Source organism: Nicotiana tabacum, chromosome 15, assembly GCF_000715075.1.
Source record: "Nicotiana tabacum cultivar K326 chromosome 15, ASM71507v2, whole genome shotgun sequence".
NCBI classification, from domain to species: domain Eukaryota; kingdom Viridiplantae; phylum Streptophyta; class Magnoliopsida; order Solanales; family Solanaceae; genus Nicotiana; species Nicotiana tabacum.
The window spans coordinates 64234816-64306904 of record NC_134094.1 but is presented as its reverse complement, the minus strand read 5'-3'; the positions used below and the strand labels follow the sequence as shown (position 1 = coordinate 64306904).

The window sequence follows — 72089 nt, the reverse complement described above, 5'->3', positions numbered from 1 at the left end:
CTTTCGCCAATTAGCGCCGAAACCTTGTAAAAAAATCTAAATACAAATTTGGGTATACTCCCGAGTCTAAAATTACCATCCGGACCTAATGAAACTATCAAAACTCTGATCCAGGGTCAAATATTCAAAATTCAAATTTGGTCAACTCTTCCAACTTAAAGCTTCAAATATGAAATTCATTCTTCCAAACTAATTTCGAACTATCTGAAAACCAAAACTGACAATTCACACAAGTCATAATATATTATATGAAGCTACTCAAGTCTTTAAACTATTGAGCGAAGTGCAAATACTTAAAACGATCGATCGGGTCGTTATATAATCAGAGACGAGGATCTAAATAGAGAAAGGCCAAGAATCATAGTCAAAACTTCTCTCAATGGTTTGAAACTCGTGCTTTGCAAGAGGATGTGACCGATTTTCTAAAAAATTATCCATCGGACCAAATTCAATTGCTAAAAGATATTCTAGGTATCTCATTAATAGATATAGATTCCATACGAGGCAGCGTGATGCAAGGCGTAAAACATAAAATAGCGGTGTTACATTAGTCGCCCTAACAACAAGCTTTGCAAGCTCAAAAGATAAAAATCCGGTTGATGTAAATTTAACTTATTATGGTAGAATAGTTAATATAGTTGAGTTAGACTATTATGGTCATTTTAAGGTTGTCTTATTTAAGTGCGACTGGTATGAGGTTGAAGAAGATATTTATGGCCTTACTTATGTCTACTTCAACAAGAAATGTTATCAGGACGAGCCTTTTATCCTAGCATCTCAAGCACACCAATTCTTCTATGTGTAAGATCCATATAATCAAGATAAATATTATGTCATGAAGACTTTCCCGAGAGACTTATTTAGCATAAGTGACGAACTTGAATCTGATGCCCCATATTGTTATGAAAATGAGCCATCTGAATATTTGGTGGGACCATCTATACCGGAGGATAATGGTGAAGTTGTCTTAGTAAGGAGTGATGTTCCAGCAACCATTCTTGATGTGCCTCCAAAAGGATTTCTAGCACAACAACTTGAATTTGAATCAGATGAAGAATTTAATTTTGAAGACACATAATAAGTTTTATTCTAATTCTAGAAAATAGCTTAGCTATTTTTTGATTAATAGCTAGAGACACATTAAAAACTGTTGCTTTAGATTCAAATTGATATTGTCTATTTAGTCAAGAATATTGAATATTTTCTTGCTGGTGGTTTCTTCTATGTGCACATATATTTTCTGCTTATATATTTTCAGTGTGTCCCTTTTGGTACTAGTAGAAAGTACTTAATTGGTTATTCTTTGACTTTGTCTTGTTAATATATGTTATTTTTTATATTAAGTTTGCTCTTCATTTTTGAAGCATTTGGATTATTATTAAGTTTGCCTCAATTTATTTGATGAATCATATTGCATCATATATGGAATGAGGCTTCGTCCTCTAGTTTTGAACTAAATAGATAGAGAAGTGAATGTGAATAAGTAGAAATTATGGTTCTGAATTTGTATCATCCTATTACCTTGTGTATTGAAGCAAATTTTAAAATATATACATATTTATTTTTTATTATTACCAGGTGGTGCATATGCAACTAAAGAAGATTGTGGACTAACAAATTTTGAGGAACCAAGAGATACTGAACAGGTATCTCTATAACTTTGCTTATTTGTATAGGCTCTGGCATCTTCTTTCTCTTTTATCTTTGCTTTCCTAGTGCTCGGAGATGAAGTCATTCTTCTTCCTTGTGATGTTCTATGGTCACATGGGTAATTTTCTCTGATTGACTACATATAAATTAGAAGTGATTCTGTAATTCAAATATTATCATTTTTTACTTTCTATAGCATATCCATAATAATTTATGCAAAGTGTTATTTATTCTTACTAGTTGTTGGGCTAAAATATTTCTCTTTTTGTATGTAGGATGAATCAAGCAGCGGCTCTAAAGAAAAAGATATCAAATCCAAACAAAGCTCAAAGTCCAATGAAGAATATAGGTTTTGATTTCCAATACCAATCAAGTTCCAAACTAGCCAAATATTTTCATATTAAGAGAGAAAAGTTTGAAAGTGATCGCAACGATAAAGCTGCTATAAAGCAGGCATTACATGGAGTTAAAAGAAAGAATTATATGCCTGCAACATCAGAAGGACAAAGTAGACAGAGATTAACTCAATCCAATGAGTCAATTCAAAAGTTAGGAAGGAGTAGATTACCGGTGTACAAATCAATCCAATCGTCTTCAAGGGAGGAACTGAACACTTCACGTAATATTGCAAGTAAAGGACAAATTAAACAAATGTTAATTCAATTGGAGGAGCCCATTCAAAAGCAAGGAATGTGTAAATTACCTGTGCATACATCCGTGCTCCAATCATCTTCAAAGGCAGATCGTAACATTTCACATTTGATTAGAAGAATACAAGGTGAAGGAAAGAAACAACTTGATATTCAGGAGATACAAAATTGCAAAAAGGTAAAGACAAACTCAGTCCTACCACCGACGAGTGTTAATCAATTTCTAAAAAATATATGGGATACGTAGGTGGTGAAAAACGTCTTGATAATCACCCAGTAAATGAAGCCAGATTTATGTCCTCCCTTATTATTGATGAGCGTAAAATAAAATTGGATAATTTTGCTGCACAAGATGAAGTTGGTGGCGATGAATTTATTAGAGATGAGGATATGAATATCGATTGTGCTGCAGGTGGTATGTCTTAAACCTTATAACTATTTTACATATTTTAATTTTTTTTTCTTATGTCTTACTTGTTATATCAATCTAGGGACATAGAGAAGAAAAGAGTTCGAGGGCAAACAATATGTAAGAATATTCATGCAAGAAGTTTTGAAGAAAGATAGGAGGTGAAATTTGATAAAGGACAAGTAGTGGGACCAACTGACAAGAGAGTGTATGATTTGACCAACTTCTTAGGAACAATTGTAAGGAATCCTAGATTTATCCCCTTGGTGCATACTAGTTGGCATGCTGTGTCAAAGGATATTAAGCAACGAATGTGGAAATATGTCAATGTAAGAATAATTAATTTTTCAATTATATATTTTTTGTATTTTTCCTACTAAGAATATATATATATGTATATGTGTATGTGTATGTGTGTGTGTGTGTGTGTGTGTGCAAAGTCCAAGTTCTTAATTCCAGCTGAAGGAGAGAAGTGGGTAATGACTGGTCTTTGTGATGCTTGGAAGCGACACACGAGAAATATTAAGAAGAAATATTTTAATAAAAATGCTAATATTGAAGAAATGCTACAAAATCGTTCCAATGAGATACCTGAAGTTCATTCCGTCAATTGATTGAGTATTGGGATGATGAAGATGTCCAAGTAACTACATTTTCTACCTATTGTTGCAGTATATCTTTTTCTCTTTTTGATTTATTAATTAATATATTTCTTTTTTTGTTAGGCTATCTGCCAATTAAATTCTGAAAACAGGAAAAAATAAAAGTGGAGGCATCGAATGGGACCTATTAATTTTGCAAGAGTGTGTGTGGCACTGGTAATATTTAGTCGACACTTTGTAATCTGACTTTCATTTCTTTCTGTACTTTGTCGGAAGACAGTGATGTTTTTCTTTATTTTCTTTGATGTAATTTGTAGCGTGCAAGAAAAGAGAATTATAACGACCCGACCGATCATTTTGGAAAGTAGCACCCCGTTCGGTGGATTAAGGTCTCAAAAAATTTCGTAATGTGTATTATAACTTGCGTGTGTGGTCGAGATTGGTTTTCAGATGATTCGGAATTTAATTGAAAGAACAATTCTTATTTTTTGAAGCTTAAATGAAAAGAGTTGACTGGAGTTTGACTTTTGAGAAAACGACCCCTGAATAAAATTTTGATGATTTCAACAGTTTCGTATGGTGATTTTGGACTTAGGCGTGCGTCCAGATTTGGATTTGGAGGCCCGTATGGTAATTTAAAGCATTTTGGCGAAAATTGAAAATTTGAATTTTTAGAAGGTTAAGAGTTGGATTAGCTCCGTTATGTCATTTGAAACTTGTGTGCAAAATTTTATGTCATTCCGAGTTGATTTGATATGTTTCGGCACGAGTTTTGGAAGTTTATAAGTTTGATTTGTGACATGATTTGTAGTTTCGACGTTGTTTGATGTGAATTGAGGCCTCGAATAAGTTCGTATCGTGTTTTAAGACGTATTGGTATATTTGGTTGAGGCCCCGGGGGCCTCGGGTGGATTTTATATGGTTAACAAATCGGATTTTTGGAGTTTAGAAATGCTGAGGAGTTCTGGACTAGTGCCATCGCACCTGCGATGGATTTGGTCGCAGGTGCGTAGTCACATAAGCGAGGAAGTAGCCGCAGAAGCAGCTGGGAAGGATAAGGGAAGAGAGCGCAGGTGCGTTGTTATTTTCCGCACCTGCGTGATCGAGGAAGTTGCGTCTGGGGATGCAGAAGCGAGGTAAGCGAAGCATATTTGCAGCTCGCACCTGCGTTTGCGCAGAAGCGGACTTTCTGCCACAGGTGTGATGGGTTCAACTGTCAGTTGACTCCATATAAGCGATGCTTGTGTCGCAGGAGCGACATTGCAGGGGCGCAAATTGTTTCGTAGGTGTGATTCTGGGCAGAAACATAAAGGATCCAAGTCATTTATTTTTCATTATTTTGGTTGAGTTGGAAGACTCGATTTTGGACGATTCTGGAGGGATTCTTCACGAGTTTGGTTTGGATAAGTGTTCTATATCCGAAATTGGTTGTATTTTATGATTATATGGTTGTTTGCATCCTTTATTAGTGAATCAAATGGAAGAAATTGAGAAATTTGCATAATCTTTCAAAAATGTAAAATGGAGATTTGAAGGGCGATTAGTCATCGGAATTTGGTAATTCTTGTGTGGTTGGACTCGTTATCGAATGGGTGTTCGGATTTTATAATTTTGGTCGGGTTCCGAGGTGCGAACCCGGGGTTTGACTTTTGGGTTGACTTTTAGTTCTTGTTAAAGATTGAAGCTTTATTATCCGGAATGGTTTTCTATGAGTTTTATTTATGAATTGAAGTTATTTTGGTTAGATTTGAGCCGTCCAGAGGGTGCTTCACTCGAGAAGGTTATTTTAGAGTAGCGGTCTAGTTTCTTTGAAGTAAGTATCTTGTCTAACTTTGTATGGGGGAACTACCCCTTAGGATTTGAGTCTTTGTGCTAATTGTGTCATGTGAAGGCTGAGTATACGAGGTGACGAGTACGTGCTCGAACTTATTTGTGGAAATTTAACCGTCTAGTGCTCTTAGGTTCTTATTTCCATTAAATATGAAGTTATTTTGTCATGTTAAATTCCTCATTTTACTAAATTCGCCCTTATGTATCTTAATTGTAATTAATTGCTTCATGTTCTACCTTTATTGCCGATTAAACTCTTATGTGCCTTAATTGAAGTTGTTGTCCCCTTTTTATCTTCATGCTATTCTTTCCGTATTTTCTTAACCTTAATTGAAATTATTATTATCTTTTTCATAATTGCTCAGCCTTAATTGAAGTTTGTTATCCTTTTCATTGTTGACGTATTCTTATTTGGGGTCATTGATTCATGCTATCTCTCTTGTCGTCAAATTGCACTTTCGTAGAATCATTGTTAAACATTACCTCTCCCTTGTTGAACTATTCTTGTTGAGACTATTATTTCCCTGTTGTGTCTTTCTCTATGAGTTCGTTCTTCCGTTTCTTTGTATTCTGAAGTTCTTGAATTGATTTACTTGTCGTATTCTCATGTTATTGTTATTGTTGCTGTTATATTCAGTGTTGTTGAGCCGAGGGCTATACATGGTTGTGATATTGCAATAGGAAATGTTGTGGCATGTGGGCACATATTGTGAAAGTTATTTATTTGAGTTGTTATGTTTTTGGCATACGTGTTTTGTTGAGAAAATTGCTTATGTATTTGCATGAGGTTTCTACCGTGTGGTTGTAATTGTATTGCACGAGGTTTCTGCCGTACTGTTGTTATTGATACGCATATAGTGGTATAAGATCTGGATGTTGAAATGCATGCGGTGAGATAAGGTGGGCTTGAAATGCGTGGCTAGTAGGAGAACTACTAGAAGCCATGCGGTGTGATAAGGTGGACTAAAACGCGGGATGCTATTTCGGGAAAATGATTTTCAAAAACTAAATATAAAGGCTCCCGCAGTTATTTTAACCTACCCTTCCTCGGTGATGTGGTCGCATAATGGACCGTATTAATGCCCTACTCTGCCAAAACTTTTCTTCAACTCCCCAATACACTGTTCAACCCAACAAGTCTATACCGCGGTGAGCAAGCTCACCGCGAAGAATCTCTACAATCATCAACATATAAGTCTATCTTGGCACCACGAAACTCGGGGTTTTAGGTGAAATTTTACGGTGGCTTACAAGACAGGTACCGAAGGCACCTGTGGTTACCCCAGGACTTCAGGAGACTTTAGCACAGTTCCTGAGCATGTTTGGTACATTGGCTCAGGCGAAAAATTGATTTCGGTTGTACCAGCTACTTCACAGATCGGGGGAGGAGCTCAGACTCCCGCCGCCCGTGCTCCAGAGCAGCGAATCCACATTGGTCAGGTTCTAGGTTTCATGCCGACACAGCTTGTTGTCCCAATTCAGCTCGCGGTTGGGGCAGCAACATATGAGAAAGAACGGCTTAGACTTGCAAAGTTCAAAAAGTATTACCCTCCTACTTTCGGTGGTTTGGCTTCAGAGGATGCGCATGGGTTCCTAGGGGAGTGCTACTGTATTCTCCACACTATGGGTATTGTGGAGACGAGTGGAGTTGCTTTTACTATGTTCCATCTTAAGGGAGCGGCACATCAGTAGTGGCAAGTGTATAAGTTGAGTAGTCCGGCCGACGCAGCTTCAATTTTATGGGTTCAGTTTTCAGAGGTGTTCTTGAGAGAGTTTGTTCCCCAGACCCTTTGAGATACATGGCGCGTGGAGTTTGAGCAGCTGTGCCAAGGAACTATGTCAGTGTCAGAGTATGCTGCTATATTCAATGAATTGTCCAGACATGCACCTACTTTGGTTTCTACAGTTGGAGAGTGAGTCCGCAAGTTCATTGAGAGGCTCAGTCATGATATCCGGTTCAACATGGCTCGTGAGTTGGAGTTGGATGTTCCATCTCAGCAGGTAGTAGAGATCGCTCGCCGATTAGAGGACATGCGGGACCAGGAGGGAGAAGTCATGCGGGGTCAGGAGATAGAGGACAGGGAGGCTAAGAGCCCTGGTAGACCGGAGAGACCTATTGGTTCCTATTTTGGAAGGAGAGTATGGCATGGTAGAGGTTTTATGGGTCAGCTAGTTCAGTTTGCACTTCAGGATTTGCAAGGTGTTTCAGGTACCCATGGGTCTCAGGGTATCCATACCAGACAACTTTCACAGCCACGTCAGCGGAGAGGTTGCTTTGATGGTGAAAATACCAGCCACATGGTGAGAGACTATCCCAGACTCCAGACAGATATGTCACAATGGGGTATTCAGGTTATGAGTTCTGCTTTAGTTGCTGATATCCCTACACCGCTAGCTTGGGGTGCAGGTCAGGCGAGTAGAGGGTGCTTAAGAGGGGGAGGCCCGACCCGTTGATGTGTTTTCTACGGTAGGGCTGAGGCCGCTGCACCTGATGATGTCGTACAATTATAGTTTCGATTTGTTATAGAGGAGCATCATTCGTATCTTGTTCCGGCTCTGCTTATCGGGGTGAGTCCTTCAATTTTACTTCACATATGGGTGAGTTTTGTGATTTTGTACTCTGCTTATATGTTTACCCCTATTGGGAGATTTGTAGTGGTAGCCCGTGTCTATTGTGTTGTTTTAATTCATTATTGAGAGCTATGAGACTAGAAGTGAATTTCTGTTACTCATTACGGTAGTTTTGATATGATTTCTGGATGGTTGGCTAGGATTTGTGGTTTAGATGTTCTACTAGTGTGGGAGTTCAGTATGTATTGTGATTTTGTTGGAGGAATTGAATTAGTGGAAGGTTTCGGTTGGTATGATGTGTATTCTACTTGTGATTCAGAGTTGAGGGTGGGATCCTCGCATTTTCATGTGATTTGATATGTTTGAGCCGGGCTACGGGCCGCAGTGGAGTTATATTAGGATGAGATGTGATTTATTCATATGCTTCGATTCTCCCTTTGTGATATTGATTTGTAGTCTGATACTGATAGGGAGTGGTATCTGTTGGGCTTGTTTGATAGTTCTCTTATGTGTTTCTCCTTACATATTCAGTCATGTTCGTGCCGTGGTTATTGAGTTTTAGCTTGCGAGATGTATGCCCTGATGGCATTAGATGTGACTTGTTGATTCGAGTGAATAGTTACGAGGTCTTCATGTCTCTTGCATCGCTGTCAATGTTGTGAAGGTTTGAAAACAGGGTTCTAACGGATATGAGGTAAATTTTCGGTACTAGATTTGATCATGGGCAGCTACTGTAGCTAGAGTTGTTGTTTAAGGCATATGTGTGATGTGTTACGTCATGTGGTTGCCCCTGGTGGGTGTAGGCATAAGTTGTTGCAACTGGTTGTGGTTGGTACCGTGTGTTGATGTAGGAATCAGGTCTTTTGAAAATGAGTGAATGGTGAGAAATTTGGTTCTAAGGTTTGCCAGTGTGGGTGGAAGGAATAATATTCAGTTGAGATGGCATTGTCGGGCCTATGTAGATTGGGGTGACGTTGAGTCACCCGCGAGTATATGTATGATGAGTATATTCAGTGTTTTGATGACCTCGGAGTGGTACTGGGCATGTTTTAGGACAAACGTTTGTTTAAGAGCGGAGAATGTAACGGTCCGACCGGTCGTTTTGGGAAGTAGCGTCCCGTTCGGTGGCTTAAGGTCTCGAGAAATTTCGTAATGTATATTATGACTTGCGTGTGTGGTCGTTAAACTTTTTTGAGGTCTGTTAAACTTTTTTTTAATCTAACTTGACTTGTTGAAACTTATTTTAATGTTCGATCTATCTTGACTTGTAAGTGATGTGCAATAATATTTTTTTGACAGTCTGAACTTCAGAATCGTCAAAGTTCTGGAGAAACAACAGATGATGCATTTAGGGCTGTATTTAGAAAGGAGCAACCTGGTCGGGTTAGATGCTATGGTAGATCGGTGACGACAAATCTCTAAAAAAAGATTAAGAAATCACCAAGCTTAAACAAAAGCATGCCAATGAAATAACTTCTCTGAAGGAAGAAATGAAGGAAATGATGAGAGAAGAAATGCAATATTTTTTAGTTAATTGGTGAAAAATAATCCTGGACTGGATTTTCATAATATACAAGGATGTGTTGGATCTAATATTCCTTCACCGATTGATGCGAGTAGTGCACGGGCTATGAGAGGCCAAAATCTACAACATTCTTTTGGCTCAACACATGCTCCGAGTCTTGAAAAGACATTTATATTTCACAATTCTGAAAACTACATCAATCTTAACTTACAAAATCATGCTTTCTAAAAGGGTGTGATAGGAAACTGAATCTATTGCCATGACTAAGATTCTAGGGGTCATAATATTGAACTAGCTGATGTGATAAGATTCTACGGGTCATAATGTTGAACTGGAAGATGTAAGCCTTCTAACTGCCTCGCGATGGTACGCAGTCAAGCTGTGAATCAACTGAAGCGTGTTTGACTCAGTTTTAGTTTATAGTAATTTATACTAAAATAAAGTATTTGTCGAGTAAGTTGTTCTTGGTGAAATTTTCTAAAAAGTAAAGACATCTTTCTAGCCACTTAAAGCTACTAACTGCCTTCCTCATCAATAATAGGTGGAGATGGTATCAAGTTCTAAGCTTATTTAATTTAAATCCCGATTATTGCAGTTTTATTGAGCTATCCTTAAAATTTAAAAGCTATTTATTGAGATGTCCTTAAGTGAATTGTTCTTGAGCAATTAGTTGATTGGACATGAATAAGATGGAAAATGGCATGTACAGGAATTGGTATAAACGCATTGTAATCATATGAAAGAGGGAATAGTTACTTCTCCAGGAATATACTGAAATACATAATGATCTAACCATTCAGAAAAATAATATTAGTGGTTGTATTCTGTCTCCCTCCTATTACAAACTAGACTTAGAGAAGCATGTTGAGATGTCACATTTAGTATAAAATTTTATCTGTCTTCTTTACTGGTAGTGGATGAAGGAGAAGAATAAATGCCTTATATAAAATAAATTTGGGAGATTATGGGTTTTTGTTAGGACTTGTGCTAATTTTTAAAAGTTTGCTAGTAGTAAGGGCAAATTTCACCGAATAGTATAACGGTAGGGGTAAATTTGACCGGATAGTATAACGAAGGTTAAATATAAACAATATTTGAAAGTAGAGTGGTATATTTGGCCCTTTTCCCTTATTATTAAATTAAGTGATTGTTGCGATTATAGAAGGAGATAGGTAAAATGTATGTTAATTCACATTTTTGCTTTTCTTTCACTTATACATCTTTTTTGTGTTTGACTTAGTTATGCTATAGTAGTGAAAATAAATCTCATTAGTTCTTAGTAAGATATAACCAGTGCATACTATATATATGTTTCTTTCTAATTTTTAATTTTATTTTGAATGCGTAGGAAAATGCAGATGATGCAATTGGAAATGGTGGCCACAAATCAATTTGATCTATTAAAGTGAATAATGAAGACCTTTTGAACAATTGTGATGTTTATTTTAATTGATACTATAAATATGAATATATTTGATTTTGTAGAACTCTTTGCTAGTGAACTTCTTGAACCAATAGTGCTTTATTACTATGGATAGTAAACAAAGTATGTTTCTTTGTTGAAGTTTATTTCAAGTATATGCATTTGAATTATTTTTATTCTGTTACTTATTATCTAATTTAATATTTGAGATAATAATGTATATACTTGAAACAAATGTGAACAGAATTTAATGTAAACAAATATAACTTTTTAACCACAAAATTCATTCTGGCTATTAAACCTCTTCCAGACATAGACACTGCGTATGCTATGCTGGTTAATGATCAAAGTCAATGTAAGGTACAAGCTTTAGTTCCATCTTTCTCTTCTGAGTCAGCTTCTTTCTCCACTAGTGTTCAGAAGCCATATACTGGTTCTTCCCTTGCTGGCATCCAGAAACCTTATTCACAAAAGGTTAATTTCGATCCTAAAAGGGCAAATGTCATATGCAAGTACTACAAAAAGCTTGTCCACACCATAAAAAAATGTTACAAACTTCATGGGTATCCCAACACCTTTCAGAACACTGTCCAGTCCAACAGATTTAAGAAGCCTGCTGGTTATGCTCATGTTTCAGCGACTCAGAGTCTGGGACCAACAGATGGTTGTGCTTCTGATAATAGGATTGAACAATTTAATTCTACAAACTATGGTTTCACAAAAGAGCAGTATGAGCACTTGTTGAACATGTTTCAACAGTCTAAGGTCTCTCACGATGCTACTGCCTCTAGATATGCCAACTTTGCAGGTTTGGTACATTGTGTTTATACTAGAAATTGTTATGTATTTGCTTGCAATCTTTCTCGCTTAGTTGAAAATCCTTGGATAATAGATTCAGGTGCTACAAATCATATGACTCCTCAGAAACCACTCTTAAAAAATCTTAAACCACTAGCAATCCCTTACCTTGTCATACTTCCTAATGGTTATAGGGTGAAGGTAACTTGTTCTGGCATACTTTCTCTATCTAACGACTTGATTTTGGAAAATATTTTACTTGTACCTTCTTTCCAGTACAATTTAGTTTCCAATATCAACTCTTATTGCAACTTTGTTGTAATGCTTTATTTTCTGCCTATGATTGTGTCTTACAGGGCCTTTCTCTGAAGAGGCCATTGGTTGTGGCGCTTTATTTTTTACTATTGCTTAGGGTTTCTTATTTTTCTTTTTCTTAATTGCAAAATGAGTTCGTTAGATTTATTGTTATTTTCATAAATTGATAATTGAGGATTGTTCTTGATGATATTTGAAAGTTATGTTTCAAAATTGAGCTCATTTGGAGTAGATTTAGGTATTAAATCGTATATTGAATTGTTAAAATTCGAAGAATAAATTTTTGTTTCTGGCAAATTGCACTTCAGGCATATTTGACCTTAAGTACATGAAAACATTGGTTACACTTCAGACCTTTTGGTCTTAAGTGCATCTGAAGTGTAATTTTTCACTTCAGACTTATTGGCCTTAAGTGTAGGAAAATGTTTGTTGTACTTCAGACCTTTTGGCCTTAAGTGCATCTGAAATGCAATTTTTCACTTCAGACTTATTGTCCTTAAGTGTATGAAATCATTGGTTGCACTATAGACCTATTTGGCCTTAAGTGCATCTGAAGTGTAATTTTTCACTTCATGCTTATTAGCCTTAAGTGTAGGAAAACATTTGTTGCACTTCAGACCTTTTGGCCTTAAGTGCATCTATTTCACTTCAAACTTATTGGCCTTAAGTGCATGAAACTATTGGTTGCACTTCAGACCTATTTGGCCTTAAGTGCATATGAAGTATAATTTTTTCACTTCAGACTAACTTTTTTTAATTTCAGACCCGATAAGTCTGAAGTTGATCATAAACTGGATAGGCTTGCAAATATTTTTGCAAAGTGGTATAAATTCAATTGTGACCCCAAAATCGTGTATTGATGCAAAAGCCCCAGATTTTTTACAGTAACATTTTTCAGTAATTAATAAGTAGTTCCTAAATTATGCGGTTAGTCGAACTTTTCTAGGTTTTTGGATTGAATATCTTTTGCATTTGGTTAACTAGTTGTGAAAATTGGCCAATGTAGATAGTTGTGCAATTATCCGTCAGAGGGGCATATCCAGCAGGTTAAATCTGGGTTCATTTGAATCCATAACTTTTAGTCTGGATCTAAATGTATTTGAACCCATAGAATTGAAATTTGAATCTGCCTCAAAGGCACAGCATGGCACTACAACATTTTATGTCATGATCCAAAATCCAGTATAGGTCGTGATGGTGCCTAACGTCGCCGTCATGCAAGCCAACGATGATTTATCAATTTAATTACTCATTTTATTACATCCAAAATTATAAATTTTAATAAGGAAGGAGATTTACACTCCTAAGTCCACGGGAACACACAACATTTGTAGTTTATAAAAGAATTAAGAGGCGTTAATAATGTACGAAACCATAAGCATCAACTAGTATACCCCCAAAACCCGGTATCACAAGTGCATGAGCATTTTCTAAGGAGTACAATAATAAAACAATATCTGTCTAGAATGTAAATAAGACAGGATAAAATAAATAGTATGATGGAGACTCGGTGGACTGCGATGCGTAGCCTGGAATGCAGCTCATATAAAGTCTCCTCAACAAGTGCACCTACGCGCCAAGATAATCACCAAATGAACCTGTCAGATCCTGCACATTTAGTGCAGAAGTGCAGCATGAATACGTAAATCAACGCGTACACAGTAAGTATCTGGCCTAACCCCAGAGAAGTAGTGATGAGGGGTCAACATTGACACTTACTAGAGGTCCAATGAAGTAATATGATAAATTATAAGCAGATATGAAGCACACAGCAATAATGGGGTAAATCTGTAAGTTACATAATCTTCCAAATATTTCTTTTAAGGTATGAATTTCTTAATCTTGTAGTCTACCTTAACAGCTCCGAAAATATCAAGTGTCAATATCAAATAAATAAGGAATACCATTTAATATGTTGGGCATCAGTGGAAAGATTATCTCGTGAATGTTCGAACTACTAGCTATATAACGCACGATTTTACCGAGGTCGTTTGGCCCGATCCAGAATAATATGTACACTGCCGAGGGTCGAGCGGAACAAACCATAGATGCATCTATTATACAGCCGAGGTGTTCGGCCCGCTCCACAAGAAAGGAAGGAAGGTATCGAATCACGAGACACGTGCTTATAATACAATACATGAGTACAAGGTGAATATAATCCTTTACCATTTCTCAAATAACTAGCCAACAATATGTATTTCTAAATCAATTCAATTATAAGTTCAATTAATTAAGCCAGCAGGATGGATTCAAGTATTTCAAATATTACAAGGTAAAGTCCTAAATCTACCCGGACATAAATATATTTTAGCTATGTACAGACTCTCGTCACCTCATACGTACGTAGCACCCACAACTATTAGCACATAACAATTACATTACCTAGGGGTAGTTTTCCCGTCAGAAAGTTAGACAAGAGACTTACCTCACTCTGAAGTTCCATAACCGGCTCCAACGCCTTTCTAACTCTTCAATTCCAAGCCAAACGTTCCGAAATTAGTCAAGCAATGTGCCATTAAATCAAAATATACCCCAATGCTTACAATTTAACAATTTACAACTATTCCCAACTCCGCCCGAAAAGTCAATAAAATCAACTCTCGGGCTCACGTGCCCAGATTCCGAAAACCTTTTAAGATAAACATTACCCATAATATTACGAACTCAAATATATAAATTATTCCCAATTCCATTTCCAAAATCATGGTCAAAATAAAAAAAAATTATCAATTTCTAGGTTTTCCGATAAAATCCCAAATTTCTACAAATTCTCATGCTTAAATCCATATATAAACCGTGTATTTAACTCACAATGTGAAGAAATCACTTACCCCATAATAGATGATGAAGATGGCACTCCAAAGTTTCTCTAAAATCGGCTCCCATGGACGAAATGAAGTGGAATTGAGGCAAACCCCCGTTTTAAAAGAACACAGTGCCCAGCCCGACCTTCGCACATGCGGTCCATTAGTCGAGTCTGCGTCTCCGCACCTGCAGAAAATCCATCGCAGGTGTGGCTTCGGATCAACCCAACAGTCCTCGCATCTGCGCCCAAGGTGGAGCATATGTCCTTCCGCTTCTGCGGGCTTCAAGCGCTTCTCCGCTCCCGCATCTGCGCGTTTATGCCCGCTTCTGCGGCCCAGGCCTTTTGGCCAACCTCCGCTTCTGTGTTGCCCCATTACGCAGGTGCGGTCCCGCTTCTGCGGCGAAACGATCACATCTGCAGTCCCAGCACTGCCCAGCCAAGATACACTCGGCGCTTGCCTGTCCGCTTTTGCGGCATCGCACCTACGGCCCATTTTCCGCAGGTGCGATTGCATCAGAAATCATGCCCTTCAGCAATACAACAAAGCTCCAAATTGATCCGCGACTTGTCCGGAACAAACCTGAGGCCCCCGGGACCCCGTCCGAACTTACCAACAAGTTCCATAACATAACATGGACCTACCCGGGGTCTCAAATCACACCAACCACATCAAAATCATGAATCGACGATCGAGATCCTTCTTTAAACTTTCAAACATCGACGAACGTGTCCGAACCATACCAAAACAATCCGAAATGACGCCAAACTTTGCGCACAAGTCATAAATCATAATACGAACCTATTCCAAAGCTCAAAATCCCAAACGGACATCGACAACACCAAAGTCCACCTCAAACCATACTTAGGAAATTCTAAAGCCTTCCAAAATGCCAACCTTTCGTAATAGGCACTGAAATACTCCCGGACCACCCGATACTCAACTCGAACATACGCCCAAGTCTGAAATCATCATACGAACCTATTGGAACCTTCAAATCCTGATTCTGAGGTTTTTACTCAAATGTCAAATCTTAGTCAATTTTTCCAACTTAAAGCTTCCGAAATTAGAATTTTCTTTCCAAATCAACTCCGAACTTCTCGAAATTCAATTCCGACCACATGTACAACTCATAATACCTGAAGTGAAGCTACTCAAGACCTCAAGCTGCTGAACGACGTGCTAGATCTCAAAATGACCTATCGGGTCATTATATTCTACCCCACTTAAACATACATTCGTCCTCGAACGTGCTAAGGACTGCTTTAGAGTTATCCAAAATCACTATTTAACACCTCGTGCACCTGCCTGTGCCACCACATTCCATTTGAACACATTAGCTCGAGCCAGACTGAGGATCCTCCCTTTTATTTAGTCAAGAAACCTTAGAACAAAATTCCAATCTCCGAATTTCTCTATAAGACCTGATTCTAACATACGAACACCGTATCAATCACCACACACTGTACCAAAACATGATCATGCACCTACGCTGAAATCACACCATGCACCATTTAGGTCGGTTGCCCATAATAACATCCTTCGACCACAATGGCTGGAATTTCACAAATCTGATGCCCGCAATATGCCTCATGACACATATGAGTCCTGTCCCAACTCTCGAAATACTGCCACGACGGCAGAGATGTGTAGAAACTAATGACCACCTGCCAAATCAACAAATCATGGAGTCTCTCCTCCTGACAAGGACCGTTACCTCATCCTGAACTGAATACGATATTTGCTCTTTAATATACCCTACATAACTCTGATCGCACTGATCCCGGGTCCAATAACCTCGTCTCACCCAGTACAAGCTGCTCAGACAATAAGCCATCTCAGACACTGCCAAAAAAATCTCATATGACGCCCACAATGCGCCAACAAGCTACAAACTCGAATGTGATACATAAGGAAAAACAAACTCTAGAAAAGGACTACCCATCCCGCGTAACGAATAAAATAGCTGAATAGATGCTGTGAACCTATCTCAGGGATGAAAAACAAGGAACACAAATAAGTGTAAGAAACTATGCTCAACATCTCGCTGTTGCGGCATGCAACACGATCCAACATGATACTGTTGCGGCGTGCAACTCGATCCAAACATGACAATATTGCGGTGTGCAACCCGATCCACATAACATGCCCGTGCCGGCATGCGACCCGATCCAAACAATATACCCGTGGCGGCGTGCCACCCAATCCGCACATAACAATCAAGAAGAAAACACACATCAAGTCGTAACACTTATACTAACGAAATGTCCGAATATCAACCACAAGCACGCCAAGTGCATAATACAAATCCTGTGGAGATGGATAGCATCGTATGCTATGAAACCCAAGCACAACTAAGGTGAGATATATGATCTGCATCTCGAGAGCCATCCTGCTCATATAACTCCGCAAGCTACACTGGATCACAACACATGTGCGGATAATCAAGACGTCTCATAACCCTCATGGAACAATAGAGTATTACATGGAATAGTTGACGACGGTAATAACATTCAATGCCCAAAGACTCCTCCGAAAGAAATGCTATGTCGAACGAACACATTCGACCTAATGTAGAGCACACATTCATATTAGACCCGCCAACGGACCCCAAGCCAATTCTGATCATCCCATACTGGACCAACAACCTTTCAAGGATCCACAATGGCCGTATTCATGACACCCACGAGCAGTCGTCCACTTTGGACCAAACTCCCAGAGTTCACAACCAAAGGAATAGAGCGTCTTCCAGGCATAAACTCTCACATTAACGATATTACCAAAAATCCCCGTACTTGGTTTCAATATTTAACAATCAAGTGACCAACATGCCACACTTATACAAATCTCCCTGTGGGGTACGCTCCTACGACCTTCAGCTCAGGTAGCAAAGTCTGCACATCCATACCACCAACCGTTCTAATTCTGTAAAGCAAATCAAGAATCCGTAAATCAATACACAGCGCCTCTTACACAGAACGCTGTTCTCAGGTTATACTAAAGAAAATGCCAGCTTACCCTGAACATCTAAATTTCCCCTGCTCATCCGATCTCGTTACATTCTTGTCAACACCGAACCGCAACCTTGAACCTGAACTTTCAAATTCTCATGCCGCTCACTGCACCTATCATGCTGCTACGCAAGAATACAAGAATTCATCATAACCTCTGAGCTACTAGTAGAATAAACACTTCATTGGCTAGAAACCTTTCACTTAACTCTTTTTAGAAGAACAGTTGCAACACGCAACCGAATCCCCACGACCGTAGAAAATACAAACCTCAAGTCATGGTCTAAACTTCCATAACTCTTTTGGGATCCATCTACACATAACAGGCCATTATAATCAAATACCTCAAAATCAATCAATTTACGGTGGATGTCAAGCCCACACATACAACCATGAATCACCTATATAACTAACACGCCGAAAGAACTGATCATTGCCACAATCATGCTGATTAGAACCATTACTAACTGACCCAACTTCTTCCAATTTTCTCTTGACTTGCCTTAGAAATAATAATAGCTCCATTCAAAACATAACAAACTCATTCAACATTCATCCCGAGTGACCCACTTCACGAGACCACGTCGTCTTAATACCCATGAACCGTCTCGTACCTTCCTCATGCGCACAATAGCATCTCCAACTGGTACACCCATTCTGAAAGACCTTCCGCGAATCCGAAGCTATTTCTCCCTTTCCTCTAATACTGCCCCGCAGCCGCAGGCCCAATGATAACATAGAACACTCCAAGCCCCCCTTTCATAATCCACTGCAACAACTCGATCCTTAGCCACACAACGGACCGAAAATCCTTAGGCACTGCACTTTAATTCTTGAAACCACTAGGACTGTTGTCGAGAGTCACCCACTCTGACCTGGTCTCGAATATAACCAACTCCAATGCTCTACTAGCATGTGAACACCCTCTCAAAGAAGCAACCGGCTGAACTCTTTTCCTTGTACATCACATCCACAAAAAGCATAAACTCTGAGTCTTCCCAAAAACCTGAACATGAATCGATAAAGCCAAATATAGCACACATCCATCAAATTCTTTGCCCAAATTACGCCTGATATTTTTATTCCTCAGTCATAATAATCCACCAATACACCGATAACCAGAAACCACACAAGCAGACAACCACGTGATCCAATCGTAGACGGTGGGGCTCCCCCACTTAGCTTTAAGCTACCATTACATAAACCCAAAATCCACGAGGATTCCTCCTTCTCAATTACCATGATCTCGCTAACTTTAACCCGCTAAATTTCTCAAAATCTTTCGTCAAACTTCTCATGAACATTCCGAATTATCTGCCACAATCGCATATTCGACCTTCTGCCGGGTAGTAACTAGAACTCTTCATAGAAACTTTATCAGAATCACGCAACCGCTAATATGCTCACAGGAGATCACCCACCCGTGGAATTCCTTACCGACATCTTCCAACGACATTGCACTGGGTACAACTACCATGAAATCAGTAAACTCTCCTGAGCCCATGCTCGCCTACCAGCTGTAAAAGTCTGTTCATCCCCCATTGACATCAACTGACAGTCCGATAATACATTTCCAATTCGAAGTCACGTTGCATCAGAAACGATAATCAAATCTTCACACCCCTCTTCATTTTAAGCAAACTCCTTTCTTCCATATCCAATCTCCCTCGGTACAGTAGCCAACATCCCAAATAAAATCCGTAGACCAAATCACCTTCCATCACGATTCCCAAATCACCCTAAACTTTCTCAAAGTACGTGGTTATTCTACCACAGAATCTATAAGCTACTCTGCCACTCTCACTTCGGTCAAACCATCTCCTTTGAGCAACTTCTCGACCTCCGCTTCTCATACTTGACCTGCTAGTAATTCAACCACCGCGAGACACCTCCCAACATGTCCTTCCTCATACTTCGCTGCCCAAATGTTGCCTCAAATCAAATCCATAACGGTAGCATCGGAACTAATGAATTGATACCAACTCTAAACCTCCTAGAAGATCACCTTTCTCGAGCCATCAACATTAGAAATACCAATTCGATTCTAAACTGCTACACACCATTAACTCTGACAACCGCTCCTTAGGCACCATTTCACAATACCCTACCCCGAAGGCAAATCAAAAAAGACCATAACACTGGGGAACCCTAATGCGTTCGAACAAGGATGATGACACCACATCACAAATGAGAATTCCACCATGCTCAAAAATATGAACTCTCGTTGCTTCATCAACCAAACCTGGACATCTATAGTCTGATTGCCTTTCCTTTGCTGGAATTAAATGCTGAACCTCTAAATCATGCACTGAGAAATTCTCCTTTCAAGTCATTCACTACCTCGATACATAAACAAGCACCCTACCATTACACTAACATTGTGCGATAACGACGCATAGACATTATAGCGATCCGTGCACAGTCTCAAAACCTTAGGAAATACAAATACTGAGCTGGAACAAAAGAACATCCTTCCGCAAGGCGACGATAATAGCTTGCCTGAACACGCAAGGAAAAACATCATGCACCATGTCTATAGTACTACTACAACTCCTCAATGCCCAATTGATAACCAACGCCCCACGTCGCATAAGATTGGGTAGGAAAGAAATAAAAGCATAAGCCTCAAAGGAATCAAATAACACGATGAGGAAATCAAGAAGGGAAGTGCTCCTAACAGCCCTCTAGCCTCTCGAAGATAAGTACAGACGTCTCCATACCGATCCGCAAGACTCTACTAGACTTTCTCATGACACGTGAGACCTAAGTGAACCTAGCGCTCTGATACCAAGCTGTCATGACCCAAAATCCACTATAGGTCGTGATGGCATCTAACGCCGCCGTCACGCAAGCCAACAGTGATTTATTAATTTAATTACTCATTTTATTACTTCCGAAATCATAGATTTTAATAAGGAAGGAGATTTACACTCCTAAGTCCACGGGAACATACAACATTTGTAGTTTATAAAACAATTGAGAGGAGTTAATAATGTATGAAACCATAAGCATCAACTAGTATACCCCAAAACCCAGTGTCACAAGTACATGAGCATTTTATAAGGACTACAATAATAATACAACATATATCCAGAATGTAAATAAGACAGGATAAAATAAATAGTACGATGGAGACTCGGTGGACTGCGATGTGTAGCCTGGAATGCAGCTCACATAAAGTCTCCTCAACAGGTGCGCCTACGCGTCAAGATAATCTCCAAATAACATGTCAGATCCTGCACATTTAGTGCAGAAGTGCAGCATGAGTACGTAAATCAACGCATACCCAGTAAGTATCTATCCTAACCCTAGAGAAGTAGTGACGAGGGGTCTATATCGATACTTACTAGAGGTCCAATGAAGTAATATGATAAATCATAAGCAGATATGAAGCACACAAAAATAATGGGATAAATCTGTAAGTTACATAATCTTCCAAATATTCCTTTTAAGGTATGAATTTCTCAATCTTGTAGTCTACCTTAACAGCTTTGAAAATGTCAAGTGCCAATATCAAATATAAAATGAATACCACTTAAAATGTCGGGCATCAGTGGAAAGATTATCTCATGAATGTTCGGACTACTAGCGATATAACACACGATTCTGTCGAGGTCATTCGGCCCGATCCAGAATAATATGTACACTGTCGAGGGTCGAGCGACACGAACCATAGATGCATCTATTTTACTGCCGAGGCGTTCGGCCCACTCCACAAGAAAGGGAGGAAGTTATTGAATCACGAGATACGTGCTTACAATACAGTACATGAGTACAAGGTGAATATAATCCTTTACCATTTCTCAAATACCTAGCCAACAACTCAAGGTGAAAGGGCTCGGCCTAACATATATGCATGTATTTCTAAATTAAATCAATTATAAGTTCAATTAATTAAGATAGCAGGATGGATTCAAGCATTTCATATATTACATGGTAAACTCCTAAATCTACTCAGACATAAACATGCTTTAGCTACGTACGGACTCTCATCATCTTGTACGTACGTAGCACCCACAACTATTAGCACATAACAATTACATCACCTAGGGGGTAGTTTCCCCCTCACAAAGTTAGACAGGAGACTTACCTCGGTCCGAAGTTCTATAACCGGCTCCAACGCCTCTCTAACTCTTCAATTCCAAGCCAAACGTTCGAAACTAGTCAAGCAACGTGCAATTAAATCAAAATATATCCCAATGCTTAAAATATAACAATTTACAACTCCGCTCGAAAAGTCAATAAAATCAACTAAATTTTAAAGATAAATATTACCCATAATATTACGAACTCAAATATATAATTTATTCCCAATTTCATTTCCAAAATCATGGTCAAAATCCAAAATTATCAAATTCTAGGTTTTCCACCAAAATCCCAAATTTCTATAAATTCTCATGCTTAAATTCATATATAAACCATGTATTTAACTCACAATATGAAGAAATCACTTACCCCATAATAGATGATGAAGATGGCACTCAAAAGTTGCTCCAAAATCGGCTTCTATGGACGAAATAAAGTGGAATTAAGCCAAACCCCCGTTTTAAACCCAACCTTCGCACTTGCGGTCCATTAACCGCTTCTACGTCTCCACACCTGCGAAACATCCATCGCGGGTGTGGCTCCAGCTCAACCCAATAGTCCTCACATCAGTGCCTCAAGTAGCGCATCTGTGCTTCCTCTTCTCCGGGCCTCAAGCGTTTCTGCGCCCGCGCATCTACGCGTTTATGCCTGCTTCTGCGGCCCAAGCATTTTGGCCAACTTCCGCTTCTGCGCTGCCCCACTCCACAGGTGCGGTCCCGCTTCTACGGTGAAACAACCGCATCTGTGATCCCAGCACTGCCCAACCAGGATCCGCTCCTACGCTTGCCTGGCTGCTTTTGCGGCATCGCACCTGCGGCCCATTTTCCGCAGGTGCGATTGCACCAGACCTCAGGCCCTTCAGCAATACAACAAAACTCTAAATTGATCTGCGACTCATCCGAAACACCCGAGGTCCCCGAAACCCCGTCCGAACTTACCAACAAGTTCCATAACATAATACGGACCTACTCAGGGTCTCAAATCACACCAACCACATCAACATCATGAATCGACGATCGAAATCCTTCTTTTAACATTCAAACTTCGACGAACGTGTCCAAACCATACCAAAATATTCCAGAATGACGCCAAACTTTGCGCAAGTCATAAATCACAATACGAACCTATTCCAAGGCTCGGAATCCCAAATGGACATCGACAACACCAAAGTCCACCTCAAACCAAACTTAGAAAATTCTAAAGCCTTCCAAAATGCCAACCTTTCATAATAGGCACCGAAATGTTCCCGGATCACCCGATACTCAACTCGAACATACGCCCAAGTGTGAAATCATCATACGAACCTATTGGAACCTTCAAATCCCGATTCCAAGGTCTTTACTCAAAAATCGAACCTTAGTCAATTTTTCCAACTTAAAGCTTCCGAAATTAGGATTTTCTTTCCAAATCAACTCTGAACTTCCCAAAGTTCAATTCCGACCACACGTACAAGTCATAATACCTGAAGTGAAGCTACTCAAGGCCTCAAACTGCTTAACGATGCGCTAGAGATCAAAAGGACTGGTCGGGTCGTTACATTTTATGCCTTTAGCCACCCGTGAGAAGTGTGGCCTAAGATGCCAAGAAGTGTAGCATTTGGTCAAAGGCAACACTTTATGGCTTTAGGCAACGCATTTAGGGTTGGACTAAAGTATCGTAACCTTTGACTACGCTTTGTAGGTGTTGCCTTAAAAGCCACGCTTTAAAAGTGTGGCCGATACGGCACAAAGGCCACGCTTATATTTTCTTATATAGCCACACTTTTATGACCTAAGACTACATATTTGAAGCGTGATCTTTGTCACCTTATAGACTACGCTTTTAAAGTGTGGCTTCTAAAGCAACATTTATCATTAACAATGCCAGATTGACAATCCTTATGGCCACACTTTCTAAGCGTGGCAATTTATTCTACATTATGAAGTAATTTTTTAAATATTTAATTTAAAGCGTGGTAGAATAATTTTCGTTCAAACCCATGAAGCTTCTGATCTTCTTCCAATTTCTGAAAAGCCTCTTTACATCCACACACACAATCAAGATATGTTATGGAATATGCTAGCTCATCCCACAACTTCTTAATTCTGAAAAAGTAGGAAGCAATGTTCGAAGCCCCTTGAGAAACAGATGAGAGAGCCTTACGAATCTAATACACACTTTGCTCCTATTGGGTTGTCCATATCGTTTCTCAATGTCCTTCCATAACTTTGTAGCTGACTCTGTATACATAACACTTTCTCTAATTTCAGCTTCCAAGCTATTCAGTATCCAAGCAATTACTATGTCATTACATCGACATCAAAGCTCATACAATTGAGATGTAATATTAGGTTTGGAGATAGTCCAATTGATTATGCCTAGATTATTCTTACACGACAAACCAATCAGCATTCCCCTTCTCCAACTTTCATATCCCATACTGTTGAATTGAACGACAACGATAATAGTACCGGGGTTGTCAGTGGGATCGAGGTACAATGGATTTGAGGGCTCAACAGTAACCGAATTGTTAGATACGGTAAAAGTAGAAGTATCAGATGAAGTTTCAAGTGGAGCCATAGCAAATTTAAGAAACTAGGGTTTCAAATTCAATTGAACAACAAAAAATGATAGTAAAATCGAAGAAGGTACCAGTCTTCTCCACTAAATCAACAACTTTCTCCAGCAAATCGAAGAAGCAAAACCTTGAATCTTCGTAGAACTAAGAATTTGTCGGAAACAACCACAAACGCCACCAAACACTACATCGGAAAACCAAAAACTCCAAAATTGTCTGTCAAGTGTAACATCAGATGACGGCCGATGCTCCGATTCACCCAAATTCGGGCTCTGATACCATGTTACGTATAGAGATCGAAGCAATTTGATGAAATAAAGGGGTGAACCCCTACTTACAAAGAGAGAGAAAATATGAACTCTTATTCAGATGTGAGTCTCTTACCGAGAATAAAAAATGAATATTCTAGAACTATATATTTTATATACAACTAATAAATGACTATCTCTATAAAAGAAAAGGTTACACTTGTAAGTTAACTTATATGTACATCTAAGTATTTCAAGTTGGGCCTTTAGTTTTGTGTTGGGCCGCTGGACCACGTGTAACTTCAACATGGTTTGCAACCAAAAAAGATGCTTCAACAAATGCCAAAAGTATAATACAAACACTTGTTATTGTAAATGAAAATTGTAATTTAACTCTTATAAATAAAGATAGCAATTTTATTAAAAAAAGTATTTAACAAGTCAATATTACAAATTAATGTTTGCAGGCGTTAAATTTACTTACGTGCATTACTGATATTCTTCTTTTCTTTCTGAGTTGGATATTCAATTTAGTTTAATCAGGATATTCCTTTTATAAACTTATGAGAACTTTTTAAAACTCATATGCTTTATTAGTTTGTGATGATTAATTAACAACTTTACTCTAAATCTAATAAACATGGATGTATACGGTCAAAATTGATTTCGGCTTTCATACGATTGATCGAGATGGGATCATAATGGACCAAAGGAAGACTTCGTAATATCGAGACGGGTTCCGAAGATGGAACGAACGAGCTTCGGATTTCAGGTACAGATCAAACACCGAGTTCAAAGTCATTATCGAGCTCACGTCCGAATCGAACTATGATGAGATGTTATGGAATAGAGCTTAAGGGCAAAGGCCAACCGATACTGAGCCCGAGTCATTACCAGACCCCGAGTCGGCATCGAGCTCTAAAACCAATACCGACCGACACCGAGTCCGATCAAGCTCGAGCTCACATACAAGAGCCGTTGCAACCGCACTAAGGGAGAGAATCTCGGCGGGAATTAGGGAAAAACTGATTTATCATGGGTTCCCTACTATGTATTTTTAATTATATCTAAAGTAGGATCCTCCACTATAAAGAGGATGTCTACATTTCTGTAAAAGGGAGGTTTTTGCATACATTGTAACTGAGATATCATACACTCCTATATTGAAGAGTTATCCTTTTTTAGCTTCATAAATTGATTCATCTTGCTTAATCTATTAATCATCTTCTTTCCAACTTTGCTTATTTTTCATTCTCTACAGTCAACACTCGATATTTCTATTCATTCTTACTATTTGTGTCAAGTTATACCACATACCCTTAGAACTACGTACAAATTTAACTCTATCCGTTTTTCGGGTAAACAATGGATTAGCCCAATTTTGTTGGCCAAAAATGATATTAAAAAACATGAAAATATTACTCTAACCGTGTCCCAATTTATTTGGCTTTATTACTATTTGGAACATTAAATTTTGCTTTCGTATATGTTTTCCAAACATCTTTTTTTTTTAACTAAAAAATGTTGTAAATATAGTTCCCCTGTTTGTAGTTAACAAAATATTTATGTATTATTTCAAAAATATTGCACACCAACAATGAGAGTGTTTGACTTTAATATTTTGGTCCACATTATTCTTTTGAGACAGATGGTGTATAAGTTATAAAGTTTGTGATGTCATGATACTAAAGGTTAAGGTAATATATAAGTAAATACATATTAGATTTAAAGAGTAAATTTAATTTTGTAAATCTATAATGTACACTCAGTCACTTACTCGTCGAACAGTTTTAAATCGATTCAAAGTCTATCCTAAAGGCCAAATAGTCAAAAAAGGATCAAAACGGGAAAACAGAGTTTCAGAAAGATTAGTTAACAACTAATGAAATAGGCATGTTATGCTGAATATATAACAATTATTTTATAGTTATTTAAAATTGTTTTAATTTTTCTTGCTAAAATTTTGGCTACACGTTTATAAGTATAATATAATATCCTTCTTTTGTTACATTTTCGACATTACTAGGTCTTACATCTACCATCAGCAGCAATGATGTAAGTAAGGTTGTTCACGGTTTCGATTAGTCTTTACCAAAGCGAAAACCAAATTCCATTATATTGGGTTTGCTGTTTCTATATTATATGATATACAAATTCAATCAATTCCATATGAAGTAAGAATTAGCATCTAAAAACTTTGAAGCCTAATCATATTTTAATAATTTAAAAGATAAATAAAGGACTCATAAAAATTTAACATAGAGTACAAAACCTAATATGTTGAAGGAGTTTTTCCTTTTCTAGATATTTTAGTGTTCAGGGTTGATTTTTTTCAACTTTTCTTTAATTACACTATATTCCTCTAGCACGTAATTCCTTATATGACATTTTCTAGCTTCCAATGAATTTTCATCTAGTAACGGTCTTTGGTTTTACTCTTTTCATTTTTTGACCTTGTTTTATTTTTGAATTTTTTTAATAAATAATCATCCTTACTAATAGCCTGTTTGGCCAAACTACAAAAATCAGTTTATTTTGAAAAGTATTTTTTTTTCAAAAGTACTTTTAGTGAGAAGCAGTTTGTGTTTGGCTAATTAATTTGAAAAGCACTTCTGAGCAGCAATTAGTGTTTGGCCAAGCTCTTAAAAACTTCTTTTAAGTGTATTTTTTTCAAAAGTACTTTTCAAAAAAATACTTTTGGGGAGAAGCTATTTTTTTCTGCTTCTCCAAAACTGCTTCTGCTTCTCCTCAAAAGCACTTTTTTTTCCCTTCTAAAAGCTTGGCAAAACACTTCTTTGAAAAAAAAAAATACTTTTCTTTTTTTGAAAAAAAGTGTTTTTAGCTTTGGAGAAGCTTGACCAAACAGACTATAAATAAAAGATACTACTCCCTCCTTTTCAAATTAGATGATATACTTTTCTTTTTAGTTTGTTCCAAAATAAATGACACATTTCTAAATTTGAAAATAATTCAACTTTAAACTCTTCATTTTACCAATTTTACCGTTAATGAGAATCTTTTATGATAACACAAATATCATAACCCCACAAAGTTTTTTTTACCCCTAAAGTTTTAAAGATCACAAGTTTTAAAAGTTTTCTTTTTTTAAATTTCATACCGAAATAAACTACCTTATCCATATTGAAACGAAGAGAGTATTTAATATTACCATTCCCATAAGTTCCACATTGAAATTTAAGCTGAAGTTAAAGCCAGAGGTGCCGACGTGTCCTTTATAAAAAAAATGCTGGCTTCAATGCATTCATGTGGGCCCACTTCACTCACGTAACTTGGCGGCGACCGGTATGTATATTGATATTAAAATTTGTGGGGACACCAAAACACGGGCAAAATAGTCTACACTATGGGCGGATTTATGGGGCAGGTTCATTTGAAGCCCCTTCGCTATAAAATTACACTTTACATATAAAATAAAATTTGATTGATACATCTATATATTATATATTGAATCCTTTTAATTATGTCAAAAATATAGTTTAGTAATCAAGGTTTAAAACCTTTGTAAGGTTATGGGTTCAATTCCCACTAACTACTATCTTTTTTAATTTATTTAACTTTTTTTTTATTTGAATCCCCTCAGCTACAATCATGCCTCCACCATTGATCTACAAAGTCAAAAGTTAAAGAAAACAACGGTATTAATGTAAAACTAACCAATGGGAATAACAAGAGAAAGCAAGAAGTCAATTTTATCCTTGCTGGACAGGAAGCACACATCACAACCTCAGCTCCTCTCTTAGCCGCTTCTAAATAAACTAAGGTTATGCCCGGGCCCAATGACAATATGAGTAATTCGTGTCAAAATTTATATCATGATTTAATGATATTTCTGTTAGTTCTCAATGGTAACAACCTCCTGCCTCTTGCTACTATTCAAAAATTGTTAAGCATCTTAAAAAGACCTCAGAATTGTCTATATTCATCAAATAGAATGAAACAACTTAAGTGGTGGAACATGTTTAGTTTAACTCTCCAATAATTCTTTATATTATCTGATTTCTGAATTTCTGTGCTAAGATAATTTCACATATATATTTTTGTTACATGTCCCCGGAACTTTCAGTTAATATAAAAGTGAGTTATGTATCAAATAAATATTATAATAAAAGTTATAACAATTAAGCTTGCGGTAAAATAGAGTGCATACCTTTTGAACTTGAGATTTATTTTCAGCTGAAGGCAGAATTCATATATAATAGGCAATTTAGTGGCGGACCCAGAATTTTGTGCAAGCGGGTTCAATCTTAGAAGTACATAACTTTAGTCGTAAAATAGTAGTTCTCAAGTGGGTTCAAATAAAATATTTATATAAAATTTATGCAGCTTTAATCCTAATTTATACATATACACAATATTATTTTTTGATGAAGCGGGTTCAGTTAAACCCGCTTGCCACCACGTGCATCCGCCACTAATAGGCATTGATCAGCGTTTGAGCATGTCTTTTAATTTAAGATATGTCTATGACATGCATCTCTCTTTCTCTCTCAGATTGTTTTGAGACAATGACTTTATTTTTTGTTTATCCAAAAAATGGATAGAGTTAAATTTGTACGTAGTTATAAGGGTATGTAGTATAACTTGACACAAATCGTAAGAATGAATAGAAATATCGAGTGTTGACTGTAGAGAATGAAAAATAAGCAAAGTTAGAAAGAAGATGATTTATGGATCAAGCAAGATGAATCAATCTATGAAGCTAAAAAAGGATAACTCTTCAATATATGATTGTATGACATCTCAGTTACAATGTATGTGAACTTGGTCTTTACAGGAATATAGCCATCCCTTTTATAGTAGGGGAACCCTACCTTAGATATAGTTAAAAATACATAGTGGGGAACCCATGATAAATCAGCTTTTCTCTAATTCCCACGAGATTCTCTCCCTTAGTGCGGCTGCAACGGCTCTCGTTTATGAGCTCGATCCTGATCGAACTCGGTATCGGTTGATATTGGTCGGTTTCCAGCTTTAGAGCTCGGTGCGGGTTTGAGGTCGATGCTGACTTGGGGTCCGGAAATGACTTGGGCTTGGTGTTGGTTGGCCTCTGGCCCTTAAGCTTGATTCAATCACATTTCATCATAGTTTGATTCGGACCTGAGCTCGATAATGACTTCGAGCTCGGTATTTAACCTGTACCTGAAATCTGAAGCTTGTTTGTGCCATCTTCGGATCCATCTCGATTTTATGAAGACTTTCTTCGATCTATTATGATCCCATCTCGATCCGACGTACGAAGGCCGAAATCAGTTTCGATCGTATACAGATAGTCTCCTCGTTTCTCGGGAAGGATGTGGCAAGAAACGATATGATTTCCCAACGGCTCGACCAGATATAAGCTGACGTTTACATCGGGCTCGATCATGACGCACGTGATAGTTGTCCCGTCGGTTTTATTTTCCAAGGCATTTAATACGTGTCAAACGATGGTCGGCCACCGTTGATGTTGAACCGCCATTGCCCAATCTATAAATAGCCCCTCATTTTACCATTTATCACTTTTACATCTCTAAATTTTCCAAGTTCTTCTTCTTAGTTTATCTATAAATCTGTGATCTTTTACTGCAAAGTCTCTCTTCAAAAATACCAAATCTTTGTTACCTCATTCTATTTTCGATCTTTAAACCAAAAATGGCGAAAACATCAAAAACCATTCCTCAGAAAGAAAAAGCTCCTTCTTCACAGTCCCCCGCCGACAAAATACCGGTAGAGCCACGGCCTGAGGAGTACGTTCTTGGGGCGTGTGTTCTTACCTCTAATTTTAAGGTCGACAAAGACTCGTCAGTTCCCGGCCGATGCAAGCCAGTATCGAAGTACATGTGTTCGATAACCGAGGGGCACCTCGAACAGCTAAAGAAAGATTGCAATTGGGAGAACAAAAAAACAGTAATCCCGTCTCTTGAAGAAGATATCACCACTTACGTGAAAGGATTGTTAAGTGTGTATACTTGTCCTTTTACGTTAGGTCTCCTCGACCCTGTTATTATTGATTTCTACCGTCAATACCAAATAACCCTAGGCCAGATCCGTTCTTCTTTTTGGCGGATCATTATTTTGATCCGTTACTTCGTGAACAAAATCGAGGGGATACCTTTCACCCTCGACCATCTCATTCGATTGTACTGCCCTCGCCTCTTTCGAGGCGGGTTAATAAAACTTCAGCACCGGGCTACCAAGGTCCTGTTCTCGAGCATAAACGAGGACAGGGATCAAGGCTGGATGGGCAGGTTCATTCGAGTGAAGACTTTGGACCTGATTCCGACTGAAAAGATGCCATTTCCCGAGGAGTGGAACATAAGAAGCATAAGTGTAACTTTGCCGTTATCTCTTACTATTTTGCCCCTTCATTTCATTTCCCACCGATATCCCCTTTTCGTCATGCAGCGGTTCCTTGGATGCCCGGTGCAGTTTCCGACCTCAAGAACTGGGTACGGGATCTAGCTTTGACCTCCACATATGCCGAGCGCTCATGGCGTGATTTATCGAAGGGCTGATAGGATGCCAAAAGTCATGGTGATCCTCTTTCTCGTATCTTTGGTAGTTCGAACGAGATGCTTTCCATATACTTTAAATCAATTTTCCTGTATGTAGGTGTGGGCAAAGTTGCAGTTTTGAGGCCCCCGCCCGGCGAAGAAGAGGCTTCGATATCTGTTCCAAAATCGGTGAAGGATAATAAGAGAAAAAGGGCCTCTTCTTCTAAGGATCCAAAATCGAAGACGAGGACGGCTCGTAAGCCGAAGAAGAATATCATCTCTTTAACTATGGAATCAGTTCTGCATCTAAGGGATGAAGACAAGGAAGAAGAAGAAAATGATGGGTCAGTGCTGGTGGCCCGAATGAAGAAAACCATCGATGCCCCAAAGGCAGCTGAATCGATGGTGATTTATAAAGCTCTGCCTCGGACTGAGGAGATATCGGATGAAGGTTCGGGCAGAGTCCCCGAATTATTAGAAATCGAGGATGCTTCCCACCGAAGTCAACAAACGGTGGGTATATCTGAAGCTCTCCGAACTGAGGAGAACGCCCCAAGCGAGTCGCTTGGGGCAATAGTAATTGGAGACTCGCCCACTCTCCTTGATTTTTCCGAAGGGGTGATTCGGGAAGCCCAAGCTTTGGGGGCCCTCGAGATAAACTGATCTCATGAAGGGGATATCCCCTTATGTGATTTGTTTTATAACGTTGAGGAAGTTGCTGGCCCTAGTGATGTGTCGGGCCTTTTTTGTGAAGTGAAACAAGCTCTAAATCAGGTAAAATCTAACTTCCTTCGTTGATACCACTTTCATGTTTGCTATTCTTTTCTAACTTCTTTTCTTCTTTCTTCGTAGGCCACAACAGTTCATCGAGAAGCGTGTTCTCGATCGCGAGCTGAACTGCGTCGTTACGAGGCCGACCTTCGACGGGTTATGGAGGAAAGGAACACCCTTAGACTACTCTTCAGACAAAGGAAAGAAGAAATCAAGGACCTCCGAGCTGAATTGGCCAAGGCTCAACAAGAGCAGATTGACCTGACCGAGCAGGTAATGATAATCTTAAAAACCCATGGGCTCGATTCTGGAATGATGGCTAATATTTTGATCTCACATCTACAGCAGAAGCTTGAGGTTTTTGTGTAAGGTCCTGTTCGGACATTATAAACATTCTTGTATATATATAAAGATCTTTTCTTTTACCGACTTGCCTCTATTTTATTCTCTGCCTTGTGAAGATTTTGTTTCATTGATGCCTTATGAAGGTTTTCATAAGGCTTTAGGTAATTTGATCGAATTTGAACCTTGTAGCCTTTATAACCGAGTGAGTGCTTGCTCAGACTCGAAATAAGGTAGCCCGTAGGCTTAGTAGTCAAGTGAGTGCTTGCTCGAACTTGAAGTAATATAGTCCGTAGTCTTAGAGGTCGAGTGAATGATTTGAACTCGAAGTAAGAGTAGCACATAGGCTTAGTAGTCGAGTGAGTGATTACTCGAACTCGAAATAAGAGTAGCCCGTAGGGTTAGTAGTCGAGTGAGTGTTTGCTCGAACTCGAAGTAATGTAGCCCGCAGGCTTAATAGTCAAGTGAGTGCTTGCTCGAACTCGAAGTAAGAGTATCCCGTAGGCTTAGTAGTCGAGTGAGTGCTTGCTCGAACTCGAAGTAATATAGCCCGTAGGCTTAATAGTCGAGTGAGTGCTTGCTCGAACTCGAAGTAAGAGTAGCCCGTAGGCTTAGTAATCGAGTGAGTGATTGCTCATACTCGAAATAAGAGTAGCCCGTAGGCTTAGCAGTCGAGTGAGTGTTTGCTCGAAATTAAAGTAATGTAGCCTATAGGCTTAATAGTCGAGTGAGTGCTTGCTCGAACTCAAAGTAAGAGTAGCCCGTAGGCTTAGTAGTCGAGTGAGTGCTTGCTCGAACTCGAAATAAGGTAGCCCATAGGCTTAATGGTCGAGTGAGTGTTTGCTCAAACTCGAAGTAACGTAGCCCGTAGGCTTAATGGTCGAGTAAGTGTTTGCTCGAACTCGAAGTAATGTAGCCCGTAGGCTTAATGGTTGAGTGAGTGATTTCTCGAACTTAAAATAAGAATAGCCCATAGTCTTAGTGGTCGAGTGAGTGCTTTGCTCGAACTCGAAGTAATGTAGCTCGTAGGCTTAATAGTCGAGTGAGTGCTTGCTCGAACTCGAAGTAAGAGTAGCCCGTAGGCTTAGTAGTCAAGTGAGTGCTTGCTTGAACACGAATTAACGTAGCCCGTAGGCTTAATGGTCGAGTGAGTACTTGCTCTAACTCGAAGTAATGTAGCCCGTAGGCTTATTGGTTAAGTGAGTGATTTCTCGAACTCAAAATAAGAGTAGCCCGTAGGTTTAGTAGTCGAGTGAGTGCTTGCTGGAACTCGAAGTAACGTAGCCCGTAGGCTTAATGGTTGAATGAGTAATTTATCGTACTCAAAATAAGAGTAGCCCGTGGGCTTCGTAGATAGTCCCCGAGTGAGAATAGTTGCTCGAACTAGAGTCGGGGTAGCCCTTAGGCTTTATAGTCGGGTAAGTGTTGCTCGAACTCGTTGATTTTCCGGTTGGCAGTCCCCGATTTATGGGGTAATGGTCGGCCCTTAAGCCTGTTTGCATAATAAATCCCAAAATAGAGGAATGTTTCTTGGATATAAGATATCGGTAAAGAAGAAAATTTTCTTTGTAAGTCATTATACATGTGTTCATGTTTTATGTCAGGGCTCGGGTCAACTACATGAGCATGGATCGTTTGGACCATTTGGCTCTTACAATTTTTCCTATCGGAACCCTGTTGTTATGAAGTAACTTTCTTGTATCAAACTTGATATTCGAACATCAATCTTGATATATTTGAGGGTAATGCCCCACCAGTATTCAAGGTTGATTGTAAAGAGGCCTTGGATACTGTTGAATTGTTCTAAGTTAGAACGATCGATGGTTGCCTCATTAAAAATCTTGTCGAAAAGCCCATTTGGTAAAAACCGGCCTAAGGGAAAAAGAGTGCAACGCATGCTTTCAGACCTAAGGCTTCGTGTTGAATGATCCATCCTTGTTCTTGATTGAACTCCTGCAAGGGTTAGTTTCGAAATATAAACGAACATGGGAGGGTCGTACCTTAGCAGTAGTATCGTTTTAGGTGTGACACATTCCAATTGCTTGGTAGTTGTTTGCCGTTTATAATACCGAGTTTGTAGGATCCTTTATCGACGTTTTCGAGAATTTAATACGGTCCTTCCTAGTTCGGACCCAGTTTTCCTTCGTTTGGATTTCGGGTGCTGAGAGTGACTTTCCTTAGCACTAAGTCCCCGATTTTAAAATGGCGAAGATTGGTTCTTCGATTAGAGTATCTTTCGATCCGCTTCTTTTGGGCTGCCAATTGGGTGAGAGCCATTTCTCATTTTTCATCCAATAATACGAGGCTAGTATTCATAGCCTCGTGATTTGACTCTTCTGTTGTATATCGAAACCTGGCACTGGGTTCCCCGACTTCGACTGGAATTAAGGCTTCAGAACCATATACTAAGGAGAACGGGGTTGCCCCCGTACTGGATTTTGATGTTGTTCGATATGCCCAAAGAACTTCGGGTAGGATTTCTCTCCATTTCCCCTTAGTGCCGTTCAACCTTTTCTTTAGGTTTTAAATGATAGTTTTATTCGTTGATTCGGCATGTTCATTCCCACTAGGATGATACAGTGTCAATAATATCCTTTTTATTTTGTGGTCTTTGAGGAATTTTTTCACTTTACTGCCGATAAATTATTTCTCATTGTCACACATTATTTCGGAGGGTATCCCAAATCGACATACGATATGATCCCAGATGAAGTCTATAACCTCATTCTCTCTTACTTTCTCGAACGCCTGTGCTTCAACCCATTTAGATAAATAGTCATTCATAAATAAAATGAACTTAGCTTTACCTGGGGCCAATGACAGAGGGCTGACGATATCCATTCCCCATTTCATGAATGTCCATGGGGATAGGACTGAGTGAAGTTGCTCTCTGGACTGATGGATCATCGGTGCAAACCTTTGACATTTGTCACATTTTTGAAAAAACCCCTTTGCATCTTTGTCCATATCGATCCAATAATATCATGCTCTGATTATTTTTCGAACTAATAAATCGGCACCAGAATGATTTTCACAAGTACCCTCGTGAATCTCACGTAGGATGTAGTCGGTGTCTCCTAGACCTAAGCATACTGCCAATGGTCCATCGAATGTCCTTCGGTATAATATTCCATCTGCAGTTAGTGTGAATTGAGCAGCTTTGGTTTGCAGGGCCCTCGAACCTTTAGGGTCTGATGGGAGTTTTCTGTTCTCCAAGTATTCAATATACTTATTCCACCAATCCCAGGTTAAGCTTGTAGAATTTATCTCGGCATGACCTTCCTTGATCTCGGATCTCGAGAGTTGAACGATAGTCCTCGAGCTGATCTTATCTTCCTCGACCGATGATCCCAAATTTGCAAGTGCATCAGCCTCACTCTTTTGTTCTCGAGGTACATGCTGCAAAGTCCATTCTTTGAAATGGTGCAAAGTTACCTGTAGTTTGTCCAAATACCTTTGCATTCTATCCTCTCGAACTTTAAAGGTTTTGTTTACTTGATTTACCACCAGTAAAGAGTCACACTTGGCTTCAATGACTTCTGCTCCCAAGCTTTTAGCTAGCTCGAGACCTGCAATCATGGCCTCATACTCGGCCTCGTTGTTAGTCAACCTAGTAGTTTTGATAGATTGCCTAATAGTGTTACCCGCGGGCAGCTTTAAAATGATGCCTAGCCCGGACCCCTTCACATTCGAAGCCCCGTCCGTGAATAGGGTCCATACCCCCGATGATGTACCCGATTTCAATAAGAGTTCTTTTTTAACTTCGGGTACGAGGGTCGGCGTGAAATCAGCCACAAAGTCCGCTAAAATTTGAGACTTGATGGCCGTCCGGGGTTGATATTCGATATCATACCCACTGAGTTCGACGGCCTATTTGGCCAATCGGCCTGATAGTCCGGGCTTGTGTAAAATATTACGAAGTGGGTAAGTGGTTAATTCGCATATGGGGTGACATTAAAAGTATGGTCTTAACTTTCTAGAGGCGCTTATCAGTGCTAGTGCCAATTTCTCTAAGTGTGGATATCTATTTTCTGCTTCCTCCAAGGTTCGACTTACATAATAAATGGGAAATTACGTAACTTGCTCTTCCCGAACTAGGACACCACTTACCGCTATTTCCGATACCGCCAAGTACAAGTAAAGTTTCTTGTCTGCCTTCGGAGTGCGAAGCAACGGTGGGCTCGATAGGTATTGCTTCAATTCCTCTAATGCTTGTTGGCATTCCGGGGTCCAGGCAAAATCGTTCTTCTTTTTGAGTAGAGAGAAAAATCTGTGACTTCGATCCGACGACCTTGAAATGAATTGGCCTAAGGCAGCAATCCGTCCCGTTAGCCTCTGCACGACTTTTACACTGTCCACGATGGTGACGTCTTCGATGGCCTTGATTTTATTGGGGTTGATCTCGATCCCCCGATTCGATACCATGAAGCCAAGGAACTTGCCCGAACCGATCCCGAAAACACATTTCTCGGGGTTGAGCTTCATGTTGTATTTCCTTAAGATTTCGAACGTTTCCTGCAAATGTGTTAAATGGTCCTCTGCGCACGGGGACTTAACTAGCATGTCATCAATATAAACTTTCATCGATTTACCTATTTGTTCTTTGAACATTTTATTTACTAGGGGTTGGTAAGTAGCTCCTGCGTTTTTTAGTCCGAAGGGCATTACATTATAACAATATGTTCCATATTTAGTGATAAACGAAGTTTTTTCTCGGTTTTCCTGGTTCATTTGGATTTGATTATACCCGGAATAGGCATCGAGAAAAGTAAGGATCTCATGGTCGGCCATGGCATCGATCATGCGATCGATGTTAGGCAGCGAAAAAGAATCTTTAGGGCACGCCTTATTTAAATCCTTATAATCTACACACATTCTAAGTTTGTTCTCTTTTTTGGGACCACAACTACGTTGGCTAGCCATTCGGGGTATTTTACCTCCCGAATGGACCATATTTTGAGAAGTTTAGTTACCCCGTCCTTTATGAATGCGTGCTTTACCTCGGACTGGGGTCTTCTCTTTTGCTTCACCGGTTTGAACCTAGGGTCCAGGCTTAGACGATGCGTTGTTATATCTGGTGGGATCCCTGCTATATCTAAATGGGACCAAGAAAAATAATCTATGTTATCAATAAGAAATTGAATAAGCCTTTTCCTGAGTTAGGGGGTTAATCCCGTTCCCAGGTATACCTTTCGTTCGGGCAAATACTCGATCAGTATGACTTGCTCCAGTTCTTCAATCGTTGATTGGGTAGCATCGGAATCATCGTGGATCACGAAGGATCGAGGGATCCTTTGATCATCATCTTCGTCAATCTTTTGATTTTCTAGTTGGGTTGAAGATGACGTCTATGATTGCTATTTGGCATCTCGTTCCCCTTTTGAGTCCGACCCCTTTGTTGACGAAGGTGAAGATATCAGAATTGCTTCTTCGACGGCAAACATTTCTCTTACGGCCTGTTGTTCTCCGTACACTATTTTGACTCCCTCCGATGTTGGGAATTTAAGAACCTGGTGGAGGTTTGAAGGTACAACTCTCATATTGTGGATCCATGGCCTTCCAAAAAAGGCGTTGTACCTCATGTCGCCTTCGATTACGTGGAACTTCGTTTCCTGGATGGTCCCGGCGACGTTTATCGGCAAAATTATCTTGCCTTTGGTGGTTTCACATGCCATATTGAATCTGTTTAGAACCAGGGTTGCGGGTATGATCTGGTCCTATAGACCGAGCTGTTCTATAACCTTCGATCTAATAATGTTGGCCGAGCTACCTGGATAAATTAATACACGCTTAACTTTAGTTTTATTCATAAATACGGATATTACCAGTGCATCGTTGTGAGGTTGCACGACTCCTTCTACATCTTCATCATTAAAGGACAAGGTTCCTATGGGTGCGTAATCCTGAGTTTGAGGTCGCTTTTCTCTCATAACCGATGTCTTAGTGCGTTTAAGCACCGTCCCTTGAGGGGTATCGATGCCACCGATGATCATGTGGATGATGTGCTGTGGTTCTTCCTGTTCGTTTTGTTTACCGAAATCCCTGTTTTTGAAATGGTTTTTGGCCCTGTCACTTAAAAGATCTCGAAGGTGCCCTTTATGGAATAACCAGGCTACCTTCTCTCTTAGTTGCCTACAATCTTCCGTTCTGTGGCTATGTGTGCCATGATATTCGCACATTTGATTGGGGTTCCTCTAGGCAGGATCGGTCTGCATGGGTCGAGGCCATTTAGTGTCTTTGATGCGTCCGATAGCCGATATGATGGCTGATGCATTGATGCTGAAGTTATACTCTGATAACCGTGGTGCCTCCTTAGGTCCGGTAGTCCTGTCGAACCCACTTCTGTTCATCATCCCCTGAGACCCTTGACCTCGATCACTCCTTTTATTGCTTTGTCCGGGGTTACGTCTCGATTCATTGATCCTATGGTTTCCACTATATGGTCAGTATCGGTCTCTGATCAGACCTTGTTCCCGATTGATGCTCCTTGTAGCAGCGGGTTCAGAACCCAACTGATCGTCTTCGACTCTAATTTTTGACAGGTACCGATTATGCACGTCGGCCCAAGTAATAGCTGGGTACTCGATCAGGTTATGCTTCAATCGTCATGAAGCCGTCGAACTTCATTCGTTCAAACCTTGAGTGAAAGCCTGAACAACCCAATCGTCTGTGACTGGTGGCAGATCCATTCGTTCTATTTGAAAACGAAGATACGAACTCCCTTAGCATCTCATTATCCTTTTGTCTTACCTTGAACATGTCCGACTTCCTGGTCTCGACCTTTATGGCCCCGGCGTGTGCTTTTATGAAGGAATCTGCAAGCATAGCAAATGAATCGATAGAATTAGATGGTAAATTATGATACCATATCATTGCTCCCTTTGACAGGGTTTCACCGAATTTCTTTAATAATACGGATTCGATTTCATCGTCCTCTAGGTCGTTCCCTTTGATGGCACATGTATAAGAGATGACATGTTCGTTGGGGTCGGTAGTTCCGTTATATTTAGGAATCTTGGGCATGCGGAATTTCTTTGGGATCGGTTTAGGAGCCGCGCTTGGGGGGAAAGGCTTTTGTATGATTTTTTTTGGAATCTAAGCTCTTCAATATAGGTGGTGCCCCCGGGATCTGATCAACCCTTGAGTTATGTCTCCACCTTTTTGTCGTTTTCCTCGATCCTCCTTTCTCCTGATTTTATTTGTTTGGTCAGTTCTTCGAACATCTTAGCAATTTCGGGATTAGTCCCCGACTCTTACTCATTTGACTTTACTATAGCCGGTTCCGTTCTGTGGGTGACTTCTCGGGGTGGACTGGGCTCCGGCCTGCTCGGTACCTGTGTTTGACTCTGCAACTGAGCTATCGCTACCTGTTGAGCTTGCAACATTTCGAAAATCATACGCAAGTTGATTCCATTTTCCTCAACATTATGGGTTTCTCGACCTGCAGATCGAGTGCCACCATGAATGCTATTTTCAGGTTTAGAATATAGGTTCGCCTCAATGGCCACATGCAAATTAACGTCTAATGGCACTTCGACTCGAGCTCCAACTGCGTCGATGAGCGGCATTCCGACCCTGGGCGTCAAGTTGGTGTTCTCACCTTGAAGGCCAACTTCGTTGTCGATAGGTAAGGCCATTAAATTTAGAGAGCTCGTCGTTGCTAATCCGAAATCAAAGGCACTTCCGAAAATAAGCGTAAAATGGTGTGTTTTTGCAGATTCGTATCAAATAATCACTATTATCCTTAGCCCCACGGTGGGCGCCAAACTGTTTATCCAAAAAATGGATAGAGTTAAATTTGTACATAGTTCTAAGGGTATGTAGTATAACTTGACACAAATCGTAAGAATGAATAGAAATATCGAGTGTTGACTGTAGAGAATGAAAAATAAGCAAAGTTAGAAAGAAGATGATTTATGGATCAAGCAAGATGAATCAATCTATGAAGCTAAAAAAGGATAACTCTTCAATATATGAGTGTATGATATCTCAGTTACAATGTATGTGAACTTGGTCTTTACAGGAATATAGCCATCCCTTTTATAGTAGGGGAACCCTACCTTAGATATAATTAAAAATATATAGTGGGGAACCCATGATAAATTAGCTTTTTCCTAATTCCCACGAGATTCTCTCCCTTAGTGCGGCTGCAACGGCTCTCGTCTATGAGCTCGATCCTGATCGGACTCGGTATCGGTCGTTATTGGTCAGTTTCCAGCTTTAGAGCTCGGTGCGGGTTTGAGGTCGATGCTGACTCGGGGTCCGGAAATGACTTGGGCTCGGTATTGGTTGGCCTCTGGCCCTTAAGCTCGATTCAATCACATCTCATCATAGTTCGATTCGGACCCGAGCTCGATAATGACTTCGAGCTCGGTATTTAACCTGTACCTGAAATCTGAAGCTCGTTTGTGCCATCTTCGGATCCATCTCGATTTTATGAAGACATTCTTCGGTCCATGATGATCCTATCTCGATCAGACGTATGAAGGCCGGAATCAGTTTCGACCGTATACATCTTTTTGTTTCGTGTATGATCAGAAAGTTCGAGGTTGCGATAACTTTAATAATTCACGAATGTTCTTTTAGCATCCTCTTTGTACTAATTTTGTCAAACTAGTATATTTTTCGTCTATCCAATGTATGGTAATTTCTAGGGCACCAACGAGCCTCTTTTTTAGCTATTTATTATGGACATCTCCAATTATTTATTATATTAATTTATTATTTTCTTAAATAATATAAAATATGTACAATTCAAATATGATAATTCAATTTTTATATTTCAATACAAAGAATACTTATGTGTAATGTATATACAAAGAATATATGCTATTATTTCTCTTGGTACTTTCACGGATATGTCATTCAGCTCATCCTCACAGTAAGCATAAACCTTTTTTTGGTCTTATTTAAAATTATTATTTGCATCCTTCACATTTTACATGTGTTGAAAACTTTTCAATCCTATTAAATAACAAAACCTATATTCCGCTAGTTATTTTCGAGCAGCATCCTCTTTGTACTGATTTTGTCAAACCTAATATATGGATGGTAATTTCTAGGGCATCCATGAAGCTTCTTTTTTAGTTATTTATTATCGACTTCTCTAATTATTTATTATCAAATTTTCTATTTCCTTAAAAAATATAAAATATGCACAAATTCAAATGTGATAATTAAATTTCTATATCGCAATATAAAGAACATTATGTGTAATGTATATGCTATTATAGAGTAATGTTTTTGGCATTTTCACGGATATGTCATTCAGCTCATCTTTTATCTTCATATTAAGCATAAACCTTTTTTTGGTCTTATTAATATTATTTGTATCCTTCACGTTTTACATGTGTTGAAAACTTTTTAATCCTACGTCATGATACCAAAACCTATATTCTTCTAGTTACTTTCTAGCACTACTTACATGTTAATTTGATTAGGTTACCTAATTTAATTTATATAAATATTAGTAGTACCTTTTTGATAAAGTATATTGATCTCTCTTTTCCTTTTCAAGATTACGACTCCAACCTCTATTCTAACACTACTAGAAAATAAGCCTATGGCAACAATTATTTAGCAACGGTTACTGAACCGTTGCCATAGAAAACCTATGGCAACGTTTATAATCGTTCCTACAGACCGTTGAACATATTAGGACACTTATTAAAATAAACCGTTGCATTATCAGAATAATTATTACCATAAATTAATCTATTGTGACGGTTTGTGTAACCGTGGCAGTAGGTTATTATGTGGTAACGGTTATCTTAAAAATATATTTTGGCGACGGTCAATGTTTCCCTCTTCGTTTTCTCTCCCTAAATTTCATTAATCCCTATCGGTCTCACATTCTTTTTTTAAGTGGCCTAAGTTTGTTATTTTGTTTTAGACCCAAAAACAGCCAAAATCCCTTATTCTATAGGCACTTCGTAAAATATCGAAACACCCAAATATCAGATATTACCATCTCTTCTCCTCCTCCTCCATCAATGAGATAGCCTCCTTCTCCAACGCTAGCTCTTTACTCTCTGATTTTACCAACTGGGTTTTCCTCTATTGACCAAAATTGGATTCTCTTAAGGCTTATGTTTCTCTTGCCCAAGTCTCATTTTGTCCCAACAGGTTCTTATTTTAATTCTTTGTTGCTTATTTTATTCTTTGTTGCTTATTTTATTCTCTGTAGCTATATTGATTGATAATAAGGAAAAAAGTATGCTGGGTTTTCTTGTTTCTTGTTGATTCTTTCTTCCTTACCTTTTTTTTCTAATAATTTGTGTTTGAAAAGATTAATTTTTGGTTGTTGGGGTTGAAAATTTGCTTACAGTTAAGAGTTGTGTATGGAGTAGATGTTTTTTGGTTGTCTACTGCTATATCCACTAATAGAGCTGAGAGATAGTATAGGTCGAATACTTGGATTGTTCTTATGTAATTGACTGTAGCATTGTTTACGGTCAAAACCGATTCTCAGTCACAAAGACCGGTCGAGACAATGACGTTTCAATCGAAGGTTATCCACATGACAAGCTCGGATGAATTCCGAAGTAGGGACGTCGAGCTTCGAGCTATAAACGGCAAAACTCGATATCATTATCGAGCCCGTGTCCGAATCGGACTACGGGGCAACACCGATCGATACAGGCCCCGAATATCGATGCCCCAAGGCAGAACCGAGCTCGAACCAAGACTGGGGGTTCGATCTAACACCGAGCTCGAGCCAGTGCCAAGCTCGCAGACAAGAGCCGTTACAACCGCACCGAGGGAAAGAATCTTGGCGAGAATCAAGAAAGAGACAAACCATCATGGGTCCTCCACTATATGTATTATTTTATTATGTTATTATAGATAAAGCAGTGATCCTCTACTATAAAAAGGGGGATAGACTGCAATAGAGGCAGGTCCTCCAAGATACATTAAGATTTTATTGTGCTTGTTTTTCTAACTCATTTCAGTCTTCCCGCCCATCATTCCCGTTTTATAGCAAAATTATCATTTTGTATCAAAGGAATTCGCATACCCTTAGAACCATATCTAAATTTAACGTTATCCGATTTTTCGGGTAAACAGTTTGGCGCCCATCGTGGGGCTAAGGGTAACAGTGATTGTTTGATATACATCTACAGTACACTCCAGCTTACAACTTCAAAATGGCTCTACCTATCGACCTCGAAGCCGGCCTTCAAGATGAAACCAACAACTTGGCGCCCGGGGCCGGAAGGCTACCTGACGACGGCAACGAGGCTCGAATCCAAGAACCCGAAATTCGAGCCGAAGTACCATTGGATATCAATTCAGAAATAGCTCTAGAAGCGAATCAGCGTTCTGAACCGGAAAGAAGCGTTAAGGACGGTGCTCGACCCATAGCCCGAGACATCTACAAGACGGGGAAAATCGGGGCCAGCTTGCGTATGATTTTCGAAATGTTACAAGCCCAACAAACAGCGATAGCTCAGTTGTAGAGCCGAACTCATATGCAAAGTAGGCCGAACTCCAATCCACTTCTTCGAGAAGTCACCCCCAGAACGGAGCCCGTCGTAGTGAAATCAAACGAGCAGGAATCGAGGACCGCTCCTGAAATTGCTAAATTTCTCGAGGAACTCACACAACGAGTCGAAACCAACGACAAAAAAGTGAAAATGTATAATGCTAGGGTCGATCAAATCCCGGGGGCTCCGCCAATGATAAAAGGGCTCGATTCGAGAAAATTCATACAAAAGCCTTTTTCCTCGAGCGCGGCCCCAAAACCAATCCCCAAAAAATTTCGTATGCCCGAAATTTCCAAATATAACGGTACGACCAATCCTAACGAACACGTCACCTCCTACACATGTGCCATCAAAGGCAACGATTTAGAGGATGATGAGATCGAATCCGTATTATTGAAAAGGTTCGGAGAGACCCTCGCGAAGGGAGCAATGATCTGGTATCATAACTTACCACCAAATTCCATTGATTCTTTTGCCATGTTAGCAGATTCATTCGTAAAAGCACATGCTGGTGCCATAAAGGTTGCAACAAGGAAATCAGATCTCTTTAAAGTAAAACAAAGGGGTAACGAAATGCTGAGGGAATTCGTATCCCGATTTCAAATGGAACGTATGGACTTTCCATCGGTCACAGACGATTGGGTCGTACAAGCTTTCACCCAAGGACTGAACGGGCTAAGTTCGACAGCATCACGTCGGCTGAAACAAAATTTGATCGAGTACCCAGCAATGACTTGGGCAGATGTACACAACTGGTACCAATCAAAAATCAGGGTTGAAGATGATCAATTGGGAGCTCCGTATGGGCCCGTACATCAGAACCACACAACCACTAAAAATTAGAGGGAAATCAATAGAGAACAAAGGTCGAACAGAGACCGATACCAACCGTACGACATGGATCGGATGAACAACGGTTCAGCACGTGATGCGGTTCGAAACAACCGAAGGACTGATCGGGGACAAAATTCTCGGGGACTTATGAGCAAGAGCGGCTTTGATAAATATGACAATCCTATAGAAGTCCCTCGATTATCGGAGTATAACTTCAACATTGGTACATCCGCCATCGTATCGGCCATCGGACGCATCAAATACACCAGATGGCCTCGACCCATGCAGACCGATCCTGCCCAAAGGAATCCTAATCAAATGTGCGAATATCATGGCACCCATGGCCACAGAACGGAAGATTGTAGGCAACTAAGAGAGGGAGTGGCCCGCTTATTTAACAAAGGACACCTTCGGGAATTTCTGAGTGATAGGGCGAAGAACTATTTTAGGAACAAGGAATTCGGCGAGCAAAACGAGCCAGAAGAACCGCAACACGTCATTCACATGATCATCGGCGGCATCGATGCCCCTCAGGGACCGATGCTTAAACGCACTAAAACATCGGTTGTGAGGGAAAAGCGATCTCGAACTCAAGATTATACACCCATAGGGACTTTGTCCTTCAGTGATGAAGATATAGAGGGAATCATCCAACCCCATAACGATGCACTGGTAATATCCGTACTCATGAATAAAACTAAGATTAAGCGTGTGTTAATTGATCCAGGTAGTTCGGCCAATATCATCAGATCGAGGGTCGTAGAACAGCTCGGCCTGCAAGATCAGGTCGTACCCGCAACTCTGGTTCTAAACGGATTCAATATGGTATGTAAAACCACCAAAGGCGAGATTACCCTACCAATAAACGTGGCCGGAACCATCCAGGAAATAAAGTTTCACGTGATCGAAGGTGATATGAGATATAACGCCCTTTTCAGAAGGCATTGGATCCACAACATGAAAGCCGTACACTCGACCCTATACCAGGTCCTCAAATTCCCAACATCGGGAAGTGTTAAAATAGTGTACGGAGAACAAACAGCTGCAAAGGAAATGTTCTCCGTCGAAGAAGCAAAATTAATATCCTCGTCTTCGCCGATAAAAGGATCAGGTTCAGAACGAGACACAATCGGAGAGCAGAGCGCCAAATAGCAATCACACACATCGGCTTCGAGCCAGCCAGGTAAGCAGAACATTGAAGAAGAAGATGATGACCAATGGATCCCTCGATCCTTCATAACCCCCGATGATTTCGATGCCACCAAATCAACAATTGAGGAACTGGAGCAAATCATACTGATCGAACACTGGCCCGAACGAAAGGTATACCTGGGAACGGGTTTGAGCCCCGAACTCAGGAAGAAACTCATTCAATTTCTTATCAATAACATCGACTGTTTTGCCTGGTCCCATTTAGATATAACAGGGATCCCGCCGGACATAACAGCGCACCAGCTAAGCTTGAACCCTAGGTTCAGACCGGTGAAGCAAAAAAGAAGGCCCTAGTCTGAGGAAAAGCACGCATTCATAAAGGACGAGGTAACCAAACTTCTCAAGATAGGGTCTATTCGGGAGGTAAAATACCCCGAATGGTTAGCCAATGTGGTTGTAGTACCTAAAAAAGGAAACAAACTTAGAATGTGTGTGGACTATAAGGATTTGAACAAAGCATGCCCCAAAGATTCCTTTCCACTGCCCAACATCGATCGCATGATCGATGCCACGGCCGGCCACGAGATCCTCACCTTTCTCGACACTTATTCCGGGTATAATCAAATTCAGATGAACCTGGACGACCGGGAAAAGACTTCATTTGTGACCCGACATGGAACATATTGTTATAACGTAATGCCCTTCGGGCTAAAAAATGCAGGAGCTACTTATCAACGCCTAGTAAACAGAATGTTCGAAGAACAAATAGGTAAAACAATGGAAGTCTATATTGATGACATGCTAGTTAAGTCCCTACGCGCAGAGGACCATTTGGCCCATTTGCAGGAAACGTTCGAGATTCTGAGGAAATACAACATGAAGCTCAACCCCGAAAAATGTGCTTTCGGGGTCGGTTTGGGCAAGTTTCTCGGCTTCATGGTGTCAAATCGGGGAATTGAGATCAACCCCGACAAAATCAAGGCCATCGAAGACATCACCATCGTGGACAGCGTGAAAGCTGTACAAAGGTTAACGGGAAGAATTGCAGCCTTAGGCCGGTTCATTTCAAGATCATCAGATCGAAGTCACAAATTTTTCTCCCTACTCAAAAAGAAGAACGACTTTGCCTGGACACCAGAATGCCAACAAGCGTTACAGGATTTGAAACGATATCTATCGAGCCCACCACTGCTTCAAACTCCAAAAACCGACGAAAAACTATACTTGTATTTGGCGGTATTGGAAGTCGCCGCAAGCAGTGTCCTAGTTCGAAAAGATCAAGGTACACAATTTACCGTTTATTACGTAAGTCGGACCTTAGGAGAATCGGAAACTAGGTATCCGCACTTAGAAAAATTGGCACTTGCGCTGGTAAGCGCATCTAGAAAGTTAAGGTCGTACTTTCAATGTCACCCCATAAGTGTATTAACCACCTGCCCACTCCGTAATATTTTACATAGGCCCGAACTATCAGGCCGATTTGCCAAATGGGCCATCAAACTCAGTGGGTACGATATCGAATATCAACCCCGTACGACCATCAAGTCTCAAATTTTGGCAGACTTTGTGGCTCACTTCACGCCAACCCTCATACCCGAAGTCGAAAAGGAACTCCTTTTGAAATTAGGTATATCGTCCGGGGTATGGATCCTTTTTACGGACGGTGCTTCGAATATCAAGGGGTTCGGGTTAGGCATAGTTTTGAAACCCCCCACGGGTAACATTATTAGGCAAGCTATTAAAACTATCAGATTAACTAACAACGAGGCCGACTATGAAGCCATGATTGCAGGTCTCGAACTAGCTAGAAACTTGGGAGCAGAAGTCATTAAGGCGCATTGTGACTCTTTGCTCGTGGTGAGTTAAGTAAATAAAACCTTCGAAGTTCGAGAAGGTAGGATGCAAAGGTATTTGGACAAACTGCTTATCACTTTACACCATTTCAACTAATGGACCCTACGACATGTTCCACGAGAACGGAATAATAAGGCCGATGCTCTTGCAAATTTGGAATCGTCGGTCGAGGTAGATGATTTGAGCTCGGGGACTGTCGTTCAACTTTCAAGATCGGTAATCGAAGATGGGTACGCCGAAATAAATTCTACTAGCTTAACCTGGGATTGGAGAAACAAGTATATTGAATACTTAAGAAATGGAAAGCTCCCTTCAGACCCTAAAGATTCCAGGGCCCTACGGACTAAAGCTGCTCGATTCACGTTGGCTGCGGATGGAACTATATCGAAGAACATTTGATGGACCGATAGTGGTATGCGTGAGTCCGGGAGATACTAATTACATCCTTCGGGAAGTACATGAAGGCACTTGTGGCAATCACTCTGGTGCCGACACATTAGTTCGAAAAGTGATCAGAGCGGGGTATTATTGGATCGATATGGGCAAGGATGCGAAAGAATTTGTTCGTAAATATGACAAATGTCAAAGGTTTGCGCCAATGATCCATCAACCCGGAGAGCAACTTCACTCGGTCCTATCCCTATGGCCATTCATGAAATGGGGAATGGACATTGTCGGCCCTCTGCCATCGACCCCAGGCATTCAAGAAAATAAGAGAGAAAGAAGTTATAGACTTTATTTGGGATCATATCATATGCCGATTCGGGATACCCGCCGAAATAGTGTGCGACAATGGGAAGCAATTCATTGGCAGCAAAATCACAAAATTCTTCGAAGATCACAAAATAAGGAGGATATTATCAACACCATACCACCCCAGTGGGAACGGTCAGGCCGAATTAACGAACAAGACTATTCTTCAAAACCTGAAGAAGAGATTGAATGACGCGAAGGGAAAATGGAGAGAAATCCTGCCTGAAGTCCTTTGGGCATATCGAACAACGTCAAAATCCAGTACGGGGGCGACCCCATTCTCCTTAGTATATGATTCCGAAGCATTAATACCAGTCGAAGTCGGTGAACCTAGTCCCAGATTTCGATTCATGACGGAAGAATCAAATAACGAGGCTATGAACACCAGCCTTGAATTATCGGACAAAGGACGAGAAGCTGCCCTTATCCGATTGGCCGCCCAAAAGCAACGAATCGAAAGGTATTAAAATCGAAGAACTAAACTTCGCCATTTCAAGCCCGGGGACTTAGTGTTAAGAAAAGTCACCATCAATACTCGGAATCCAAACGAAGGAAAATTAGGACCAAATTGGGAAGGACCATACCAGGTGCTCGAGAACGTTGGAAAAGGATCATACAAGCTCGGCATCATAAACGGCAAACAGCTATCAAGTAGTTGGAATGTATCACATCTAAAACGGTACTACTGCTAAGGTACGACCTTTCCATATTCATCTAACTGACCCATGCAGAAGTCCGAACAAAAGCTGAAGAAGATCTTTCGCTTAAAAGCACGCGTTACACTCTTTTTTTCTTAGACCGGTTTTCTCCCAAATGGATTTTTCGGCAAGATTTTTAATGAGGCAACCATCGATCGTGCTGCACTTTTGACAATATCCGAGGCCTCTTTCCAACTGACCTCGAATACCGGGGGGCATCAGGGCCCTCAAATACATCGAGTTCAGATGCAAGAAAGTCATCTCACAAACAATAGGGTTCCAACAGGAAAAATTGTAAGAGCCAAATGGTCAAAATGAACCATGCTCATATGGATTGGCCCAAACATAAACACGTGTGCAATGACTTGAGATTTATTGTGCAACCAGAATTAAGCCTACAGGCTACTTTCATTCCGAGTTCGAAATAATCACTCGAATATTAAGCCTACGGGCTACTTACATTACTTCGAGTTCGAATCATTCACTCGACTAAGCCTACGGGCTACCTTTATTTCGAGTTCGAGAAAATACTCACTCGACCATTGCGCTTACGGGCCACATTATCTCGAGTTCGAAATATTCACTCGACCATTACGCCTACGGGCTACGACATTCCGAGTTCGAAACATTCACGCGACGAGTAAGCCTACGGGCTGCCTTTATTTCGAATTCGAGCAAACACTCACTCGACCATTAAGCCTACGGGCCACATTATCTCGAGTTCTTCATTCGACTATTAAGCCTACGGGCTTCTTTTATTTCGAGTTCGAGCAAACACTCACTCGACCATTACGCCTACGGGCTACATTATCTCGAGTTCGAAATATTCACTCGACTATTAAGCCTACGGGCTACTATTATTCCGAGTTCGAGCAAGCACTCACTTGACCATTACGCCTACGGGCTACAATATTTCAAGTTCAAAACATTCACTCAACGGCTAATAAGCTACTTTTACTCTGAGTTTACATTAACTCAACCAGTACATTATACCTACGGATTATGTTCCTTCAAAGTTTGAATGATCGACCCAACAAGCGAACCCAGGGGCTACAAATCTGATCGATCAGAGAGACTACAAGGTCAACATTCAATTAAAAGTCTTCACAAAATAAAAACAAGTCGACCTTGTTATACATATATATACAAAAATTGCCTACGTGATTAAATTGCAAACATGAAGAATTAGAAATTAAGCTTCCTGGTCGAGCTCTTCCACGACCTCGGAACCCCAGTTGTAGTCTTTTCGGACGACCTCGAGGTGATCCTCTATTATAGAGCACGTATACATCAATACGTGTTCATATCGACCCGAAATGGAGGAAGGATTCTCCACCTTAAAATCGGTCTTCAAAGTGCACGGGCCAGGAACTGAGCTCGAGCCAGTGCCAAGTTCGCAGACAAGAGCCGTTATAACCGCACCGAGGGAGAGAATCTTGGCGAGAATCAAGGAAGAGACAAACCATCATGGGTCCTCCACTATATGTATTATTTTATTATGTTATTATAGATAAAGCAGTGATCCTCTACTATAAAAAGGGGGATAGATTGCAATAGAGGCAGGTCCTCCAAGATACATTAAGATTTCATTGTACTTGTTTTTCTAATTCATTTCAGTCTTTCCACCCATCATTCCCGTTTTATAGCAAAATTACCTGTATAGTCATTTTGTATTAAAGGAATTCGCATACCCTTAGAACCATATCTAAATTTAACGTTATCCGATTTTTCGGGTAAACATGCATCATTTAGAGATATTATTTTGTTTTTCTGCCTAAGTGATATGAGAATCATAGAAGGTAACAACATGAGATTAGTACGTACTCTTCGTTTAGTCTCTCTATTTGTTAGTCTCTCTATTTGTTTAAAACTCAACGAAGGTAAAAGAGGCAAACTTGTTCAACTATTTTCAAAGAAGTATGTTTTGCTTGGGTAAAATTGAGTTGTTACAAGATGATATTAGTATGGTAAAATCGTATACAATCTTAATTGGTTTGTATCTTACTAAAGTAGGATGTATGCTCGATTCTAGTTAAAAAAATTTCTTCTTATCTTAAAGAAGAAAGACCTACAAAAGGAAAGAGGGTAAAAGAGCCGGGTGTTTTTATACTTTCTGTATTTTAAAGATTATGAGTTAAACTTGTTGTCATCTACTCCATACAATAACATTGTCACTGCTATGTCTTGATGTGAATCGACAACCTCTCAATCCCTTGTCTTCTCTATCTGTTTGAAGTTTAGTTTTGTTAATTTGTAGCAGAGTTAGTAGTTTTAGTTAGGACTCAAAATCTGTTGGGTGGAGGTTGTATGTCGTTTTGCTGTTAATGCTGCTAAAGGATGAATGTTGGTTAAAGCAGTCACTCATTTATAATAATTCCTTATAGGCAATATTACTCTTGCATATATTTAACTTCAAGGAAGACCAATTTTCCTTCAACTAACTCTGTGTTTGAAAAAGAGTAGTATCTTCAACTAATTTTGTGTTTGAAATAAAGTAGTATAAGGAAGTCCGATTTTTCTAAAATGACTAATTTTCTTCTTCCTCGACATTTTTGGTTGAAGATACTGACATGGTATTGGATTATTTTTTTAAAATTTTCTTTGTAAGCATATGATACTAAATTTTTGAATGTTGGGTTTAGAAAATTTCTAGATATTGTGTTCTATTTTCTTTCTTACATTTTCTTCTTTTAGCAAATGTGTGGATAAAATTAGAATTCTTTAAGGCAATAAATCCGGCTAAGGCAAAATTACACATCCGGCATAGGCTTCTGTTCGCTGCTCCTTCCTTTTCTTTCTCTGGTAATATTTTCACCATAGATTTATCATTCTTCTTTAGTAATTTTGTACTTCAATTTTACTGATATTGTATTGATAAATTTGTTATTTTGATTTTTAGTTTTGAAAAATGAGAGTTGAGTTGATCAATTTTCTAGTTTCAGAAAAAGAAAGTTGAGTTGGTGGATTTTGATTTCTTATTAGAAGCAATGAGACCTGGTGGAGAGAAAATTGGGGTTGCTATATTTTTGTTAAATTTATATTTTAAATTTTGTTTACTCCAATTTAAAGATATCGTAATTGCATTTTGGCTTTTGATTATTTATTCAATATTCATTGGAGAACATAGTCATAATGTTGACCTAATATTCCTGCATTATAACTGTTTTTCAGTTTCAAGTAGAATAGGATTTATTTGGTCTTACAAATTTTTATTCTATTGTGTATATTGTCTTATAAAGTTTTATTGTGTTGTGAATCATTTTAATATAATTTTGGATGGCTAAGTCTGGTTAGTCTAGTCATTTTTTAATTTCGCTTCCGGCCCTTTGTCGTTGCGTAATTCTGTGGTTACCTTGACGGCTCTTTGTTGTTGTATACTTGCAAAGAAAGATGCCATCTTTCTCATCCTATTTTAGCTCCCAATCACTACTTAGCCAAAAGAAACAGAGGATGTTAGCTTGAAGAAGTATCACAATGATCAGTCCTAGTGTTTTGAAACTTTTTAAAGAATATGATCTTTCAAAGTAAAACAAAATCTAATGCAAATGTCATGATGCCTTAACTCTTGTTTCCTTCGAATTGTAGAACGTGCGGGTTCATAATGCAGTTTCTTCCCAATCTATTAGGGAGAATTCTACTTCTAGCACTAAAGAATTAAAGTATGAGATTAATATTAGGAACTCAAAAGTAAATGTCTATGAGAACAATTTAAAGATGTTGATTGTAGTTGGTAACACTGGAAAGTAGACCATTATTGTTCCTGATCTATCCAATTATTTGCCAACTGAGTAAGTTGAGTGTTTTGATACCTGATAGTTTCTATGGTGTGCTTAGTTTTGACAGGATTTCTAAAAGCAATTCGTGCTTTCCTTTGCTTTTCATTTGATTCTTGCACCATTTACTTGTTGACATTTTTTGTGTTTAGCTGTAGGCCTTGATTTCCAGCACCGTTAAAAAGTAAGACCATAATATCCAATAGGCTGAAGTAGTGTGAGCCTTCTATCTTTAAGTTTCCAGTGTCATTTACTTAAATATACCATGTTCTTCACCTTTTGGGGAATAATGTACATGGTATAACTATAATATGAGTAAATTCTCAGGAAGTAAAAGACTATATTGTTCTATATACATGCTTTCCATAATTCACAACACGTTGCAAGCTACAAAGTGGGAATGAATGACAACAGAGTAGTCTAAAGTCGAATAATCTCGAGGTAACAGCTTAGTAAAGAAGTCACAACACGAACCATCGTGACCATTGCTCCGTACTCCTTGTGTTAACTTTGTGTAGAAAGGGAGAAGAGAAATTAAATAGAGATTGACTGCAGCAAATTGACTTCAGAATTAATATTCAATACCTACCAGTCTTCTTAATTTGTTTATGGTATCAGCTACTTGTGTCTTGATTACCTACCTGTACTGGTCTTTTGAACTGTAGTAGGTCGATATCACAACAGTTTTTTTTGTTGCAGGATGAAAATGTAAGTCCATAGCAAGTTGTAGTCGTGGAAGATAACATGGAGCTTCCATTTTCATTCCATTGTTAGTCTGATATGAGCTATGTTGCAATGTTTTTTCGAAGTCAATATTGCAAAAATTCTGTTTCGATATGTATTTTGCTGGACTGTTTTTGCTATGCTTCGCATGGAATGTTTCATCTTTAGATTGTTACTTGCAAAAAAAATAAAAAGTTGAAAACTGTTAGTTTGGTTGGCTACCGAAACTGTTAGATTGTTCATTTGCTTATGTTTTTATGTTTGAGTTAGTTCAAAATAAGAAAAGCACACAACTCTCAATTTGCCTGAATGCATATGCTTAAAAGTTTGGTTTTGATGATTTAGATTTGTTACTAAACTTTGACTTCTTCATTTGTGTGAACTTGTTTCTATCTACCGGAAACTTTGTGCTTTATGCATTATTCATGGACTATACCCATTCTTATAATGGTAAACCAACCCTTGAAGGGTATTAACTTTATTTATCCTCTTTTGTAGGTGGAGTAATTGAAGAAAGGGAAGATGGAGATATTGAAGATCTAGACCTTACTTAAGAAGAACTTTGAATTGTTGTCGATGTTCTCGGAGTCTTTTGTTATTAACATTTGAAACTTTAACTTTTGAAGTGTTGAACCGTAAAACTTATGTGATTGGGTTAAAACATTTTGCTATTATGGTTATTATTAGCTTATTGGAGCGTATAGATTATGAAGTGTTTTATCTTTTTATTTATATAATTTCCAGGTTATTACAAATATTTACATATGTAAATGTCATTTACAACCGGGGCAATAATGTCAATTAAACTGTTACAATAGCCTAATAGAACAATTGCAATAAGCACAATTTCCGTTACCATAGACAATCTAAATTGTTCCAATAGGTCTTGTAAATCGTTCCAAAAAGTGCGACAACCGATGCAAATGGAAATTATAACCTGTAAATAAATGCTGCAATAGCTTACACAACCGTTGCAATAAATTATATGGTAACGGTTTCCAACTGTTGTAGTAAATAATATGGTAACAGTTTACAACCATTGCATTAAACTCTATGGTAAAGGTTTTAAACTGCTGCAGTTGAAAAGAATATTTGTTGCTTTAGACAGAGGAAAAACCGTTGTTATAGCTGGCCCTATAGCAACGGTGTAGTCAACCGTCGCAAGAGACGTTGCTCTAGATCTATTGGCACGCGAGCGGATGTAACGGTCGCTAAACCGTTCCAATACATCTATGGTAATGGTTTACCTATCATTTGCAACGATTTTTCTGCCTTTGCCATAGGCTCATTTTCCAGTAGTGATCTAGGCAGAAGAGTTATGACGAACGTAGAGTTTGTAATATTACATTCATGGTTGGAGAGAGGGTATTGCTCCGGGTTTCGCCCTTGAAGGATGTGATAGTTTTATTTGATTTTATGTGATACTTTTTTTTAGTCAGTTGAAAACTGCTATTTTTATATTTAATAATAATTTAATTTTAAAATGCTCAGTGTACATGTATACGGTCAAAATCATGCTTGCCCGATTTTGTATAGTTAATCGAGATCGTAGTGGCAGACCGTGGTTCAATCCCAAGTTATATTGGATCGTTACATGAATAAATATTACCTAGCCCGTGATTCAGGGATCGATCGAGATCGAAACCAGCTAAGGTCGAGACCGAGAAGGATAGAGATCTAGCGATATCGAAGGAAGCCTGCTAGGTCGAATAACAGAAAGTCGAGAAATCCGTGACCGGACGAGGATTGTGGCGGAGATCTCGGCATATATCAAGTTAAGACCGGTTGATTAGCCAATCAGAAGATTTTCTTTGTATTTAGAATTGTACCATATGTAAAACTCATCTACTATATAAAGTGGGTTCCAATCATTTTGTAGGGGGACATACATGCATAACAAAGAAATATATTACGTTTTCTCTCTTAAGCTCTCTTATTCAGTTGTTCAGTTCTTGCTTTTCAATAATATACTCAGTTGGATCGAAGGCGACCTAGCTCGAGGGACAAAGTTGCGCGTTACATTGGTTTGCTTCATTTTACAGTTAATTTCTAACTTCAATTCTTACATTTCTCAGTTTGTGCCAAGTGAAATCACATATCCTTAAAACTATTTACAAATTTAATTATTATCCGATTTTAAGGGTAAACAGTTTGGCGCCCACCGTGGGGCTAAGGATAATAGTGATTGCCTGGTGCTAATTTTCATAACACACACTGCTTTACACTTGTTCTCGTAAGCGTTTTTGATTCCAGGATCAGGATGTCGAACTCTCAAGCAGTACCTGCACACATCGACAATGGTCTTGGTTTTCATGGCGAAAACGACAACGTAGCCGCCCCAGAAAACGAAGTGCCTCTAGTTGATCTCGAGGGAGTACCAGTTGCAGACCCCATCGACGTCAGTTCCCATGTTGCCCTGAATGCAAATCTGGGCGTCGACCCTGAAAATAACATCCACAGAGACGTTCGATCAGCCGGTCAGAACGCACAGAGCGGCGAAGAAGGCGGAATCAGCCTTCGAATAATATTCGAAATACTGCAGGCTCAACAAGTTGCAATAGCACAACTTCAAAATCAGAACCACGCACCGAGTAGGGTCGAACCCGAGCCATCACAGGAAATTATTCACAGGGCCGAACCAGTGCCGGAGAGGTCAAATGTGAATGAGTCAGGGACTGACCCCGCTATGTTGAAGATGTTCGAGGAGCTGACAAAGCGAATTGAATCGGGAGAGAGGAAGATTGAAGCGAATGACAAAGAAATGGAAACATATAACTCCCGAGTTGATCAAATTCCGAGGGCACCACCGATTTTGAAGGGTTTGGATTCGAAGAAGTTCGTACAAAAGCCCTTCCCCCCGAGTGAAGCTCCTAAGCCTATTCCGAAGAAATTTCGCATGCCAAAAATTCCCAAGTATAATGGAACTACCGACCCCAACGAGCATGTCACTTCTTACACATGCGCAATAAAGGGGAACGATCTAGAGGATGATGAGATTGAGTCCGTACTGCTGAAGAAATTCAGAGAAACTTTATCAAAGGGGGCGATGATATGGTACCATAATTTGCCACCTAACTCCATTATTTCTTTTTCCATGCTCGCAGATTCCTTCGTCAAAGCACACGCCGGAGCGATAAAGGTCGAGACTAAAAAGTTGGACCTCTTCAAAGTAAAACAGAAAGACAACGGGATGCTCAAAGAGTTAGTATCTCGGTTCCAAATGGAGCGTATGGATCTGCCCCCGGTCGCCGACGATTGGGCCGTTCAGGCTTTCACTCAAGGCCTAAACGTACGAAGTTCGGTAGCCTCACAACAGTTAAAGCAGAACTTGATCGAATATCTAGCTGTAACCTGGGCCGATGTGCACAATTGGTACCAGTCAAAGATTAGGGTCGAGGATGACCAGTTGGGGGCTCCTTCCGGGTCCGTTTATCCAAACAGGACCATCGACAGAGTTAAAAGGGATATTGACCAGGAACCACGGTCAAACAGAGATCGATATCAGCCATACGGTAGAGATCGGAGAAACAACCGACCTGGACGCAACCCCGTTCGAATTGATAGAAGAAATGATCGAGGACATAGCTCTCAAGGGCTCATGAATAAGAGCAGTTTCGACAGAAATGTCGAACCCAAAGAAGCACCATGACTATTAGAATACAACTTCAACATTGATGCATCAGCTATTGTATCGGCCATTGGGCGCATCAAAGACACTAGGTGGCCCCGACATTTGCAGACTGATCCGGCCCAGAGAAATCCTAATCAAATGTGCAAATATCATGGCACCCATGGTCATAGAAAAGAAGATTGCAGACAGCTGAGGGAGGAGGTAGCCCGTTTGTTCAACGAAGGGCATCTTCGAGAATTCTTAAGCGATCGGGCTAAAAACCACTTCAAGAATAGAGATTCAAATAGACAGAATGAGCAAGAAGAGTCACAACACGTGAATCACATAATTGTTGGAGGGGTCGATATTCTTTAGGGGCCCGTATTCAAACTCACCAAGGTTTCGATCACGAGGGAAAAATGGACTCAAAACTACGTACCAGAAGGGACCTTGTCTTTCAATGACGAGGATGTAGAGGGGATCTTATAACCCTACAACGACGCACTGGTAATATCTATCCTTATGAATAAAATTCAAGTTAAACATGTTTTGATTGTTCCAGGTAGCTCGGCCAACATTATTCGATCGAGGCTCGTAGAACAGCTAGGCCTACAAGATCAAATTGTGCCCGCAACCCGAGTACTTAACGTCTTCAACATGGCAAGCGAAACCACCAAAGGTGAAATTACTTTGCCAGTGAATGTGGCCGGGACCATCCAAGAAACAAAGTTCCATGTGATCGAGGGTGACATGAGGTACGATGCCCTGCTTGGAAGGCCGTGGTTCCATAACATGAGGGCAGTACCCTCGACCCTTCACCAAGTTCTAAAGTTCCCGACATCGGAGGGAGTCAAAATAGTGTACGAGGAACAACCTGCCACCAATAAGATATTTGCAGTCAATGAAGTGATATCGGTATCGGCGCTCTCATCAATGAAGGGATCGGATTCGAAGGGAAAGCAGGAGGCCAAATAACGACCACAGACACCGACCTCGACCCAATTACAGAAGCAAGGGATCGATGAGGATGACGACTACTGGATCCCTCAATCCTTCATAATTCCCGATGACTCCGACGCCACCAAATCGACGGTCGAAGAGCTGGAACAAGTCACACTAGCCAAGCATCAGCCCGAACGAAAGGTATACCTGGGCATGGGGCTAAACCAAAGCTCAGGATAAAACTTATTCATTTCCTTAAAGCTAACATGGATTTCTTTGCTTGGTCCCACCTCGATATGACAGGGATCCCACCAGGAATTACCACTCACAAACTGAGCCTGGACCCTAAATTCCGCCCGGTAAAGCAAAAAAAGAAGGCCCCAGTTCGAGGTCAAACATGCCTTCATCAAGGACGAGGTAACCAAACTTCTCAAAATAGGATCCATTCGAGAAGTAAAGTATCCCGAATGGTTAGCAAACATTGTGGTAGTCCCTAAGAAGGGAAATAAACTTAGAATGTGTGTAGATTATAAAGAGCTGAATAAAGCATTCCCCAAGGATTCTTTTCCTTTGCCTAATATCGATCGTATGATCGATGCCACGGCCAGACACGAGACTCTCAGTTTTCTCAATGCCTACTCCGGGTACAACCAGATACAGATGAACCTGGAGGATCAGGAAAAGACCTCATTTATCACTAAGTATGGTACCTACTATTATAATGTAATGCCATTCGATCTAAAAAATGCTGGTACAACTTATCAACGCCTAGTAAACCGAATTTTGAAGAACAAATAGGAAAATCAATGGAAGTTTATATTGATGACATTTTAGTTAAGTCCCTGCGAGCAGAGGACCATTTAAAGCATTTGCAGGAGAGTTTCGATATACTGAGGAAGTACAATATGAAGCTCAACTCCGAAAAGTGTGCATTCGGGGTTGGCTCGGGCAAGTTTCTTGGTTTCATGGTGTCCAATCGGGGAATCTAGATCAACCCCGATAAAATCAAAGATATCGAGGATACCACGGTAGTGGATAATATAAAGGCCGTGCAGAGGCCGACGGGGTGAATAGCCGCCCCAGGATGATTCATTTCGAGATCCTCAGATAGGAGACACCGATTCTTCTTGATGCTTAAGAAGAAGAGCAATTTTGCATGGACCTCGGAATGCCAGCAGGCCTTGGAGGAACCAAAGTGGTATTTATCGAGCCCGCCGCTGCTTCACACCCCAAAAGTGGAAGAACAACTTTACCTATACTTGGCAGTCTCGGAGATAGCGGTAAGTGGAGTCCTGGTCCGAGAAGAACAAGGTACGCAATTCCCTGTCTATTATGTTAGTCGGAATTTAGGTGAGGCCGAAACTAGATATCCACACTTAGAAAAATTAGCGCTTGCTTTAATAAGCGCCTCAAAGAAACTAAAACCATATTTCCAATATCATCCAATATGTCTTGTAACAACTTATCCTCTTTGAAATATTTTGCACAAACCCGAGCTTTTGGGTCGATTGGCCAAATGGGCCGTAGAAACTAGTGGGTACGGTATTGAGTATCGACCCCGAACCGCCATCAAGTCTCAAATCTTGGCGGACTTCGTGGCTGACTTTACGCTGGCCCTCGTGCCCGAGGTTGAAAAAGAACTACTGATAAAATCGTGTACATCTTCGGGAGTCTGGACCCTCTTTACGGACGGTGCTTCAAACGCGAAGGGGTTCAGATTAGGCATCGTACTAAAATCACCCATAGGTAATGTAGTTAAGACAGTCTATCAAAACTACAAAATTGACTAACAATGAGGCCGAGTATGAGGCCATGATTGCAGGTCTCGAACTAGCTAGAAGATTGGGGGCGGAGGTCATAGAGGCTAAGTGTGATTCCCTCCTCGTAGTAAACCAAGTGAACGGGATTTTTGAAGTCTGAGAAGACTAAATGCAGAGGTACTTGGATAAACTATAGGTGACTCTACATCGGTTTAGGGAATGGACCTTGCAACATGTACCTAGAGAACATAACAGCGAGGCCGACGGTCTTGCAGACTTAGGTTCATCGGTCAAAGACGACGAACTCAACTCGGGGACTGTCGTACAACTCATAAGATCGGTAATCGAAGAAGGTCACGCCGAGATAAACTCTACAAGTTTAACCCGAGATTGGAGAAACAAGTACATAGAATACTTAAAGAACGGGAAGCTTCCATCAAATCCAAACGAGTCAAGAGCTCTGCGCACAAAGGTAGCATGGTTCACTTTGTCCGAAGACGGAACACTATTTAGAAATACGTTCGATGGACCGTTGGCAATATGTTTGGGACCGGGAGATACCGGCTACATCCTACGGTAAGTTCATGAGGGCACTCGTGGAAATCATTCCGTTGCCGAATCGCTGGTCCACAAAGTAATCAGAGCAGGGTACTATTAGACCGATATAGGGAAGGATGCAAGGGAGTTCATTCGAAAATGTGACAAATGCCAAAGGCATGCGCCCATGATTCATCAACCCGGGGAACTACTCCACTCGGTCCTGTCCCCATGGCCCTTCATGAAATGGGGAATGGACATCGTTGGCCCTCTCCCTTCTGCCCCAGGTAAAATTCAATTTATTTTATTTATGACTGATTATTTCTCTAAATGGGTTAAAGTATAGGCTTTTGAGAAAGTCAGAGAAAAGGAGGTCATAGACTTCATTTGGGACCACATCATATGTCGATTTGGGATGCCCTCCGAAATTGTATGTGATAACGAAAAATAATTCATCGGCAACAAAGTAACTAAATTTCTCGAGGATCACAAGATCAAAAGGATCCTATCAACACCTTATCATCCCAGTGGGAACGGACAAGCCAAATCGACCAACAAAACCATCATCCAAAATCTTAAGAAGAGATTGACCGATGCCAAAGGAAAATGGAGAGAAATACTACCCGAGGTTCTATGGGCATACCGCACAACATCGAAATCCAGCACCGGAGCAACACCGTTCTCGTTAGTTTATGGCGCCGAAGCTCTGATCCCGATCGAGGTCGGAGAACCTAGCATTAGGTTTTGATATGCAATAGAGGAGTCGAATAACGAGACCATGAATACAAGCCTGGAATTGTTGGACGAAAGAGGCGAAGCCGCTCTCGTTCGCTTGGCTGCTCAAAAACAACGGATCGAAAGGTACTACAATCGAAGAGCCAATCTTCGATATTTTAACATCGGGGACTTGGTGCTAAGAAAAGTTACCCTCAACACCCGAAATCCGAATGAAGGAAAACTGGGTCCGAACTGGGAAGGACCGTACCAGGTTCTCGAAGAAATTACTTCATGGCAGTAGGGTCTCGATAGGAAAAATTTGTAAGGTCCAAACGGTCAAACGAACCGTGCCCGCGTAGTTTGCTCGAGCCTTGGCACAAAACAAGTACGCATGTATAATCATGTATAAAGAGAAGTATTTTTCTTTGCCGATATCTCATGCCTTAGAAATATTTTTCTACTTTACAAATTCATACTCTCGATCTATTATGCAAACAGGCTTAAGGGCCGACCATAACCAGACTTCGGATAATTACCCCCACGCTCGGGGACTGCCGTTCGAAAAATAAACAAGATCGAATCATTAAAACTCTGAGATCATAAGACCTTTTAGGCAACCCTCGATTTTTATAGGCCATGGCCATCCCACTCGGGGAATGACACTTCGGGCAAGCTCGAAGTAAAACGGGAAAATAAGCCCAAGGGGCAAATCCCAAACTAAAAAGGCTATGGCCAAATTAACACGGTTTGTAGACGTCCGAATTCCGTAACAAAATAGGCCTCAAAAACTCTAATGAGTACAAAATTATTCGATAATATCAAGCCTCGAAAACTCTAATGAGTACAAAATTGTTCGAACTCCCGAACAGTTCCTTATTGCATGCTAAGGCATTACACGTTTTGCAAATACAAATGATAAAAAACGTTTTCAAGCCGAAAAGGGGAGAAAGCCATAAACAATCTTTTATCAAAGGCTATATCAGCCTAATACAATAGCCTAAGGGCTGTTTTTTCTTTGAGTTCGAGAGACCATCCTCGCTCAAATAAAAAACCTAAGGGTTACCTTACTTCGAGTTCGAGCAAGCACTCACTCGATCGTAAAGCCTAAGGGCTCTACTAGTTCGGTTTCAATCAAATTGTCTAAACCTCGGACCTTAGAATACAACTTTATAATTTTATAAGGCAGAAAGGAAGAAAGTTTTTATATATATATGTCAAAAATCATTTACAAGGGCAGCATGGCCCGATCAAATTTCTCTACAAAAGACCAAAACGGTCTTAAAAGAAACACAAAAAATGCTAATCCTAAAGGACTTAGTCTTCTTCGAGAGTAGCATCTTCTCTCTTGAGGCCTTCATCGCTTTCAGATCCGCTCATACTCCCAAATTCATCATCATCAGGAAAGGCCAGCACTCTGGCTTCAACTTCGAGCTCCTTAGCATTCTCGATCTCGGCTGTAAGATCGAAGCCACGAGCATGGATCTCCTCGAGAGTCTCCCTTCGAGACTGGCATTTAGCATGCTCGGAAACCCAGTTTGCTCGAGCTTGCGTAGCTTTGGCAACCTCCTTTGCTCGAACCTGAGCAGCTTCAATGTCGGATCGGTAGACGGCTACCATTTCATTAGCATTAGCCTTGGCCGTTTCGACCTTCGATTTGGCTGCTGCAAGTTCTGTGGCCAGCCTCTCTCGATCGGAAGTTACTGAACCCAAACGAGACTGGAACTCCTCAATTTTCTTGGCTTGCACCAAGGCTTTCTCTTTCAAGTTTCTTAGTTGGGTCTCAGCCGAGGTTAGTTGAGCTCGGGCTGCTTCTTTTTCTGAGGCAAGGCGGTCCATGTTCTTCTTCCATGCCTCAGCCTCCGCTTTCACTGTGTCCACTTCCTCACGAAGCTTCCCGATCACATCAAGCTTTCGCTGGACCTGTGGGACCGAACTGTTAGCCACCAAGCCCGAGTCAGTGTCATTAACTTTAAGGATTCTCTTTACCTGCTCGGCCAGATCAGCTTGTTCTTTCTGAGATGCTTCTAGCTCAGCCCGAAGTCCTTTTGCTTCCCCTTCTCTCTGCTCACTGAGAAGCTTGAAGGCATCTCTCTCCTCAGTAAGCCCTCAGTTTTTGGCTTTGTAGAGGCTCAGCTCCCCTCGGGATAGGAAGAAAGCCTCATGATGAAGCACAGAAGCTTACAAAAATAGAAAGAAAGAATTATACAAGGGGAGACAAGGCGCTCCCACCTCGTCAATCTGTGCTTGGTTTTCTTCCGTGACCAAAGATCGGAGGTAGATAGCATCCCCTACGGGGGCTGCAAGTACCCGGGCATTCTCCAAGATCGAGATAACGATTGTTTGCTTATGCCCGGGATTGGCACTAGAGGCCGAAAACTGATTGGTCAATTTAAAACTCAAGCAAGCCTCGCCCGAGCTCTTCTTCGGAGCCTCCAAGTCGTTCAGACCAGTGACATCTTCTACCCCAACAAAATAACCACAGAAAGGATCTTCCTCTCCGTGGGCTCCCTTCCCGTGACAAGTCTCCACGGCCTGAGAGTCACGTATCATCAACTCAGAAAATGAAGGAAACAAGGGAGAATCTCCGATCTCTATTGCCCCAAGTGGGTCTTTTAGGGTGCCGCCTCCATCTTGGGGAGCCTCAAGGCCGGTTTTTGCACCGCCATCCACCGCCTCTTCAATGGTCTCTTCACCCCGAGATAAAAGATCTTCGGTTCCTCTTAGCTTGGGGACTTGGGATGATGTCTCCTCCTTGACCTCATCAAGCCTAGATGGAGCAGTATCAACTCCTATTAGTTCCAAAGATCTCCGAATCTCGGTGCTAGCTCGCGCACAGGTCACTAGCCCGGAATCATCTTCTTATTTTTCTTCTTCTTATTCTTCTTCTTAGATTATGTTCCCCTTGGGTTTATGGGTTGTTCTCTTCTTGGGTTTTCTTACCCTCGGAGTTCAAGGCCCTTTTCCTCTTATTCTCCTTCTCCGATTTCAAAATAGGTGGTGAAACTTCTTCATCACCGGGAGGGGGTCTCATAGTCACATCCTTTCCGAGACCTACAAAAGGAGAAAGTAAGTAAACTCATGTTTGAGAAGATGCTTGAACGATAGGCAAATCGGTAAGTCAGAAAGAAAGATTACCATGAGTACGATCCTCCCACCAGCCCTTTGACAAATCGCGCCATGCGCACTCAGCATATGTTAACGTCGAAACCAGGCTCCTAACCCAGTTTTCGAGGTAGGGAACCACACCCGGCATCCAAGCAATGACTGTATCGAGAAAAACACTGATAATAAATGATGAAGAAGTAGAAACAATGAACAGAAATGAAAGACAGAATCATACTTATGCTTCATATTCCATATTTCAGGAAATGGCATGCTCTCAGCCGACTGTGGTCTTCACCCGAACGAAGCGGCCCATCCAGCCCTGATCTTTGTATTCATCTATACTTGAGATGAGCACCTTGATGGCCCGGTGTTGAAGCTTTATAAGCCCACCTCGATAGAGTCAAGGGCTATATAATCTTATGAGGTGGTCAAGGGTGAAGGGAAGCCCGTCGATTTTGCTCACGAAGAAATGTAGCAGTATCACGATCCTCCTGAAAGAGGGTTGAATTTGGCTGAGGGTCACCTGGTATTTCTTGCAGAAGTCTACGATAATCGGATCAAGGGGACCCAACGTGAAAGGATAAGTATAAACACTCAGGAACCCTTCCATGTGGGTGGTGATCGCTTCTTCTGGTGCAGGTATCACAACCTCTTTCCCCAGTTGCAATCTTTCTTCACCTAGTCGAGGAGGCTTTTAGGTATCGATCATATGTATCTCGATATCGGCTCGCATTGACCATGAACAGATGAGGTTTTCTCGACCTTAAAGTCGGAATCTATGACACCCCTCCCCCCTCCCCCCTCCCCCAAGAATAAGTTCCTCAGGGCATGGCTCCACCACTGGTTTCTCTCCGGCCGGCCGAGATGAGGAAGCATCCTCTTTCTGTGGAATAGTTTTAGATGTTTTAGCCATTTAGTTTTTGTGGGCAAAGAAGAATGGAGACTGAAGTATTTGCTATTTTAGGAAGAACAAGCAAAGAAATTCAAAGATTTGAAGATAGTAAGCTTTGAAGAAGGAAAAGAACTATGGAGATTGGAATGAAAAAGATTTGAAAGTAAAGTTTGAAATAATGAAGAAGGGGGCTATTTATCATTTTCACAACGACGGTTCAAAATTGGTAGTGGCTGACTGTCGACTGGCGCACATTAAATACCTGGAAAACTATACCGACGAGACGTTTCTGTCACTTCTACTGCTTATGTCACGACGATTACATCAAATTGTTTCTTGTCATTACTCTCCAAAAAATGAGGGGACTATCTGTATATGGTCAAAATCGTGCTTGCCCAATTTTGTATAGTTAATAGAGATCGGGGTGGCAGACCGAGGTTCAATCTCAAATTATATTGTATCATTACATGAATAAATATTGCCTAGTCCATAATTCAGGGATCGATCGAGATCGAAACCAGCTAAGGTCGAGACCGAGAAGGATAGGGATCTAGCGAGATCGAAGGAAGCCTGCTAAGTCGAATAATAGAAAGCCGAGGAATCCGTGTCCGGGCGAGGATTGTGGCGGAGATCTCGGCATATATCAAGTCAAGACCGGTTGATTAGCCAGCCAATAAGAAGATTTCCATGTATTTAGAATTGTACAATATGTAGAACTCATCTACTATATAAAGGAGGTTCTAATCATTTTGTAGGGGGACAGACACGCATAACAAAGCAATATATTATGTTTTCTCTCTTAAGCTCTCTTATTCAGTTGTTCAATTCTTTCTTTTCAATAATATACTCAGTTGGTTCGAGGGCGATCTAGCTCGAGGGCCAAAGTTGCGCGTTATATTGGTTTGCTTCATTTTACAGTTAATTTCTAATTTCAATTCTTATATTTCTCAGTTTGTTCCAAGTGAAATCACATATCCTAAAAACCACATATAAATTTAATTGTTATCTGATTTTAAGGGTAAACAATACAGTTAATGAGATAATTTCTAGCTGACACAAATATTCATGAATTATTTTAGACCACAAGTGTCAAAAGTGATACTTTTTTCTTAAACTTTGTAGCTAATCAAACACCATCACGTAAATAAGGACGGCGTAAGTATATAATTTTGTGCAAAATCTAAGACGAATGTTAATTAAACCTCAAACTAATTAAACTCTTCATTAGTTTATGCAACGATTATTTCCTTATATAGTCAAATAAAAAGTGCATTACTGATGTGAAAATTATTTTTTCTAATCTTTCCAATCAAACTTTGTGCTATTTTAAGATGAAATTTATTTTGAAAATATTTCTCCTAATCTTTCTAAACGGAAGACCCCTTTGATTAACCTGCTAAAAATGATTAGCATTAGTGTTGTCATGTTGTACTAATGTTTTTGAGTGTTTATCAGTAAATCTCTGAATGGTTTGAGGCTAACAAAATAAGTTTTATTCGCTGAAGTGTTGGTCTTCATTATTAGGACTTCTCACAAAATTTGATATATTTTTCATCTATTAGAATTTTCACATTTAATGGAGAAATCAATGATTAATTCTACTGCTTTTTTAGGAAGAGCCTAAATAACTCATTTTACTCCAAAAACAATTGTTCAAATGGATGTGTCAAAATAGTGATGTACAATGTAAGGCAGGCCCCACATAGACAAAATAGCCTTAAAAATAGTATTGGCCATGTGAGATGGTAAATTAAAGCGGGCCCACTTGTTCACAAATTGCTCACACGTGCTCATGGTACATGCAACCAAGTGTGGTTGTTTTGTCCAGAAAAAGACATGTATACCTTTAAGGCAATCAAGTACAAATTATTTCAAGCACATAATTCATAAAATACCGAAAATACCCTCCACTTCTAAGCAGGTTGACTGTTAAGCCAGCTGCTGAAGCACACATGTTGACCCCAAGCTCCTCAAACTGTGGCATATATATAAGTAGAATAAACAACATGATCCTTACAATAGACAGATGTTTGACCCAAAATTTTAATCTAGGTTTAAACAATTAGATTTTTTAGTAAAATAGAGTTAATATTAATCAATATTAATATCCAAAAGATGTGTTAATCGATTTTGTGTGGCAAGATAATACGGGTATGATCTAAGTAACAATAAATGATGACAATACTGTAATATTCAATAATCCAAAAATGAAGGAGATAGCATTTAACAGAAATAAATAGCAAAGAATGACATTTAAGTAAATAAATGCATGTGAGTCCCCCGAAAAGAGTGAGATTCTTTGGTATTCTTTCTGACAATGATGAATGATTGATGAGCCTTTGTAACGACCCGGCCGGTCGTTTTGAGCTCTAGCGCATCGTTAGGTGGTTTGAGACCTTGAGTAGCTTCACTTTAGGTATTATAACTTGTACGTATGGTCGGAATTGAATTTCGGGAAGTTCGGAGTTGTCTTGGAAAGAAAATTCTAATTTTGAAAGTTTTAAGTTGGAATAATTGACTAAGGTTTGACTTTTGAGTAAACGATATCAGAATCAGGATTTGAAAATAGGTTCATATGGTAATTTCGGACTTAGGCATATTTTCGGGTTGAGTATCGGGTGGTCCGAAAGCATTTCAGCGCTTATTATGGAAGGTTGGCATTTTGAAGGCTTAAGAATTTCATAAGTTTGGTTTGAAGTGGATTTTGATGTTATCAATGTCCGTTTAGGGTTTTGATCCTTTGAATAGGTTCATATCGTGATTTGTAACTTGCACGAAAAGTTTGGCGTCATTCTGGAATGTTTTGATATGATTCGGACTCGTTCGTCAAAGTTTGAATGTTTAAAGAAAGGTTTCGATCGTCGATTCATAGTTTTGATACTCTTTGGTGTGATTTGAGGTCTCGAACAGGTTCGTATTATATTTTTGACTAGTTTGTATAATTGGACCAGGTCCCGGGGGCCTCGGGTGTGTTTCGGATATTTTTGGGTTGCATCGCGCTCTTATTTGATGTTTCGACGTCGTTTTCTTGGGTATAAAGTATATCATATTGAGAAAACGACTTTTTATTTGTGATTGTATTAAATCATTAGATCCGTATTGTAATTACAGAGCCATAGAAACAAGAATTGTCAAATTCCGATGTCATATGAGAGAGTTATGCCAATTTACGTGTCGGACAAAATTGATGGTTTCTGGTGTGAAGCTTTATTCTTCGCGAACGCGAGAGAGGTTCCGCGAATGCGAAGAAGGATTTCTGGGTTGAGCAGTCAATGCAGAAAATTACTCTTCGCGAATGCGAAGGTTTCTCGTGAAGGCGATGAAGAAAAATCATCTGGACAGTGTTTTAAATCGAGAATTTTAGTATTTTGGGCATATCTTGAGTTCTAGATCTTCATTTGAGGTTATTTTTGCAGTGTTGTTCTCATCTCAACAAGGGGGGTAAATATCTGACATTTATTTTCATGTTTCTCCATAATTATTTCTATTGGTTATTATTTTTATCCGTATTTGGATTGTAGAAATTGGGATTTTGAGCCTCAAAGTTGAGAAATGGTAAATTCTTGATTTGAGGGTCGATTCATGGATGAAAGGGATGAGTTTATGGATATAGACCATATGAGTTATGGGTATTATTTATTTTCAATAAGTTTCGAAATCCGGGCAAGTGGGCCCGAGAGTTGACTTTATTGACTTTTCGAGCAGAGTTGGGAATTGTAATAAATTGATTTATTATGAGTATTAGAGTATATTTTTATTGGTTTGCACATTGTTTGACTATATTTGGAGCGACGGGCATCGGTTTGAGGTGTTAGAGTGGCGTTGGAGCCGGTTATGAAATTTCGGAGCGAGGTAAGTCTCATGTCAAACCTTGTGAGGGGAAAACTACCCCTATGTGATGTAATTATTATGTGCTACTAGTTGTGGGTGCTATGTATGCACGAGGTGACGAGAATCCGTACGTAGCTAAAGCATGCTTATGTCCGGGTAGACTTAGGACTTTATCATGCAATTGTTGAATTATTTGAACTCAATCTGCTGGCTTTATTAATTAAATTTATGATTGAAATTAATTTAGCAATATATGTATATATTAGGCCGAGCCTTATCACCTTGAGTTATTGGCAAGTTATTTGAGAAACGGTAAAGATTATATTCACTTTGTGCTCATATACTGTATTGTAAGCACGTGTCTCGTAATTTGGTAATTTCCTTCCTTTCTTGTGGAGTGGGCCGAACGCCTCGGCAGTATAATAGATGCATCTATGGTTCATACCGCTTGACCCTCGGCAGTGTACACATTATTCTTGATCCGGCCGAACGACCTCGACATAATGGTGCGTTATTTCGCTGGCAGTCCGAATATTCACGAGATTATCCTTCCACTGATGCCTGTCATTTTATATGGTAAATCCATTTGATACTGGTACTTGATACATCTGAGCGGTTGAGATAGAATACAAGTCTGAGAAATTCATACCTTTAAAAGAAATTTTTGGAAGATTATGTAACTTACAGATTTACCCAATTATTGTTGTGTGCTTCATATCTGCTTTTGATTTATTATATTGCCTTATTTGACCTCTAGTAAGTGTCAATGTTAACCCCTCGTCACTACTTCTCCGGGGTTAGGCTAGATACTTATTGGGTACGCGTTGATTTACATACTCATGCTGCACTTCTGCACTAAATGTGCAGGATCTAACAGGTTTATTTGGTGGTCACCTTAGCGCATACGCGCAGCTGCTGAGGGGACTTTATGGTGAGCTGCAAATTTCAGGATACGTATCGCAGCCCACAAAGTCTCCATCATATTACTTACTGTATCCTGTCTTATTTACATTCCAGACATATGTTGTATTAATATTATACTCCTTAGTAAATACTCATGCACTTGTGACACCGAGTTTTGGGATATTCTAGTTGATGACTACGGATTTGTATATTATTATCACCTTTCATTTCCTTTTTCAGACTACTAGTTATGTATGTACTTGTGATTTTAGAGGTGTAAACCTCCTTAGTTAATTACAATTATGATTTCGATAATAATAAAATAAATAATTAAGTTGTTAGTTCACTGTTGGATTGCCTAATGGCAACGTTGGGTGCCATCGTGACCTATATTGGATTTTGGATCGTGACAGCCTTTGAATATTCGAATTCTCCTTGGATCATGGGAGAAAAGTTCGACAAGAATCTAAAGAAAAAGGTTTATTTTGTATGTGTATAATAAAGCAAGAATCTTCAGAGAATGTCAATGTTTTGTCTTACAAGTGAGTATTCAATATCCCCTATAACTATGTCTCTTTCTATCTATAAGGGAACATATGCCAAAAAACCCTAATAGCACATATCCAGAGAATATTATCTGGAATATTCTCGTTAAAGTCTTATCCTAAAACTAGCCGTTATTACTATGTTAAAGGAGAGTGCTTGTCCTCGACCTTGATCTCAGTTGACTCCTCGACCCCGCCCTTCATCTCTTGTTAGATCATTTCAACCTTGAATATGACTTTTGTCGAAGTCATATTGGTGACACATGACAGCTCTTGCAGGCCTTCTTAATGTTGATATAGTTTAAACATAACTAAGATAATATTTGGCCCTCCGCTTGTTGAGGTCGCCCTCGTAGGCGAGTTTGATGAGCAGATAATGTCGTTCATGGTCGAGCTTATCGAACATATAACATGGGTCATAGTCATTGTAGCGAGCAGGCAATGTGGCTCTTTGTGGGCCGCATATTTCAAAGTGCTTAAATTTCTCGGGTGATTTGTTGGAGACATCTAGTCCAAGAGAGGGGGTGACGTTATGACGTCATGCGTCATGATGATGCTTGTTCCTGATGTATTGCATCGATTTGCATATGACATTTAATGGGATATGCCGTTACGATTTCGGTGCTAGTCATGATGAGTCGTTTTGGGTTTGGTGCGCCTTAAGACAAACATTTCGGATTTGGTGCCTTAATCTCTATAAATAGGGATAGCCAAATCTGAATTTGAAACTTTTACTCCCCCAAACTTTTGAGATTTCAAATTCTCTCTAAACCACTCTTCTCTGTATCTTTGCTCTCTTCCATATCCCAAATTTCCTTCCCAGTTTCCTTCTTTACTTTCTTATAAACATGTCAAACCTATCATCTAATGCTGGTGAAGGGAGTCACGTTGCTCCCTTGGCGGTTGTGTTTCCTACTCACAAGGAGAATGTTGCTGCCATTGTTGAGGATGAAGCCTTTCCGTCGGTGGAGGAGATACTTCCCTGCAACCCAGAAGCCAGGTCTGATCGACACCAATAACTAGACGCGCCACCTAGGAATTTCCTATCGACGATGACATCCAAACAGTTGGCTAAATTTAATGCCAATTTTGGCCTCCTCAACCACATCGAACTGATCCCCACTGAAGGAGACGAAGTGCATGTTCACTACCCTGGGTACTGCGCTTTATACGCTTACCCCTTCCTTATCGGTTACTCGTTCCCTCTTCTCCCGCTCGTGGAGGATTTTTATCGCCACTACGGCATTTTTCCCACTCACCACGCACCTTACGTCTACAAAGTCATAAAGATGTTGACCAAATTTGCCGACATTGCCGGGGTCGAAGTGACGGTGCGGCATTTGGTACACCTGTTCGCCCCTAGCTTCTATAGAGGGACGATGTTAAGCCTTCGCCACTGTGGAGGTAAGTGCTTGGTGGTTAAGATGGACGATAAGGCCAATCACAAATTTTGGCTATATTTCTTTTATGTTAGGACCGAGGATGTCGTGACTAATGTCGACGGCTTTCCTGAGGCTTGGAATTATACACGTGAGTGTAGAGTTTTTTCCCTTTTCATCTTTTACATCTCTTCGCTTATTTAGAGCTAGCTGAATGATTTTTCCTTCCTTGCAGCCAATAACCAACCTCCTCCTCTAGTCGTGTGCATTACCAACTAGCACGAGTAGATTCTCCCTCATGCTCTAGGGATTCGCGACTGGCCGAGCTTCTTTAAGAAGTTCAGACCGGCTCTCCTCTTTGCAGGTAACTTCCTTTTCTTGGCCGTGGCCGTTGAACCTCTTTGTCGTACATTGGCTTGCTCTGCTAACTTATGTGTTTCTTTCTCTCAGGTTTGGCTGTGGGGGGATGGAGGTGTTCTCGAAGGAGCAGGGCGCCTGTTCCCTCA

At 40.0% G+C, this 72089-nt stretch overlaps 1 long non-coding RNA gene across 1 annotated transcript; it reads left to right on the top strand.

The window, feature by feature from the left end:
• Nucleotides 1-41646: 41646 nt before the first annotated feature.
• LOC107814982 (uncharacterized) lies at nucleotides 41647-54053 on the top strand. The gene is made up of 2 exons (XR_012699278.1): nucleotides 41647-42214; nucleotides 53861-54053. It is a non-coding gene; the product is annotated as an uncharacterized LOC107814982 (long non-coding RNA).
• The last annotated feature ends 18036 nt before the right edge of the window (nucleotides 54054-72089 follow it).